This window comes from Erythrolamprus reginae, chromosome 4 (genome assembly GCF_031021105.1).
Source record: "Erythrolamprus reginae isolate rEryReg1 chromosome 4, rEryReg1.hap1, whole genome shotgun sequence".
NCBI lineage: Eukaryota > Metazoa > Chordata > Lepidosauria > Squamata > Dipsadidae > Erythrolamprus > Erythrolamprus reginae.
Genome location: NC_091953.1, coordinates 102,295,007 through 102,367,095, shown reverse-complemented (window position 1 = coordinate 102,367,095; position 72,089 = coordinate 102,295,007). Strand labels below are relative to the sequence as shown.

At 39.9% G+C, this 72,089-nt stretch overlaps 2 protein-coding genes across 2 annotated transcripts in view; both read right to left on the bottom strand.

Moving 5' to 3' along the window:
• LIMS1 (LIM zinc finger domain containing 1) overlaps window positions 1–12,842 on the bottom strand; it is a 118,214-nt gene extending 105,372 nt beyond the window's left edge. Inside the window, exon 1 of the mRNA XM_070751084.1 lies at window positions 12,526–12,842. Coding sequence (XP_070607185.1) covers window positions 12,526–12,560 — 35 coding nt within the window. The 5' untranslated portion in view covers window positions 12,561–12,842. The remainder of the gene's footprint in view (window positions 1–12,525) is intronic.
• A 7,677-nt stretch (window positions 12,843–20,519) lies between these two features.
• GCC2 (GRIP and coiled-coil domain containing 2) lies at window positions 20,520–65,168 on the bottom strand. The gene is made up of 23 exons (XM_070751079.1): window positions 64,807–65,168; window positions 61,018–61,077; window positions 59,031–59,115; window positions 58,686–58,753; window positions 55,822–55,926; window positions 51,848–54,328; window positions 49,655–49,715; window positions 43,969–44,069; window positions 42,082–42,180; window positions 41,430–41,549; window positions 39,916–40,080; window positions 39,731–39,835; window positions 38,671–38,833; window positions 37,680–37,780; window positions 37,504–37,581; window positions 35,934–36,071; window positions 32,908–33,023; window positions 31,148–31,324; window positions 30,719–30,936; window positions 29,474–29,668; window positions 27,901–28,040; window positions 24,516–24,717; window positions 20,520–23,418 (listed from the first exon to the last, which is right to left on the bottom strand). The coding sequence occupies exons 1-23, from the start codon at window positions 64,810–64,812 to the stop codon at window positions 23,348–23,350; spliced, it is 5,055 nt and encodes a 1,684-aa protein (XP_070607180.1). The 5' UTR covers window positions 64,813–65,168; the 3' UTR covers window positions 20,520–23,347.
• Window positions 65,169–72,089: the final 6,921 nt, after the last annotated feature.

The window sequence follows — 72,089 nt, the reverse complement described above, 5'->3', positions numbered from 1 at the left end:
CAAAAGCCGCACAACAACAACAACAAATCTAATTAATTAAAAGTTACTACTAAAACCCCATATATAATTTAAAAAAACAGTCAACCAATTCATTCACAACCACACATTACATCTCGTAAACAGAGGAAGGGGGCTTGATCTAATTGCCCCAGGCCTGGTGACATAAATGAGTTTTGAGGCTCTTGCAAAAGGCGAGGAAGGTGGGGGCAGTGCGAATCTCAGGAGGGAGCTGATTCCAGAGGGCCGGGGCCATCACAGAGAAGGCTCTTCCCCTGGGTCCCGCCAGACATTGTCTAGCCAAGAGGACCCAGAGAAGGCCAACTCTGTGGGACCTAACCGGTCGCTGGGAGGTTCAAATCATGGGTGGTTGAAATCAGGGGTGGGATCACCTACTCATCCCGGCTCTTTGACATCCTATGTAGGGTTATTTTTGAGACTGGGCACATGTGTAGAAGGAGCATGCAAAAAGCACATGCGTGGAAGGTAGGCATGCACACGAACTTGGTGAGCGCATATACGGCAAACCAGCAGTGCCGAAAATGGGAACCCCACCCTGATTCAATAAAATACAATAATTTATTACAGATTTATTTTCAAAGGAGAAAACACTTTCAGAGAAATTCCCATGGCTGAAATACATGTATTTCTTATGACAAGGTGCCCAAGGAGTGGCTTTTGTCTCTTGTGGTAGAAGCATTTCTCCCTCAAATCCATTCTTCCCTTAGATGACTATTAAATCAGACTTCTCCAAGGGGTTTTTTTCCCCCAGTAACCACACAACTATTGCTATACTCTCCTAAAAAACTGAGGACAATTGAAAACAATACACTGTTCTAACAGTGAGGACAATTAGCAATAGCACTTAAACTTTTATACCACTTCACAGTGCTTTAAAGCCCTCTCTAAGCGGTTTTTGGAGTCAGCCCCCAACAATCTGGGTCCTCATTTTACCAACCTTGGATGGATGGAAGGTTGAGCCAACTTTGAACTGGGGGTAAGATTCCAGGCAGTTGGAGATCAACAGAAATAGCTCATTGAGCAAGGGAACAGTTTGCCTTCAGACCTTGTGAGTGCTTCATCTAAAGTGAGCAGATTTTAAGATTGGGAAAGGGGGACATCATTGGGGGAGAGGGGGCTAAAAACTTTAGCAAAAAATATTATTTCTCTCTCTCTCTCCCTCCCTCCCTCTTTCTTACTCTCTTCATCCCCCCGTCTCTCTTTTTTCTCTCTCTTTTTCTCTCTTCCTTCCTCCTTGTCTCCTTCTTTACCTCCTTCTCTCCCTCTCTCTCTCTCTCTCCCTTCCTCTCCAGGTAGTCGTTGGCTAACCTTTTTTTCTTTGGTGACGAAAGTGTGCAGGTGCTATTGCACAGACGTGAGTACCCATACCCATAATTCAATGCCCCCCTGTGCCATGCCTCTGCGTTTGTTCACATGACCCCCTATGCTACCACACATACCCACGCATGTGTGTACAGCCCCCTCCCCATTTTCTAATTTCCAGTGGGCCCGGTAGGCCTGTTTTTCACCCTACCCAAGTTCTAGAGGCTTCCCTGGAGTCTTGGGAGGCTGAAAATGGCCTCCCCCACCCTCTGCAAGCCTCCCAGAGGCTGAACCACCCCCTCCATGTGAGCCAAAAATCAGCTGGAGATGAGCTGGGTCAATGGCTCATGTGCTGGTAGATATGGCTCCATGTGCCACCTGTGACACATGTGCCATAGATCAGGGGTTTGTTCTAGAAGATCAATGGAGTGTTTCTCTCCTTTCTGCAGAGATTTAGAGAAATTGTCTCCAGTTTTCTGTCCCACCCTCCAGGTCTTTTGAGCCAAGGTCGGGTACGATTTGATGCTGAGAGTCAGATACTATGGGAGAAAACATAATTGTAAGTAAAATGGGTTTTCTAAATCACAATAGCCTATGACCTTTACTATTACTATTTATTAATATCTATCTATCTATCTATCTATCTATCTATCTATCTATCTATCTATCTATCTATCTATCTATCTATCTATCTATCTATCTATCTATCTATCTATGCGATTTGTAGGCTGCCCAACTCCTTATGGACTCTGGGGGTCTAACAGCAATATAAAAACTTTAATTTTTTAAAAATATTTTAAATATTTAATTTTCTTAGCTCTTAAGAGTCCCAATTTCTCCTCCAATTATTTGTTTTGTCTTTTAAGTTTTTAGTTAACATTTTACTTTTTTCTTTGTTTACTTTAAGTCCTGCTACTTTACCAAACTGATTTATGTCTTGTAATAGTGTAAAGCACAAAAGGTTTAATTCACAATTTCAACTCTTTCTTGCAGGTACTACGAAATCTCTGAATGCTTAAATGTCATGTAAGGCAATGATTCATGTTTGGCTTTCTTATTTTTGCAGAGCCTCAAGGTTAGAAGAATGGTCTACCACCTGTTCTGCTTCTTAAACTTCATGGTTTTCCTGACGGTCATTTCAACTCCCTTTTGGCTCTGGAATAATTTTAATGATGACTTTATCTTTATGGGGCTGTGGCTCAAATGCAATACTTTTGGTTGTCACCAAACAACTTTGCCAAATGGTAAACACACAACTACTTTGATCAAATTCAGTAATCTGTCTGATTGAGGTGCAATGTAGAGGAAGAAATTAGTGCTTTCTTTGTTTCTATATCATTTTGGCTCAAGAAATCTCAAGATGGAGGACAGAAGGAAAAGGGGGGACATGATCGAAACATTTAAATATATTAAAGGGTTAAATAAGGTCCAGGAGGGAAGTATTTTTAATAGGAAAGTGAACACAAGAACAAGGGGACACAATCTGAGGTTAGTTGGGGGAAAGATCAAAAGCAACATGAGAAAATATTATTTTACTGAAAGAGTAGTAGATCCTTGGAACAAACTTCCAGCAGACGTGGTAGATAAATCCACAGTAGCTGAATTTAAACATGCCTGGGATAAACATAGATCCATCCTAAGATAAAATACAGAAAATAGTATAAGGGCAGACTAGATGGACCATGAGGTCTTTTTCTGCCGTCAGACTTCTATGTTTCTATGATGTCTTGTCATGCAATATCTCTTCCTTTTCAGTCTCTCCAAATATACTACAATCTGCCCAGTGGCTTGCACTATTCGCCTTAATCAACTCTTTAATTTCCCTGATTTTATCACTGGAGAACCTCACCCAGTCGAGGCAAATGGCACTCTGTAGAAAGCTGATTTCTACCATGACTCATTTCTCCGCAGGTATTTGGGGGGGGTTGGGGAAATGCAATTAAAACAACTCAAATGATTATCCGTCCACGTCTCGGGTAGAAGATAGGGATGGAGGGCAAGAGGCAGAAAAGTAAGCAGGGAGATAAAATCTTATTTAATTGTTCCCAACAATAGGCTATCACACTGGAGCAATTCCTGTATTATAGACAGAACATAATAGAGCAGTGCATGTAGATCTGGTGATTCAGGCCTTTTAGTTGGTAGTGGAAGTCAGAAAGGTGGAATTAAAGGGAAACCAAATACAGTGATACCTCATATTACAAACTTAATTGGTTCCGAGACGAGGCTTGTAAGGTGAAAACTTTGTAAGACAAAACAATGTGTCCCATAGGAATCAATGGAAAAGCGATTTATGCGTGCAAGCCCAAAACTCACCCGTTTTGCCAGCCGAAGCACCTGTTTTTGCGCTGCTGGGATTCTCCTGGGGCTCCCCTCCATGGGAATCCCCACCTCCGGACTTCCGTGTTTTTGTGATGCTGCAGGGGAATCCCAGCAGTGCAAAAACAGGTGCTTCACTGGCAACGGAAGTCTGGAGGTGGGGTTTCCCAGCGAGGGGAGCCTCAGCAAAATTGGAGCATCGCAAAAACACGGAAGTCCTCAAAACCCCACCTCCGGACTTCCGTGTTTTTGTGATGCTGTGATTTTGCTGAGGCTCCTCTCACTGGGAAACCCCGCCTCCGGACTTCCACTGCCAGCAAAGCACCCGTTTTTATGCTGCTGGGATTCCCCTGCAGCATCGCAAAAACACGGAAGTCCAGATGTGGTGTTTCCCATGGAGGGGAGCCTCAGGGAATCCCAGCAGTGCAAAAATGGGTGCTTTGCTGGCAACAGAAGTATGGAGGCGGGGCATCCCAGTGGCTGCGTCTTGGGTTTGTAAGGTGAAAATAGTTTGGAAGAAGAGGCAAAAAATCTTAAACCTCGGGTTTGTATCTTGAAAAGTTTGTAAGACGGGGTATCACTGTATATTGATGGGTTGAGGGTGAGAGATTCACATGGAGGGACAAAGCTCACAAGCTGGAACACAACAATTGGGCTTGAACTACAGACCAAAATTATGCTCCTCCAAAAGGCTTGGATTTTTTCTTATTCAGCATTTAAACTGGGCATTTATGTCCTGGGTAAATTAGTTCATGATATTAAAGAAATCATGTGATTCCTTTGGGGATTTCCTGTTAGATGTAGATCACAGTGAGCTCTTGTTAACTATACTGTAGGCTATAGATCAGTAATGGTGAACCTTTTTTCCCTCGGATGCCGAAAGCGCATGCACGCACACTATTGCGCATGTGTGAGTGCCCACACCCGTAATTAAATGCAAAAATTGCCTCCCCTGCCCCCCCTGGAGGCCCTCTGGAAGCCAGAAACAACCCATTTCCCAACTTCTGGTGGGCCCGGTAGTCCTGGTTTTCACCCAACCCAGGCTCCAGGGAGGGCAACAACGCTCTCCCTCCCACCGAAGACCCCCTGGAAGCCGAAAATGCCCTCCAGAGTCTTTGGTGCGAGCTGAAAATCAGCTAGCCAATGTACACATGTGTCCTGGAGTTGAGCTAGGGCAATGGCTTGCATGCTGGGAGATAATTATTAATAATAATAATTTATTAGATTTGTATGCCGCCCCTCTCCGAAGACTCGGAGGGCTCACAACAAACAATATAACAGTGTACAAATCCAATGTGTAAAAGCAGTTTTTAAAAACCCTTATAATAAAAAGCAATCATACAACCCAAACAAACCATACATAAACCATAATAGCTGAGGGGTATATCAATTTCTCCATACCTGGCGACATAGGTGGGTTTTCAGGAGCTTATGAAAGGCAAGGAAGGTGGGGGCAATCCTAATCTCCAGGGGGAGTTGATTCCAGAGGGCCAGGGCCGCTACAGGGAAGGCTCTTCCCCTGGGTCCTGCCAGATGGCATTGCTTAGTCGACGGGACCCGGAGAAGGCCAACTCTGTGGGACCTAATCGGGTCGCTGGGATTCGTGCGGCAGAAGGCGGTCCTGGAGGGAATCTGGTCCGATATGGCTCTGCGTGCCACCTGTGGCACCCGTGCCATAGGTTCACCATCACTGCTATAGATTGTCTGATCCCAACCAAGCAGAAGTAAAAGCTAAAATGTTGGAGTAGGAACATATGTGGACCAAACCTCTGTTTTCTTGTCTTTAGGCGTCTTTCTGCTACTTTCTCTGCTGATTGTCTGCCTTGGGATTACCCATAAGATGAATATAGAGGAAATCCATCTATCACCATCCTTTAATTTTTATATAGGTTGTTTTGCCTCTGCCCTGGACTTCTTGTTAGGTATTTATTGATTGATAACTTTATTTCTGGTTTGCTCTGCTTCCAATGATTAAAGGCAGGATCTAACAATATCGCGATGGTCAAAGTGAAATTGGACCATCACAAATCAAGAGAAAAAGGACCTCATGATAAAACCCCAACTAAAATGCTGTGGAATAAGATGTTCTTGAATGATACACCAAAAATAAGTTAGATGGAAGATCCTTGCCTCTCACAGGACCTAAAGCAAGGGTGTCAACAGGGGTGGGCTGCTGCCCGGACGTGGGAGGAAATGGAGTTCCACCCCAGAGCACCCAATTTGCACTGAAAGTTGAAAGAAAATGCAGGGCCTCCTGTATAAGCCATGCCCACAGAGTGGTAGTAAAAATTTGTCATGCTCAAGGCTTTGGGTCCGATTTGGCCCACGGGTCTGACCCTGGAAACAGCGAAATTGCCTGAGCTCTGCTTTCACTGGATGGTGGGGAATGGAAGGATTTATATTACTTGTAGACAGCTGGCAATTTGCATTCTTTTTAGAGAGTCGTTGAGTAAAGTGACCATATTTTCCCATTGGTAAATAGGGACACCATTAACGGACATGTGTTTGTGTGTGTCTTGATTAAAAATTTGGTCTGTAAAAATAAAATTCTTCTTTATTCTATCTCTCTTTCTCCTTCCCTTTCTTTCTCTTTCTCTCTCTTTCTTTCTCTCTCTCTCCTTCCCTCTTTCTTTCTCTTCCTTCCTTCCTCTCTTTCTTTCTCTCTCTCTGTCCCCCACCAGCCTTGATTAAAAATTTTGTCTATAAAAAAATTATCTTCCTTTTTCTCTCTCTCTCTTCCTCTCTCCCCTTTTCTTTTTCTTTCTTTCTCTCTCCCTCCCTCTTTCTTTCTCTTCCTTCCTTCCTCTTTTTCTTTCTCTATTTCTCTCTGTCCCCCACCAGCCTTGATTAAAAATTTGGTCTATAAAAAAATTATCTTCCTTTCTCTCTCTCTCTCTCTCTTCCTCTCTCCCTTTTTCTTTTTCTTTCTTTCTCTCTCCCTCCCTCCCTCTTTCTTTCTCTTCCTTCCTTCCTCTTTTTCTTTCTCTCTTTCTCTCTGTCCCCCACCAGCCTTGATTAAAAATTTGGTCTATAAAAAAATTATCTTCCTTTCTCTCTCTCTTCCTCCCTCCCTTTCTCTCTCTTTCTTTATCTCTCGCTCCCTCCCTCTTTCTTTCTCTTCCTTCCTTCCTCTTTTTCTTTCTCTCTTTCTCTCTGTCCCCCACCAGCCTGGGTGAGCGTGAGCACCCTCCCGAGCTGCCATTTTACTAGCAGAGGGCTGCAGGAGGCCCAAAACAGAGCCCAGGCTGGTCACGTGTGGCCTCCCTGAGCTCTATTTTTGCTGGCACGTGGCTGTAGGAGGTTGTCATGGCCAAAAAACAGAGCCTGGGAGGGCCGTCAGAGCCTGGTAGCGCAACCTGAGCACCAGGACTGGCAGCCCATCACTGGATCAGGGCTAGAATCAAGCTTCTTTTAACCTACCCACCTTCCAATCCACACCCAAAATGCTCACTTTTCAGAAGCCTAACAGTTGGGTAATTAAGAAGGAGAAATCCTTGCTGATTGATTGCCAAATCATTTTTTTTTTTTAAATTGATTGGTAGATGCACAGATATTTTGCACAGGTTTTCATTCTCCACCCCTCTCTTCCATCCATCCCCCACTCTTTTTCAGGTATAGTTTGTTTCATGCACCCTGTTGACTTGTTCGAAAGCAGCAAGAAGGAGAACGCTCCGAGACTTGTACTAACTACCGTTTGATCATTTCCTGAGGATCCCATTGTCCAATTCACACAATCTTCTTTATGAACTCCGATTAGGTCCTGAAGCTTGGGTGGATATTGGCATTCTAACTGGTGATACATTATTTGGATTCCCACCCCCCTTGTAATTGTTATATTTTTTTCTCAGTAAGGGTTAGACATAATTTAAAAAAACTGTTGGATGTAATAAGAAATTTTTGCTCTTTTTTCTTGTTGTTTTAAAAGGGTATTTATTATAAGAATGTTAAGAAATATACATGAAAATTGATATTGAGGATATATGGAGAAAATTGAAGCTCTATAGCCGAATTAATTAGATGTGATTAAGTTTAGGAATAGTCTTAAAAGTGTATTAGCTAATAGCTTTTTAAATATCATATAAAAAATCTGAGTAATTATTTTTGTCCAGATGTCAAATGTAAAGGAGATAGCACTGGATGGATTAAGTATACCGAAATTTTAAAAACTATTTATTGTAATACAAATTCAATATTGATGTTATTTTACTTTGTATATCTAATTGGTTGATGGCATTTTACTTTGTGTATCTGATTGCAGTGAAAAATAAAAAAATTCTTTGCCATAAAAAAAAGTTTTTTATTTTTCTCCACCTTCACATGCAAATTTTAGAAATTTAACATGTGTATACATTTCAATATTACATACACATAATTCCAAATTATTCTTTGTTTCGTTAAGCCAATATCTTGATTAATTGATTCACCCCCTTTTGACCAACACCAGTCTGCCCCTCTAGCTATTCTTTTTTGTACACTCTCTCCTTTTTCAAACCCTTTTCTCCTCCAACCTGCTTTTCCTTCATTCCTCTTTGTCCTCTCTTTCTTTCTCTCTCTCTTACCGCTTCCTTCCTCAACTTCACTCACCTTCTCTTCCTCCCTTTCTACTTCCTCTGCCACCTTCTAATACATTTCCTAGAGTATTTTCCAACCTAAAAAATACCTTAACAGACTGATGCTGTACTTTCAATTTTAAAATCTAGAACTATTACTTAGAAACATAGAAACATAGAAGTCTGACGGCAGAAAAAGACCTCATGGCCCATCGAGTCTGCCCTTATACTATTTTCTGTATTTTATCTTAGGATGGATATATGTTTATCCCAGGCATGTTTAAATTCAGTTACTGTGGATTTATCTACCACGTCTGCTGGAAGTTTGTTCCAAGGATCTACTACTCTTTCAGTAAAATAATATTTTCTCATGTTGCTCTTGATCTTTCCCCCAACTAACTTCAGATTGTGTCCCCTTGTTCTTGTGTATACTTTCCTATTAAAAACACTTCCCTCCTGGACCTTATTTAACCCTTTAATATATTTAAATGTTTCGATCATGTCCCCCCTTTCCCTTCTGTCCTCCAGACTATACAGATTGAGTTCATTAAGTCTTTCCTGATACGTTTTATGCTTAAGACCTTCCACCATTCTTGTAGCCCGTCTTTGGACCTGTTCAATTTTGTCAATATCTTTTTGTAGGTGAGGTCTCCAGAACTGAACACAGTATTCCAAATGTGGTCTCACCAGCATTCTATATAGCGGGATCATAATCTCCCTCTTCCTGCTTGTTATACCTCTAGCTATGCAACCAAGCATCCTACTTGCTTTCCCTACCGCCTGACTGCACTGTTCACCCATTTTGAGACTGTCAGAAATCACTACCCCTAAATCCTTTTCTTTTGAAGTATTTGCTAACACAGAACTGCCAATACAATACTCAGATTGAGGATTCCTTTTCCCCAAGTGCATTATTTTACATTTGGAAACATTAAACTGCAGTTTCCATTGCTTTGACCATTTATCTAGTAAAGCTAAATCATTTACCATATTACAGACGCCTCCAGGAATATCAACCCTATTGCACACTTTAGAGTCATCGGCAAATAGGACTTAAGAAAGAAAGAAAGAAAGAAAGAAAGAAAGAAAGAAAGAAAGAAAGAAAGAAAGAAAGGAAAATACAATTTTATTGTAGGTATATATCCTCTAAATTCCACCCCTAAAAAAGCTAACTTTGTCATCTGGCTTCTCCCTCCAATTAATACTAAATTTCTATCAAAATTCCACATTTGGAATGTTGAAGGTGCAAGTGAGTGTTTTTATTTGCAGGCGATGGAAAATAGTTTTAAGCACTTTTTCAAAAAAATATATATATATCGATAAGCCCTAATGGCAGGGTGGTTCCGTAACTATATTCTGAAGCCATGAACGACCATGTGGAAACCATGGTAAACTTTGCCAAGGCCAAAGGAGCCACGTTTGAATTTCATGGAGATAGTTGATAGTTGTAGTTATAGTTTATTAGATTTGTATGCCGCCCCTCTCCGAAGACTCGGGCCGGCTCACAGCATAACAGTAATACAATACATTACAAATCCAATCATAAAAATTAAATCAATTTAAGAAAGCATTAATAACATAATAAAATCCCTAACTATGCAATCATACACATTCAACCTAATCTATCATGCATTAAGGCCAAAAACATAATAAAAAAGTGGGTGCCTGGTGACAAAAATAGGTCTTCAGCATTTTACGGAAGGCGAGGAGGGTGGGGGCTGTTCGAATCTCTGGAGGGAGTTGATTCCAGAGGGCCGGGGCCTCCACAGAGAAGGCTCTTCCCCTGGGTCCTGCCAGCCAACATTGTTTGGTCAACGGGACCCGGAGAAGGCCAACTCTGCAGGACCTAATCGGCCGCTGGGATTCATGCGGCAGAAGGCGGTCTCAGAGATGAAAGAAAGTTCGTTTCCATTTGCCATACTGACTATAAGATGCATTCCCCCCCCCAAAAAAGAGGGTGAAAATTTGGGTGTGTCCTATACACCGAATGTAGCCAGAAAGTGGTGATGGTCTGTGGCAATCCTGGCAGCCTGGAACAACCGATTGAGGGTATTCTGGGAGGCCAATCCACCCGGCAATCAGCTGGTCGTGCTGAATCAGGGTGCAACAATGGGCTTCGGATCAGGGATCTCCAATCTTGGCAACTTTAAGGCTTGTGGATTTCAACTCCCAGAGTTCCTCAGCCAGCAAAGCCAGACTCTGGCAAGCGGTCAACGGGGAGAGGTGTACAACTTGGGGTGGGAGCGGGGGACCCCCACATTGGCTGCGGCAGGGCGGCTCGAGCAGGTGGGGCGGTGGGTGCATCTCCTGTCTGAGCAGCTCAGCGAGGTGGGCGATGTCACAGGTGGCCATGCGCCGCATGAGGAGTTTCTTGCTCTGGCTGGCGTCAAGATATTGCCGAATAATGGTATTTCTTTACCTGGATGTATTGATTTCAAAGGGGCTCAATATATTTATACAGTGTTTCCTCGATTTTCGCGGGTTCGAACTTCGTGAAAAGTCTATACCACGGTTTTTCAAAAATCGTAATTAAAAAATACTTTGCGGGTTTTTCCCCTATACCACGTTTTTTCCTGCCCGATGACATCATATGTCACCGCCAAACTTTCATCCGACTTTAATAAATAGATTTTTTAATAAACTTTAATAAATAAACATGGTGAGTAAAGATCTAAATGGTTGCTAAGGGAATGGGAAATTGCACTTTAGGGGTTTAAAGTGTTAAGAGAAGGCTTGTGATACTGTTCATATCCAAAAATAGTGTATTTACTTCCGCACCTCTACTTCGCGGAAATTCGACTTTCGCAGGCAGTCTCGGAACGCATCCCCCGCGAAAATTGAGGGAACACTGTATATTAAATTTTATATTGTTTTATTGCACTTACTGTTCTTATATATTTTATATTGGTGGTATTTATTGCTAGTACTGTAGCTGCCCAGAGTCCAACTTGGTAGGCAGATAAATCCCCATGAATGAATGAATGAATGAATGAATGAATGAATGAATGAATGAATGAATAAATAAATAAATTTGCTGCCTGAAAAAAGGGGCTCATGGTTATTTTTCACACTTAAGACCAATGCAGCATCTCCATGGCATGTGATCAAAATTCAGATGCTTGTCAACAGATTCATATTGATGATGATTGCAGTGTCCTAAGGTCAAGTGTTTACCTTTTGTGACCTTCTGACAACTAGGAGAAGCCAGATTCACTTAACCTAAAGGTTACTAACTTAACAGATGCAGTGATTCCCCCAACAAACTGTCAAGAAACTGTTGTAAAATGGGCCAAACCTCCCTTAAGAAACATTTCACTCAGCAACAGAAATGCTGCGCTCAATTGCGGCCGTAAATCAAGGACTTAGCCTGTACACCAAAACCGACAAGAAAAAAAAAACCAGTTTTATTTCCAACAGTCCAGTTGGAAATTACAAGGAATCAAGAGAGCGCCGAAAGGATCAAAGTAACAGAAGGGGCGCCTTTGATGTCCGCCCCGCCCACTTCTTGCTTCCGCCCCGCCCACCGCACGGCTCCCAAGAAGATTCCTTCGTGAGGTAAACGTGGCTTTGCCTCACCGTGGCTGGCAAAATGCGGCCACGTCGAATTTAAAGCAAAGGGGGGGGGGGGGGGAAACAGAAGGAATCCCGGATCAGCAACTGTTCAAAACGTCTCGTTTACAGTTCTTCCTTTTCTAAATTGCCTCCGTGTGGTCTGACACCAAGTGTCCGCCGCCGAAGAACGCTAACTACCCTCCCTTCCTCGGTGTTTTTCTCCACTTCCTCAGAGTAGTTATAGTTCTCTTGGCCCCGCTTTGCCGGCGCGCCCTCAGCTCGCCGACTTCTCCTTACGCGCCAGGAATCTCCAACCCCAGGCGGCGTATTTCCTCGGCTGCCCGCTCGGTCTCTTTTATTTATTAATTCGGCTTCTGTGCCGCCCAATCGCAATGGGACTCTTCCCAGACCTCCTCCGCCAGTCGGGCCCCCTTTCTTTCAGGAGCGTCCCCATCCGCCGTCGCCGCCTTGGGCGCGCGCGCCCTCCGCCGAGACCCTGGATCCCGCCTCCCGCCTCGGCGCTGCGGCTTCGTTGCAGGAGGGGCGCGGCGGGATCCCCTCATGCCTCCTTTCTCCGCCCGGGGTGGGAAGGGGATGCAGGCTCCCCCGAAAGTTACTCCCGAGGCGGAGAATTTCCTCTCCTTCCCAAGCAGCCGGGAAAGAAAGCAGCAGCAGAGAGAAAGAGACGCCTGGATGGAGCAAGGAGGGCGGCCCGGTGGGGTGACTTGCAATGAATGAAGCGCTCCGGGCGCTTGTCAAGAGGGATCCGGGGATCCGGGCTTACCTGTTGGTCATTCCAGCAGCCGCGATCCCCAACATCGCAAAACCCCAAGCGGGCGAAGAGAAGCGCCCCCTCAGCCGAGAACAAACTTTCTTCCCTGCTTTCCTTCCTTCCTGGCTGATTCCAGGCGAGTTCTTTCCCAGGCAAGTTCCGCGCAGCAGCTGCAGGCGGGGCCGCCCCCGCACAGGCAACGCAGGAAGCGGGAGGAGTGAGCCGGGAGGCGGCAGCAATGGCGCGTCACTCCTCACAACCAAACCCAGCCTCCTCCGTGTCTCTTCCCGCGCCCGCGGCGGCGAAGAAAGGAAGGCCGGCGGAGCGTCCTCGGGACGCTTCACAGGCAAATACCTCACACACACACACCCCACACACCCCCCTCATTTCGAATGGACTGCCGCGGCTTTCTGACTGGGGGAGCCTCTCTAAGAGTTGTTCTTTTCCCAACCCTACGCGAGAGAGAACGGACCACCCGCCGCTGAAAAGTTGCCTCAACCCACCAAAAAGGGCCGGACTGGAATTCGTGTGTTTGTATGTTGTGTATTTGGGTGCTGGTGTGTGTGCTTTTGAGGCGCGCGCGGCGGGTGAGGGTGGTTATTTTACTTTCCCCGTCTGTCTTCGCCTTTCTCTTCTTTTGCATTGAATCTTTCCCATCACCTTTTGTTCTTCTTTCAAATCTGCACTGGAAGTTCTAATATTCCCCTTCCTGAATCCTATTTAGGTGTTAGGACGCTTCAAGGCAAATAATTATCAGTAGGAAAACTGGTCAAAACATCTATCTATCTATCTATCTATCTATCTATCTATCTATCTATCTATCTATCTATCTATCTGGGACTGGTCTCTGGGTGTCACACGACTTTCGTTGCCAATGACAATTCGTTGCTTGACAATGACAATAAATTTATTATTATTGTTATTATTGTTATTATTATTATTATTTTCTCTCTCTCTATCTATCTATCTATCTTTTCCATCCATCCATCCATCTATCCCTCTTATCCATCTTATCCATCCATCCATCCATCCAGTCTAATCTCCCCACACCCCATTTCTATGCTGCCCTACTCCCTAGGGACTCAGGGTAGCTCACAGCAAAAATAAACATGGGTCAATATAAAAACATTTCAATTTTAAATTATTGCAGCCATTATTGCTGCTTGTAACACCCCACGGGCCAACATCACTAGTAACACACACACCCCACTCACATTAGAAAGCCTTCTGGACATTTCTGCCAATTTTTAACACACACACCCAACCTTCTTCCTTTCTTATGTCAGAATTGTCATTCAGAAGGATCATTAATGGGTGGGGTCAGATGTTCCTATCTCAGAGATCTTGAATAGAGGTTGTTGTTTTTCTGTGTGTCCATTTAGTTAAGAGTATTTCTGAAGAGACTTTGATTATCTAAATGGTCTACTGTAGTCACTGCATTTTATTTTGTTTGTGGTCTACATTACGTCACCCCTTTAAAAAAAGAAACCCATTAAGAATAGCCGTTTGATATCTTTGGATTGGTAGCATCTTCATCCTTCAGGGAATTCAATAACCAGGACAAGAACATGTATCCCCTAAAGTTTTTGACCGCATTAGTTGGAGCTTATCAAGAATTTTTAGATAAAGAGTTAGTGTACTAATACAGTAGTCCCTCGCTATACCGCGCTTCACCTACTGCGGCTTCACTTCATCGCGGGTTTCTGAGGAAGTCGATCGGCAGATTTAAACAGCCCGCTGAACTCGATCGGCAGGGTTTTAAAAAAATATATATATATCTAAAATTGTAAATACTGTATTTAAATACTGTATCTAAAATAAATACTGTGTGGGAAGGGTTTATAAACACTTAAAACAATGAAAACTTACCAAACAATTACAATATAAATACTTAAATAAGTACTATCAGTCGATAAATTCCCCATCGCGGATTTCACCTATCGCGGTCGGGTCTGGAACGTAACACCAGCGATAGGTGAGGGACTACTGTAGTTCAAGGTTACGAAGATTTGGAAGCAACTGCAGCAGCAAATACATGCCCAGGAGCAGTTATATACTTCCTTGTTAGCACAGCAAAAATGTCATCTAAAAAACTAAATGTCTCCAAACTGCTATTAAATTGAGCTTAACTGCATTTAAGTAGAATAATAATTAGAATGGCAGTCTAAAGAGAGATTAGATAGGATGTGAATTGTGAGTTTAGCAATATGCCAAAAGGAATATCCACAGCTTCCAGACTGAAAGAGTTGAAAACTCTTGGCTTTCTAATTCATACAACAGATTTGCCAGAAAAATGTTATAATAATAGATCAACATTCACACAACATTTAAAAGTTCAGGTAAGTGATCATTCAAACTAGTATATCATTATGACCACAATTGAGTACAAAATTTCTGTTGTTAAGTGAGATGTTTGCTAAGTGGGTTTTGCCCCATTTTCTGACCTTTCTTGACAAAGTTATTAAGTGAATCACTGCAATTGATAAGTTAGTAACCTGGTTGCTAAGTGGATCTGGCTTCCCCATTTATTTCCCCCCCCCCGCCAAAAGGTTGCAAAAAGTAATCACATGACCTTGGGACCCAGCAAGTCATAAATATGTACAAGTTGCTAAGCATGTGAATTTTGATCACATGATCATGAGGCTGCTACAAAGTTGTAAGTAATAATAAACATAGAAAACCATGTCTGTCCAGACAAGACAAACCCAATACACTATGAAAAGTGCACTCAATAGATCACCCAATGCCCGGGAAAAGTCAGTTTTTAAACACTTTGCAAACATCATCAAGGTAGGAAAAACATGGATATCTGCGGAAATGTTTCCTCTGACTTTGCATCGCAATTCCAAAATCTTCCCTCAAGATCTGTTTCCAACCACTTCTGAGAATTGAATTCATAAAGCTTTATTCTGCTAATCACAAGTTCATTCCAACCAATTCCATGCTCATGCAACGGGTACTACACTGTGATAATCTTGAGATCATTATAGTATGACTTGTTTACATTGAACAGAGCCTCAGATTTCACCTTTGGAGGGAAAAAACCCACTTAAAACTACATCAAGCTATTGTTTAGGGAATGGTTGTACATATAGCTTGTTGGTGACATATTTCATTTACAACTATTGTCTCATCATCTCATTATATAGCCAAAGGAATCAAGAGAATGAGATAACCAACAAATGTTTGGACTCCCAGTTGACTCCTGTGGGACGTATCTGAATTATTTTCAATATTTTTCAATATCTTCAAAAAGCCTTGGTGGTGCAGTGATTAGAGTACAGTACAGCAAGCTACTTCTGCTGATCACCAGCTGCCAGCAGTTTGGCAGATCGAATCTCAATTGGTTCAAGGTTGACTCAGCCTTCCACTCTTCCAAGGTAAAATAAGGACCCAGATTGTTGGGGAAAATATTGGTCTCAGCTTAGAGAGGGCTGTAAAGCACTGTGAAGCAGTGTATAAATCTAAATGCTATTGCTATATTGCTAATATACAATATGTCAAATCCCCAGCATGGATATAGTGTTACAAAATTTTTTACTCAATGTTAATGATATTTTGTATGATAAATGGTATTTATCTTTAATTCCTCTGCAAGCTATCATACTTCGATGTTTTATAGTGCTATGTCTTATATCTGGGTTCATTGAGCCCACTTGCTGGAAATGATTGAGCCTTCACCCAAATAATTTGGAATGATCTGAAATAAAATGTGCAGAGTACACATGCATATAGGCTGTTTAGTTTTTGAAAGGATTTGTAAAAGAATGGAAATAATACCAGAGTCTGCAGTGAGGTCTTCAGAGAATTAGCCATGCATGTTGACATTTCACATTGTATTTGAAGGAGTGAAAGCAGATTCATGTGTTTCCTAAAATAGCTCTTTAAAAGGTAGGTATGGCTGAGTGATGTATTATGTCCTGAACAAAAATAGAGTAAGATTACACTTAATATATTGACAAAGGTATGTTAGTGATCACTTTGACTTCCTTTCTGATTCACTGCCAATGTTCAGTCTGAACTTTACTAAAGATCTTAAGAGATTTATTTCAGCCGGTTGCCTTGGAAATAAGCAAAACAAAACAGCCCAAATGGAATATTGCCCTTTATTACCCCACCCATCCAAAGTATATTTTAAAATGTTTATCCATGAAACAAACCTTCAGTGTTCTATATTGATTCCTGTATTAGTACAGTATTAAAGAATTATTTGTTTAAAATATTAGATGAGCATTCCACAAGCCTAAAATACATTATATTAGTATATTAGATGAGCTCACATCATATTAGCATAATTAATGATGTGCTCACAGATAGAAAACTGTAACTTGTATTTCAGTAGTATTTGCTCTGCCACTGTAACACATTAGTTTTAAGAATATTTATGGCAGTAATCCAGTAACTTTGACACAAAGTCAAAGTTATGCAGCTGTGCAGTATTGGAAGCTTCTGATGTTCTCAGTAGGCATTTGGTAAGAATCCAAAAAACACATAAACCCAAGTCAGTAAATCACAACTGACATATCATAGCCCCATGCGAGCAAAACATATTGTAATGTATACTCCATCTCCATCTGTATCTTCAAATCCATTTTATCCTTAAATATCTCAGGTGCTTTTTGATGCATGAGAAAGGCAATCTGAAAGAATATTTTGTAACGAAAGTTGGGGCTATTGTTCTTTAGTTCCTCCAGTTTGAAGAAGCATTGAAACATTTTCTTTTAAAATGATGCCAGAACTTATACTATTTTTTCCTCTATCCCAAGATGATGGGAAACATAATGGAAACAATTTTGGACTACAGTCCTGCTAACATTGATAAGTATCAAATAACCAAAAAATTTGTGCAAATTCAAAAAGATGTAGTCTAGAGTTAGTCTAGATGTAGTCTACAGTTACTTTACTTTAGTCAAGTCCACGGAATGGCAACTTTACTGTCTTTACAAAACCATTTGTGCCTATCTGAACTGTATCATTTTTCACTGGTCCCAACATGATCCATACTTTTATTGTATCAGCAGAAGATAAAAAGTTTGTTCGTTTTTGTATTGTATTCTTTTATTTTTTATTTTTGTATTTTGTATTGCTAGCATTATTGTTTAGGAGGAGAATAGAATAGAGCAGAACAGAATATAAAAAACAGATGGAAGTTTCAAGTGATCCTGTTGAAAGTGGTAAAAGTAGTCCTCAACCTACAGTGATGATTGGGATCATTAAATGAAGCAGTTGTTAAGTGAGTTGCATCCAATTTTACAACCTTTTGTGCTGTGGTCATTAAATGAATCACGTGGCTGTTAAGCAAATCGAGCTTCCGCCCACTGCCTTTGCTTATCGGAAGCTCCCTAGCAAGGTTTCTGATGGTGATCACATGATGCAGAACTCTGCAACCATCCTAATATGCCAGTCCCCAAGCGCCTGAAGTTTGATCACATGACCAGGGTGGGTGAACACTGCGATAGACAGAAATTCGAGGACTGGTTGTAAGTTGCTTTTTTTACTACTATAACACTGAACGATTGTTAAACAAATGATCACAAGTTGAGCACTACTGTATTTGGGAAAGAGAATTTGACAAGCTAAGTTCCCACTTCAAAATGCTTGGAAGCCTTTAAAACAGGGCTGTCACGCTCCTGATCCACAGTCCAGATGCGTCACGCACTGACCACACCCATACCGCTTAACGAAGGGAGGGGAAATCCCGATATGTCACGTGATGCTGCCATCACGACAAGACTTTGATATCCCTACTTTAAAGCATGCAGGTGACCACAGACAGTATCTGTCTTGGTGATAATCTTAGAATTAATTGTAGAATCCTATTATTTTCCATTTGGGTCTATTAAAAAAGTTAACTGTTTTCTCTATAGTTGCAGCGTACATTTTCTGTTTCTTCAGTATTTCCATATAATATTTTTGCATTAGTACCATCCTTAATTTGTCACAGGTGATTAAAAATGGGCTATAACATTCTAGATAAAACTTCAATATTCTGTGATATTTCTCTCTCTCTGTGTAGCTTTGATGGTTCATATAAAGTATTGCCTTCCTCTCTTTTTTTAAAGATGCAACAGGCAGCTAAATTGTGCTAAGATTACCTGGGATAAGTATAGTAGATTACTGTATATTGTTTTCATTCACTCTTCCATCAGCTAAAGTGGAATTACCCAGTTTTGTAGACCGGGGACGGGGGGGATTGGATGGTTTGCACAAGCAGCCAGCAAGCGTGTGCACATGAATCTCCAGTTGTGGTTCCAACATGATCCATACTTTTATTGTATCAGCAGAAGATAAAAAGTTTGTTTATTGTATCAGCAGAAGATTAAAAGTTTGTTCGTTTTTGTGTTCCTGTTTTAAGGTTCTCCAGGAGTCAGTATTGAAGTTGTTGTGCTAGCATTATTGTTTAGGCGGAGAATAGAACAGAACAGAATATAAAAAACAGATGGAAGTTTCAAGCGATCCTGCACACACCCTTGTTGCACTTGTAAATAGAGCTGCACTTGTAAATAGGGCATGTGCACATGCGCTCTCTCATTGCTCAGGTGAGAGTATGCATGCACATTCAAGCTCACTGGCTGTTCCCACAGCCCAGTTTCAAACCACTCACTGCCCACTAATGGGCCACAACCTACAGGTTGGGGACTTCTGAGCTAAAGCATAAACTCATAGGGGAGGAGTCAACTCCAATATATAGGAAGCTACTACATTAAACCTATGCAATAGGTCAGAAGGTATAACATATTTTATTTAGATGACACTTCTTAATCCACTTTGAATGCTTTTGCTTCAGCAGGAAACAGAAAACACATGTGTAGGCTAATCCAAAACAGTTAACAATTAAATTAAGAAAAAGCATTGAGGCATCTCCCTTCTGTCTTGGTTGCTTAAATCCATTCAAATTATGTTTCATCTGGTATTATCTTTCTAATAGGCAAATAGTTTGGCTACATATACAACAATGTTTTATAAAGAAACCACATATAGAGAGCTCAAAAAGACTCTTTAGAGACTTCAGTGACAGATGAGCCAAACTGGAAAGGGCAAGAAAAGCAAGACTTTTCCTTATTTATCTAAGAATACAGTACCAATACACCCATGTAGCTAGGCTTTGAGAAAGTCTATCCACATCAGTATTTTAGTTTGGTTATGGGACTTGCTGTAATTAACTAATACAATATCAAGTCCCTTCAATTTAGAAAAGATAAACCAATAATATTTATGAAATATGAACGTAGTCAATTCTCAGCCATCCATGAATCTCAGATCTATTATTATGTAAGTTTTAAAGGAAATACAATAAAATTAGGGTAGGGAAATCAAGTGGTGCAGTTGTCCTTTTATTAAAAAATGGCCTTTGCACTGGTTATGGCAGAATGTTTATATATGTATTTGGAAAAATAAGCACACAAGTTATACTGTGGTGGAACAAGGATGTTTTTGTTACAAAGTCCTCTACATCAGGAGTCTCCAATTTTGGAGTCCCCCTGGGAGTTGAAGTGCCCAATTTTTAAATTGCCAAGGTTGGAGACCCCTGTCTGTATGCCTCCTCTTTATCATCATTGTCAGAATGCTAACTTGTAGGAAGGGTGTCAATCGACATATTCTGCTCCATTGAGATGATGGTTTATAGATGTAGACCTTCATCTATATTTGTGGCCACTGGCCATGATATTAGTTACAATGATGTCCAAATAATGTACAGTATTTTTTCATTACAACAGCACACAAATGACATGATTATGTAACTACTGTAGCTCGGTAAAGTCTGACCCTTATATGTACAATGTGTTATTTGCATGTTATGGCACATGCTGTCACCTCCCAGCACCATCTAGTAGTCACAGATCTCTCTCCCCCACCCTCCCTCCCTTTAGTTGCACTAAACCCAGTGAACGTGAAAATGTCCTCCTGGGAAAACTTTTGCCTTTAACTTTGTTTTTCTATTTTTCTGGAAACAGCTTTACATACTTTAAAAATAGCAGCTCAATAAACGTTTACAAAATACCACATTTTGTATCCATTATTTTAATTTGGAATCCTGGTCACATTACCCAAAATCTTTCTCAGTAGTGTAAAATATATTTAAGGCATGTGGATAATAAATTACATTTTACAAGTTTTTGTATTTTAATATACTAAACATACAACCAAAAATGAAAAGTAATAAACAGAGATATATATGCATAATTTATTCACAGTCTGAAATTATTTAAAAAAGGATTTGAAATGACCAAAAAGACAATTTCATGTTGTCACAGCTATTAATAAAAGTGTGTAGATCAGGAAATAATCAGTAGCAAGTTTACAGGTATGCTAATTTTGGAATTAGTAAACTATTAATGATGGTGCAGAGATTTTCCTTCTCATTTAAAGCATGTAATGTACATGATAGGGAACAAGTTAAACTATTGACTTGTGAAATTCACACTTTTTAAAAAGGAAGAGGCACATCCTGTTCCACCATTCTGAAAATGATTGGAAAGTGAGCTCAGTTTAAGCATATAAAATGTTTATTTTTATAATTGTATGACATTTCTTGATCATATCAGAAGTTTCTTTGCTTATCCTTGATAGCACTGATAGTAGGAGAAGAAAGCTAAGCATTGTGGCTGTTCAGATCCCAGCCTTTCTTCACAAGTCAGCCACATCTTTCATCATTACTGGTCTCTTCTAAATTTGCTGGAGGTCAAAGACAAACTTTTAACATTTCAAGCAACCTTCCCACTCGTTGCTCCTCAGATATTCTCTTTCAATTCTTTGAGACCACACTGGCTAAAAATTCTGGGAAAGGACCTCCAACACATTTAGAGCAGATCTGGATGACAAAAGTTGTGGCTCACATATGAAAAACCCCCTAGAATCTGAACATCCCCAATGCTTCGTTTTCCCTCTTTTACTGTCAGCGCTATCAAGGTTAAGCAAAGAGACTTCTGATATGACCAAGAAATTATTATTATTACTGAAGATAAATGTTTTATATGCTTAAACTGAGCTCACTTTCCAAACATTTTCAGAATGGTGGAATTGGACAGCCACTATAACTTATGGTCGAAATGTTTTGAACTAGACAAAAGAGCTAAGGGCTGTATTCTCATGTTATACTTCAATGGCTAGATATGTTTTCCCCCCTGAACTGTATATCTGAATGCCTATGAAAACTTATGATGACCAATATATTTTGTTGAATAGGCATTTCTGAAATGGCCTTTCCATTAAAATGTCATCTCTTAATAACTAAATATTTCTTCTTCCATATAATAATTGCACTATTTTCAGATACAGGATATTCATTGGATAAAGATGGTGAATAGGCACTAAATCATTTCTCTCAAGAACAGTTATCTCCAAAACTGCATATTTCATTCATAGATAACACAGGGCACAATAGCATCAGCAGCTTCTTCCCTATAGACAACAAGATAATTGTTTCTTAATCCATCTTGGTCTTGTGCTGGACTCTAGCAGTAACCTATTTGACAGCACATACAACTGGACACCAAGGAATTCTGTAAACAATAAGTTGCCCCCACCCCAACAGCTTCAATCACATTTATTCAAATAAATGGATTTTAAATTATTAATGGATCTTAAATTTTATGAGCTCTAAATCCAAGATTCTATACATGCCAGCATCTTTTTTTGTACACATTACACAAAGAGATCCAATTCTGAAGCAGAATGCAGATAAAGAACAAGAGTCACAAAAGTAAATCTGTATGTGACTAAATGGTATCTTGACATAAGAACTACATTTCAGTATTTTTTCTTTGGCTAACATTCAATTTAGATTATCCCAAGCAATTATATTTTGGATTTATCATTCATACTAAAATATCATTTCTACCTTTAGATGCTGACACAAGAAATGTATCAATGTTTCCTTTGAACGACAGTTTCCAACTGATTTTTAAATTATGCATATTTGTTTTTGATTTGATTTTTAAAAGTTTGCTTTTAGTCTTTTTCAAGTATGGATTGAATGGAAAATGCAATAATCTGTCAAGACACTGTCCCAAGAGAAGAAGTCTAAAGAATCATTAAATAAGCTTGGGAAATTTCTTATTGTTAAAGTAAAGTGAATGTGCAGAAGACGTTCACTTCATTTTTGCATTCAGCTTTCAGTTCCAGAAGAATAAGCATTTTAAAGCTCAGCAAAATCTTATCTTTCTTTTTTTGTGTTTTGTTTGGGGTACTAAAGAAATAAAGCTTTGAACAGCATAGGAAGTCCGTAGTCAGCATTTTCTGTTAACGACAGGCTTACCACAGATCACCAAACTGAATCATACATATTCTCCTAGACTGATAAAAAAGGAAGAATGCAAGTGGTAGTTCAGCCAAAGTTAATATCCTCTAGATGTTTTGAACTGCAACATATAGAATTCCAAGGCTGAACGTCTTAGAAGTTGTATTGAATCTATTACTAGAGGATAGCAGATTGTGGAAGCCTGCTACTGTCAGAAATTCCACCCCAGGAGAGTGAGGTCTTCAAACATACAGAATTTTGCTCTGTGAAAACTTACAGGTTCATTTTGATGAATGATGGTCGCACAAAGTATGTTATGCAAAATTGTCTCCCCAGTCAGTGAAAAAGATAGCTCTTGTTAAGAGGGAAGTTCATTGAAAACCTCCATACTTGACCTAAAAAGGAGTCAGAAACTGAGACTACAAGAATTACACCAAGCCCTTCAACAAATCTCATTTAGAATATTATTTCTTAAAAAGAAACAAAAAGGGCAGTTGTGGGAAAACCCCAAACAAGAGTTACCCGCCTATATGTTTCATCCCTTATGGTTGTAATTCTTCCCAGGGCGGCTGCCGATTTTGAATGAGTGAAAACTCATCGGAGTCCGGACCAGCTGTGTAAATATGATGCCCATCCAGAGGCCTGGGACAGGGTCTCTTCATCACCTTACAAAACACAACACAACACATATTGGTTTTAATATCCAGCCCCAGTTTTAAATGACAAGACATAGAGCACAATTCAAACTTTTAGTTAATTACACTATACAGTCTTCTCTTGACTTTCATGGGGGATACATTCCAAGACCGCCCGCGGAAGTCAATTTTCTGCAAAGTAAAGATGCTCCCTTCCTTCCTTCCTTCCTCTCCCTCCCTCCTCCATTCCTGGTTTTACTTACCACCAGAACCCACAGGGTGGCAAGCTGGGGGCTTTGCTGAGCTCACTGTGGCGGTGGCGGGCGGCAGTAAGCCTCAGCTTCAAGTGGAGCCTACCAACGCTCTGAGAATTAAAGGGGAGGGATTGGGAGGCTGGGACGGAAGCAGAGCTTTTATTTAAAGAATCAGGATGGCTGGGGTGGAGGAGTGGAGGAGGAGAGTTAAAACGCACAGTATTGTACATCGGGCGACCCCGGAAAACCTTTGGTATGCAAAAAAACCCGGAGTATTTTTTTAATAATTTTTTTTAAAACTGTGGTATAGACTTGTCGCGAATGTCGGACCCACGAAAGTCAAGAGAACACTGTACTTTAAATGTGCATAATGGGGATGATTCGTTTGATTAGAATCACAAAAATTACCAATGGCAGGATAAGCTATGTTAGCCTGTGGTAGCAAAAAATTAGGAAGCATCTGATAGCACCTTTACTGACTAACATTGAATTGAAATTGAGCTGTAGAGATCCAGCAGATTTAAGCAAGAAATATCAAGGATCTGCTAGGAAACATACTCGCTTGTTCCACACAGATTGATTAGATAATGATTTTAAGGCACTTTTGCTCAATGGTTTTTAAATGAATAAATTAAAAAATCATTGGAAAAGAAATACCTACAGTTAAATATTTTGAATAATTTGAACATAAGTAGACGAGAGATGATTTCTTACAAGTAGCAATTTTAGATTGTACCATTGCCTTTGTTAAGTAGTCTTTTTTCAACAGTGTCAAATACAAGAAAACAATGGTTGGAATTAGTTGCAGATGTTGCAAATGTTATTATGTCTCCCCTCCTTTATCAATGCTAGTAGCAACACAGACTGGCATACCTTGAGCAATTGCAACAAGTTTTCCTTTTTCTTCTGGGCTTAGTTGCAACATGGTGTCTATTACTGGAAGAAGTCTCTGTCTTTCACTGCCTGATTTTAGAAATATAAACTGCAATAGAACATTCTTCAAATATTCCAGATTAGCAACAGATTTCTCTCGCTCCTGGTTTCTTTCTAATCGCCTTATTTCACTTTTAAGAAGCTGAAAATGACAAAAAACAAACAAACCTGAAGAAATGTATTTCTCAGAACGAAAACAAGAAAGCACAGAGTTTATCAGGCAAAGTTATACTAGAAAAATACAAAATAATCCACAATATATTCCATGTTAAAACATCCAAGATAAATATGGTGCAATAATGAACCACAGGATCAGTTTGTCGTCTTTCAGGTATTGCTGAATAGATTTCCTATGAATTCTAATCATTAGCTATGTGTCTCAGGCTAAAAGGAATAAAACCAGGGGTGGGATTCAGTCGGTTCGGATGAACCTGATGTTAATTTTACATCTGGTTCATCGAAATGGTAGATGCAGGGATTGGCTGACCCTGGCCATCCCACCCCTCCCAGGAATCTCCACATGGCCCGTTTTGAATGTGAAGTAAGTATAGGGCCTACGCAGTGTTGTGGTTCAGCCTGAGGCTGCTCAGGGACCAGCTGTGTCTCTGCTGGCTCCATGTCCGGAGGAGGAGGACAGCGAAGAGAAGGGGGCTGAACAGTCGGACGGGGGAGAGGAAAGTCAGGAATGGGACGAAGGAGAACAGCATGAGAGCCCCGGGGAGGGGGGTGCTCTCCCCAGCCAGTAGCTTGGAGTCATTAGGTGATGACGCACAAGCCGTCATTGACATGCGACAGAGACGTTCAGATCAAAGAAAGGAGCAATTAAAGAAATATTATCAGCACTGAATTAGGAACAGCTGGGTTTGGGTGTGGTCCTCCTTAGCAGGGTTTAAAAGGCAGGCAAGCCCTTGAAGCCATGTGGAGTGTTATCAATTGGAGTTACGGTGTCCTGCTTTGTTCTCGACGTCTCTGTTCCTGGCTTGTGGCCCAGCAGTTTGGAAGACCCGTGGGAGGTGTAGGTCTGCTATCTACAGCCTCGTCTTGGCAGCAAGAATCCTGTATTGCTGCATGGACTTTTGTCTTCGTGGATATATCTGAAGATACAGCGTTTTCCTGTTTGTAAGGACATTTTCTGTTACCTGTGTTTTTCTTGAATTTTATAAACTGCCTTTGCCTTTTACCGGTGTGTCTGGCTTCTCTTTTTGGGTTGGTCTTGGCTTCTGTAGTGACCCAGACAGAACACGCAGAAGCTCTGTGAGGGAGAAAAATGGGCCTACTAGAAATGGCACATTTCTGGCCTCCAGAGGGCCTATGGAGCCCGGGGGAGGCCATTTTCGCCTTCCTGGAGGCTTGAGAAAAGCCTCCGGAGCCTGGGGAGGGAAAAACACCTCCCCTGTCGTGATGCAGAAGGCTGAGTAAGCCATACCAGGGTTGATATTCCTGGAGGCGTCTGTAATATGGCAAATGATTTAGCTTTACTAGATAAGTGGTCAAAGCAATGGAAACTGCAGTTTAATGTTTCCAAATGTAAAATAATGTACTTGGGCAAAGGAAATCCTCAATCTGAGTATTGTATTGGCAGTTCTATGTTAGCAAAAACTTCAGAAGAGAAGGATTTAGGGGTAGTGGTTTCTGACAGTCTCAAAATGGGTGAACAGTGCAGTCAGGTGGTGGGGAAAGCAAGTAGAATGCTTGGCTGCATAGCTAGAGGTATAACAAGCAAGAAGAGGGAGATTGTGATTCCGCTGTATAGAGCGTTGGTGAGACCATGTTTGGAATACTGTGTTCAGTTCTGGAGACCTCACCTACAAAAAGATATTGATAAAATTGAACTGGTCCAAAGACGGGCTACAAAAATGGTGGAAGGTCTTGAGCATAAAACTTATTAGGAAAGACTTAATGAACTCAATCTGTATAGTCTGGAGGACAGAAGGGAGAGGGGGAATATGATTGAAACATTTCAATATGTTAAAGGGTTAAATAAGGTTCAGGAGAGAAGTGTTTTTAATAGGAAAGTGAACACAAGAACAAGGGGGCACAATCTGAGGTTAGTTGGGGAAAATATTAGAAGAAACGTGAGAAAATATTATTTTACTGAAAGAGTAGTAGATGCTTGGAACAAACTTCCAGCAGACGTGGTTGGTAAATCCAAAGTAACTGAATTTAAACATGCCTGGGATAAACATATACCCATCCTAAAATAAAATACGGGAAATAGTATAAGGGCAGACTAGATGGACCATGAGGTCTTTTTATGCCGCCAATCTTCTATGTTTCTATGTTTCTATGGCCATGCTCACTCAGCAACCAGGCAGATAGGTGGTTGCTAAATTTTTCAATCCTGCCCCTGAATATAACTCACATTTCCTGATTTCTCATATAATAAATTCCTTCGCAGTCAGGAAAACTTTAATTGAAAACACCAATGATCTTCAAATCTGCCAGGGGCTTAAACTATTGCACTGTGTTCCTCCTGATTTCAAGCATCCTGTCTGATGGGAAAATACACCAGCCTCTCTTGAGTTGTTGGAAAGGCGTGATGGCACAGTGGTTAGAATGCAGTATTGCAGGCTAACTCTGCTCACAGCCAGGAGGAGTGTGATCCTGAACAACTCAAGGTTGACTACTCAGTCTTCCATCCTTCCGAAGTCAAATGAGGACCCAGATTGTTGAGGGTAGCATGCTGACATTTGCAAACTGCTTAGAGAGTGCTGTAAAGCACTAGGGGAAGGTGTATGAGTGCTATTGTCAGGAACAATTGTTTGTTTTGGCTTACACCCCCCCTGGCTTTGATTCATGTTCTTGCCTGTGTCTTGTCTTTGCATATTCCAGGCTCTATGCAGCCAAATTCTACATTTTATAAATACAATTCCATATCACATTGAAAACCTGAACCATAATTGTTTTTAACATATGTATTCATTTGAAACCATAATGGATGACACACCAGGACCAAATCAAACTTTGCATATTGCCAACCTAAGAAATTTTTAACTACCTTGAAGGATTCTAAACATTATTTAAGGAGTCCAGTTCAGAACTCTGATAGGGGCAACTTCTCTTACCTCTTCCATTCCTTCTGTATTTTATTTACTTATCCATCCATCAAGTTACCTGTGTACCACTTTTGCCCAAAAACTTCTAACAATAGAATCACTACTTACATAGGAATCTAATAAAGATCACTACTTACATAGGAATCTAATAAAGGATGGCATGATAGTAGAGAGTGTAAATTCTTGTTGTGTAAATAAAAGCAAAATATCATCAAATTCACATATATTTTAAATCTAAATTGGAGCACGGTAAGTACGAGCCTACTAACCTTAATTTGTTCCATTAGGATGACATTGGTTGCTTCTGACTCATGAAGCAATCCACTTAAGTGATCAGCACTCTTTGATGTTGTATTTAACTTCTGGACCAACTCTTGTTTTGTGAGTTCTGTCTCCCATTGTGGAGGTTCTAAAATTGTTTACAAAAAGCAATTTTGTAGTTAGCTGAGTACATTTTTAAAAACTCTATGGATTCTAATTTATGGCTGTAACCAAAAATAGTATGCATTTTACACTTAAGTCCACTGGTGCAAACAATATCAAAAGCAAACCCTTTTTGAACCTTAGTAATCAGAATGCTACTAATCAGTTATCCATACTTTACATACATACATACATACATTACATACTTTATATTAGTCATGTTGTCATTAGCCAGCATTATAAAAATAATATGTGAAAATTCTACATCTGTTTAGAATACTATGAATTGGCACCATAAATTTAAGAAAAGCAGAGATTTATAAGACACGTTACTTTATCACAAAATGAAACTTAGATGGGGGTTTGTTCACTTCTTTGCTCCTCTGTATCTCTAACTGTAGCACAATGTTCCCCAGAATACTTGGAAGCTGATGTCCATGCACTTTAAAATGATTAAAATTGGGAAATGGACGATGCAAAAGACCTCCAATACATGGTATGTGAAGAAACATACACAATGAAAGGCTACTTTGATAAAAATAGCCAGACCAAGGCCGTTCTCCAAAATTTGAAAGCAGTGCAGCAAAGAAAGCAGTTGAACATCCACGGAGAACTGTAAACAAGGTTATTTCCATAATATTATGTAACCTAATGTTTCAGACACAGAGTAGCAATTACTCGTATACATATCTCATAATAATTTCTCTACTGGTTATATTTTAAATGCATAGTACAGGGTGCGTTCCAAAAGTAATGCAATTATTTTTTTAAAAAGTAATTTATTGAACAGATTTGCACAAACACTTAAAATTCTTCAAAGTACTGTCCTTGGGCCTCTACACATTTTTTCCACTGACTCTGCCATGACTGGTACGCGCCCTAGAAGGTGTCTTTGGAGACCTCTCGCAAGGTCTTTGTCATGGCTGATTAGATCTCTTCTATGGATGAAAAACAGATTCCTTTTAGGGCTGCCTTAATCCGAGGGAACAAAAAGAAGTCTGCTGGAACGACGTCAGGACTATTGGGGGGGGGGCAGCGTTGGCACCTGGTGTTTGGCCCGGAACCAGCGGACTCGTGACAAGGCGTGTTTTTTGTCCATAGAAGAGATCCAATCAGCTGTGACAAAGACCTTCTGAGAGGTCCCCGAAGATGCCTTCCAGGGTGCGTACCGGTCATGGCAGAGTCGCTGGAAAAAATTTGTAGAGGCCCAAGGACAGTAGTACTTTGAAGAATTTTAAGTGTTTGTGCAAATCTGTTCAATAAATTACTTTTTAAAAAAATAATTGCATTACTTTTGGAACGCACCTGTATATTATATTTAATTTGTTGCTGAGCTATAACATATTCCAAATGAATGATTCTGGTAATACGTTAGAAACAAACTCTAACTTCCCATGGCCCACTGTATGGCCATCTTACCAAATTTCATTTCTGGAGTATTGAGAAGCTGTTCTAAGGATGGTACATAGGTACTGACAGACGATACAGACTCTGTGTCCGTGGTTTCCATTCCTTCACCTTCTTCTCTAGTTACAGCATGCACATCAAGAAGAGGAAGGTCAGTGTTCCTTCTTTCTCGCAAACTTTTGGTTGGTACAGTGGAAGGAGCAGTGTCTGAAAAACAAATGAATAGAAAATAATTGAGATTACTATTTGAGAGTTACAAGAGCATAATAAAATTATATAATACAACAGCATCAAAAACATCAAGTTTCTTTCCACAGGCCCCCTCCAAAATATTTTAAGAAAATCAATCATTACTCATTTTTGTTGCATTAAATTATCAATTATATACAGTAAAATACTGTTCAAGAGGCCTCTAGCTTTGCTACCAGAACTAAACTAAACTAAAGGGGTAGTGATTTCTGACAGTCTCAAAATGGGTGAACAGTGCAGTCAGGCGGTAGGGAAAGCAAGTAGGATGCTTGGCTGCATAGCTAGAGGTATAACAAGCAGGAAGAGGGAGATTATGATCCCGCTGTATAGAATGCTGGTGAGACCACATTTGGAATACTGTGTTCAGTTCTGGAGACCTCACCTACAAAAAGATATTGACAAAATTGAACGGGTCCAAAGACGGGCTACAAGAATGGTGGAAGGTCTTAAGCATAAAACATATCAGGAAAGACTTCATGAACTCAATCTGTATAGTCGGGAGGACAGAAGGAAAAGGGGGGACATGATCGAAACATTTAAATATGTTAAAGAGTTAAATAAGGTCCAGGAAGGAAGTGTTTTTAATGGGAAAGTGAACACAAGAACAAGGGGACACAATCTGAAGTTAGTTGGGGGAAAGATCAAAAGCAACATGAGAAAATATTATTTTACTGAAAGAGTAGTAGATCCTTGGAACAAACTTCCAGCAGACGTGGTAGATAAATCCACAGTAACTGAATTTAAACATGCCTGGGATAAACATATATCCATCCTAAGATAAAATACAGAAAATAGTATAAGGGCAGACTAGATGGACCAGGAGGTCCTTTTCTGCCGTCAGACTTCTATGTTTCTATGTTTCTAAACTGTCTTCAGCTGAATCTTCCCAGAACATAATACGTCACTTGATTTAGTGACAAAAAATAAATTTCGCCTTAAAATCATTTGTTGAAATTTAGGCATAGTGGATTAGGTAGCCCCTTCAATGAAAAATGGATCACTGCTTACGTTTGGTGCTTGGTTCACTTTGGAGTTGAAAAAGCTGGGTTTCAACTTTAGACAGCTGTTGTTGTAATGTTTCCACTGTCTTTCTGTGCTCCTCCTGCAGATGTCTGACTTGATCCCGGAAACTATTCCGAAGAGCTTCATTTTGGGCTGTCAGCTGACTCACAGTCTGTGTATGTTCTGACTTTATTACCATGTTTTCAGATTGCATTCTGCAAAGTCTGTAAAATATCCCACCCACCCAAGTTTCAATATTAGAAAATGTAACAATTACCTGATACTAAGAGGAAGAATTGTAGAATTGCTGACCGTTTCTATAAACAGATTACTTTATTAAAAGATACACTATTACACGCATATTGATTTTTAGATCTAAAGATTATTAATGAGGAAAATAAGCCAACAGTAAAGAAATATGCTAAAGAAACTTACTTTTCTCGGAGTTCTGCTTCCTTTGCTACGGTCTCTTGAAGAATCTTATTGTGCCTGTCCAGCAATGCGTCATGTTCGGATTGCAAAGTTTGAAGGTCTACCATATTCGTTTGTAAATTATGTTGTGTCTCTTGCAATTTAATCTTCAGTTGTTCTATGACTTTTTCCATATGCTCTCTGAAAGAAAGAAAAGTTCACAAAACAGAAAATGTATAACTCGTTTCTTTAAAAGTTACAAGTTATTAACATGGAGATGAGCAATTTGAACAATTTTGAACAGGGTCATTTTGTGCAACACTTTCACATTTACCTTCTGCCGCACGAATCCCAGCGACCGGTCAGGTTCCACAGAGTTGGTCTCCTCCGGGTCCCGTCAACTAAACAATGTCGTTTGGCGGGACCCGGAGAAAGAGCCTTCTCTGTGGTGGCTCCGACCCTCTGGAATCAGCTCCCTCCAGAGATTAGAATTGCCCCCACCCTCCTTGCCTTTCGTAAACTCCTTAAAACCTACCTCTGTCGTCAGGCGTGGGGGAACTGAAACATCTCCCCCTGCCTATGTAGTTCTTTGTGTATATGACTGTATGTATGTTTTTTTTGTTTTTTGTTTATATATATTGGGGTTTCTTGTTTTTTAGACTTTTTAAAGGTATTTTTGTTATTTTAGATTCTAACTATTAGATTTGTCATTATATAGTTTTTATCATTGCTGTAAGCAATGATGATGATAATAATAATAATAATAATAATAATAATAATAATAATAATAATAATAATAATAATAATAATAAAATGTGTAAGTGTTGCACATTAAATGTTTCAAGGTATTTTATTCATTCCCAGATAATTGGGAGCCTGGTGGCATATACATTCAATATTATTTATTTGTTTATTTTCAGGCCTCTAAAACAGCTTATTCTGTATTTTATTGAATATTATCATGGGATCAATGTGGTGTGATTAGTATCATTGCATAACAGAATTGTAAAATAATAGTAACAGAAATAAAAAATGGATTTGAGTTTTCTAAAACATATTCACAAAAATGCATACTCCATGAAATGTACATGGAATGAAACTTTCTGCTGTTATTATTCTGGAGAACATTTAGATCAATGTTTCTCATGGCATGTTACCTGGGGAATTCTGGGAGTTCAAGTCCACATATCTTAAAGTTGCTAAGGTTGAGAAAACTGATTTAGGTAATGGGGATTTTTATGGAGTCTCACCTCTCAGACAAGTGAATCCTTTGAAACCTAATGCATTGCTGTCCAGTTATATGGATATTAGATGAACTTATAGGTATAAACTGAATTGTAGCTTTTACGTTTTCTTGAAAAACAGTATGTAGGATCTGAATGAAATATCCCACATAAAATACAGTTAGGTCAATTGTTAGGACTGCTTTATGTTGGTTTTTTAGATGTGGCTTTAGTTGTGAGATTTTCACAGAATAGAAAGGAAAAGAAATTGTAAACAGCCTGTAAATTTTCTTTTATATTCCTGTCTTGAAAAGAGAACACGAGGAAGAACTAACCAGTTCTTTAGCATATTAACTCATTCAGTCAATTTTAAAGGTAAAAATAGCCAACAGATTAAATATTCTCAGTTTAAAAAACCAGAACAGAAATTATCCAGACTTTATAAAAAAACAGTGGATTCCAGATGATTACTCTTCTATTTCAAAGATTCTATTTCAAAGATTCTTGAGGCACGAACTAAAAATTCAAAGCAAAATTCAATCCATTTCGTGTAAATCTTACCTTTCTTGTTTGGATACATCAGTTTCAGATTGTGAAGACTTAGTCTTTTGTTTTAATACATTATGAACACGGACTTTGTAGTTTTCAAATTCAGAGGTTACAGCAGAATGTTCTTCCTGCAATGAGACACATGATAAAATGAAACTAACTACAGTGATACCTCGTCTTACGAACCCCTCGTCACACAAACTTTTCGAGATATGAACCCGGGGTTTAAGATTTTTTTGCCTCTTCTTCCGAACTATTTTCACCTTATGAACCCGCCGCTGGCGCCGGGATGCCCTGTCTCCGGACTTCCGTTGCCAGCAAAGTGCCCCTTTTTGCAATGCTGGGATTCCCCTGCTGGAATTCCCCTGCAGCATCGCAAAAACACTGAAGTTTGGAGGTGGAGTTTCCCATGGAGGGGAGCCTCAGGGGAATCCCACTAGTGCGAAAACAGGCGCTTCGGCTGGCAAAAGAGGTGAATTTTGGGCTTGCACGCATTAATCGCTTTTCCATTGATTCCTGTGGGAAACATTATTTCGTCTTACAAACATTTCACCTTACGAACCTTGTCCTGGAACCAATTAAGTTTGTAAGACAAGGTATCACTGTACAGGTAATCCTTGATCTATGATCACTTGTTCAGTGTCCATTCAAAGCTATAATGGTGCTGAACAAATGGTGGCTATGATTCATCTTTAAGGATCTGCCCATATCAGCAACTCCAAGATCACCTGATCATTATCTGGCTGCTTGGCAATTGGATCCTACTTATGATTGGCTGCAGCACTCTGATTACCAACCAAAAAGGCAATGGGAAAGCCAGCAGGAAATATTGCCAGCGTCTCTGAGTTGGCACTTCCCCCAATGCTACCTGCCTGACCTGAATTGCACCTGCCACACACCCACTCACATCCTTGTTGACCTTCACTGTGCTTCTCATGCATCTCCCTTGCTTTCTCCCTGACCGTAAGCTCTGTCCATCCTCCTTGACTCACTGCTTTATGACTGCATCACTTAGTAACAGAAATTCCAGTTCCCATTGCCATCATAAGTCAATAACAACCTATATTTTCTATATAAATAGCTAAGTAACCACTTATTAACTAGTTAATTATTTCTCTTTCTCCACCTCCATAAAATAAACTGTTTGAATGTAATGAATATATGCCTACTTTTATTGGACTAGTAGACTTTTTTTCCCCAAAAACAAATACCAATATTATTTCACACCTTCCCCATACACCAAAAATGATAGATAAGTACAATGTTATTTGTAACCAAACTATACCCAGATGCTTCATAGGACAATTACTATGCAAGTTAACACAACAATTTTAGAAGTTCTGGTTTTGATGTGACACATCAAGACGTAAAGCAGTCCCTTTCTAAAGCTATATCCATCAAAAGCCTAGTTATAATTACATTCTGAGTCATTCAATTTTGCCAAAGCAAACAAGATTGGAAATTGCACATTTCTCACAAGAGCACTATGGCATAAACAGTGTATCTATCTTTTATCTTACTGCACTCCACAAATTATTCAAACAGGTCTTTTTAACGGAAGAAAATAAGCCTCCATTGAATGATCAATAGAAAAAGAAAAATTTTATACAGGTTTTATTTTAAGCAAGGTTTTAGCTTTTGTACTTATGTATCGTTTTTTTAAATTCTATGTTAGAGAAAAATAAAAATTCTATTTGGAAAAAAAACCAGGTCTCCCATAGTACAAATATTTTAGCATATTTTCCATCTGCTTTCCAAAATAGTCTTGGGTAGATACAGTCTCCATTTGTCCAACTATTAATATCAAGTACAAAGCAATTACTGAAAATGTAAATTGTCTCTTTTTAAAACATTCCCAACAAAAGGTGAACATATAAAAGACATTTTTAAGGTGAATATTTATAAGCTACCCTTTAATAAAGTCTTACGAATCAAACCTTAGTAATTTCTGCTCAAAACATATACACACAGGGCTTTTTACAATACCATACTTTGTTTAAGTGCCTTACAATCAAATTAAAGTCAATCAGTCTTTGGAGAATTGTGATATGTAGGAAAATATACCGAACACCTATAATAGTGGATGTAAGGGATAAATAGTGCATCAATCAGTCTAGTCATGACAGGCACAGATGATGAATAATGTTTCTTCAAGAAAACAATATATCATGCTGACCATGTTTGAGCTCTTCTACTGCCTTTTAATATACACTCCTTAAAGCTGCCCTTGTGGCATCTATTTCTGGGGCCTTCAAAACCAGGACCTAGAATATCTATAAGGAGGTCAAAGCTACTTTTACTGAGATTAGCTATTACACGTCACCCATGACTTATGACCATAATTGAGGCCAACATACAGGGGGTGGACAAAAAAATGGAAACACATTGCAGCTCTTCCATGGAATCCAGATTTGTGAACCTCCCTTCGAACAGAGCTGGGAGGGGAGAAACCCTCTTTCCAAAAATGGAGGTGGGAGGGGTGAAAAAGTCTCTTTCTCCAAATGGAGCTGGGAGGGGGGGGAAGCATCCCACCCCCAAATACAGTTGTGGGGGGAAGCCTAGCGTGTCCAATTAGCACTGGGGTGGAATCTCCTGAGATCTGGGAAGACACGGGTGGCAGGAAGTGAGGAGAAAGCATGAGCTTATGTAACTGAAAATCAGCTGCCCGGTGGGAGGCAATTGCACATGCACAGTGGAGTTAAGCTGGTCAAGGGCTCACATGCCTAAAGAGAGGGCTCCATGTGCCACAGCTTTACCATCATGGCACTACATCAATTGCTGTTAAGTCGAGGGTCAGCCGTATCAACAGAACCTTGCAGGTCTAAGTGTGCTGTGCCTTCTCCCTCATTAGGGAATCAGGAGGCCTCTGCATAAGCACCTTCTGAATGTGATCCGAATGCTCTGGATTTACTGCCCTCAGTCCCATTGGTCTATGTAACAGCACATCTCCACTGAGGACATCTCCCTTACTTTCTAAGCTGTCCACTGAATTGTTCTCTGAGGAATTGTTAAGAGGCAACTAAGTTGGCTTGAAATACCTTTGCTGCATTACATTCTTCTTGGAGAGCAGCTACTTTCTGCTGATAAGTACTCGAAGACCGCTGGTGTTGCTCTAGAGAAGCCCGCAGATGTTCCTGGATTTTGTGACTTTCGCAAGTTAGTTCAGACAGCTGAATCTGCAATGTATTTCAGTACAATAATTTTAATAATGGGTTTTTTAGTGTTTTTAAATTATTAGATTTGTTCTTACATTGTCTTTGTTATTGTTGTGAGCCGCCCTGAGTCTACGGAGATGGGCGGCATACAAATCTAATAAATAATAATAATAATAATAATAATAATAATAATAATAATAATAATAATAGTTCTCATTCACTCTGATTTTAAGGCCAATACTCAACTGAGGCCATATTTACTGTTTTGAATTGTAAGCTAATTTATTAATTAATTAATCAATTTTATGTACTGTGCATTTTATGAAAAATATCTCGTGACACACAATTGTGGCAACATGTTGCAAGCCGCCCTGAGTCTAAGGAGAAGGGCGGCATAAAAATCAAATAAATAAATAAATAAAATAAATAAAATAAAATGAGTTTAATTGAACAAAACTCAAGATTGGCAAAGTCATGAAGTGCTGCCTCCAAGTAAGTGAATCAAATTGACAGAGGAAATGACCAAGAGGTCACTCTTCCTATACAGCATAGGGAAAGTCCCAAAATGATGTCGATCTTGACATGTACATCACAAAGGGATGCAAAATTGGCAGCTGCTGCTCCATAAAATGGAGGCTATTCATAATGATGCATGTACAAAATGGTGTACAGTAGTCCCTCGCTATACCGCGCTTCACCTACTGCGGCTTCACTTCATCGCGGGGTTCTGAGGAAGTCGATAGGCAGATTTAAACAGCCCGCCGAACTCGATCGGCAGGTTTTTAAAACATATATATATATCTAAAATTGTAAATACTGTATTTAAATACTGTATCTAAAATAAATACTGTGTGGGAAGGGTTTATAAACACTTAAAACAATGAAAACTTACCAAACAATTACAATATAAATACTTAAATAAGTACTATCACTCGATAAATTCCCCATCGCGGATTTCACCTATCGCGGCCAGGTCTGGAACATAACACCAGCGATAGGTGAGGGACTATTGTACATGCATGCTTCTACATGCATGCAGCCCAGGATTCTATATGCAGGCAGCCCAGGATTCAAAATACGCAAAAACCTTGGAAAGGAATTCCTGTGTAATTCACGAACCACCTCATTCATCCAGGCCCAGTTCAGGGATCCTCTGTGAAAGGCCTACTGCTCCTTATATTTGGGGGAATTTATCTCTAGCAAACTGTGGGGAAATTGCCCTGGATATCTGAGTTTCAGTTCCCAGAATAAAAATAAATTTTATAGCCAGTACAATATCTGCAGTATTACTGGTGGTGAAATGAACATACAGTTCAAATTTATTCAATGAGTTGAAAGAGGAGTGAAATTATGATACACACATTCCAAGCAGACATTGGATGCAATATTGATATGAATACTCCTTTTTACTAGTCTGAAAGGGGATTTGGGGGGGGGGGGGAGAGGATCTTGCCTTATAATCTTCCAAATGTTGCTGACTGGCTTCTAGTTCTCCCTTGAGAGATGCTTGAAATCTTAAAAGTTCATTTTCCTGGAATAAAAAAATATTCATAATAATACCATGAAAACATTATATACTGTTGTCAGAAGGGAGTAAAGCCAAATTCATAGTGGAAAACACAAACTTACTGCTTGCTTTGAGTCTGCCAACTCTTTTTTTGTTTTTACCAGTAATTGCTTGAGCTTGCCATTCTTTTCCTCATAGTCCTGTACAGAGTTCTGTAAGGATTCTAAGGAACAAAGTAATCCTTGTTATTGACTTGTTTAGAAAAACAGCTGAAATTTAATGAAACATGATTTTCCTACTTAGGACTTTATGCAAATTCTACTTATAATAAAGTTTACCTTTTATTGAAAAAATATTTTCTTGTACTTTTTTTATCCCAGCGACCAGTTAGGTCCCACAGAGTTGGCCTTCTCCGGGTCCCGTCAACTAAACAATGCCGTTTGGCGGGACCCAGGGGAAGAGCCTTCTCTGTGGCGGCCCCGACCCTCTGGAACCAACTCCTCCCAGATATCAGAGTTGCCCTCACCCTCCTTTCCTTTCGTAAGCTCCTTAAAACTCACCTCTGTCATCAGGCATGGGGGAACTGAGATATTCCCTTCGCCCTAGGCTTATAAAATTTATGCATGGTATGTCTGTATGTATGATTGGTTTCTTAAATTGGGTTTTTTTAAACATTACTTTTAATATTAGATTTGTTCATATTGTCTTTTTACTGTTGTTAGCCGCCCCGAGTCTACGGAGAGGGGTGGCATACAAATCTAATAAATAAATAAATAAATAAATAAATAAAGTTTACAACAGCAGGTCACATCATTGGATAAAAGTTTGCCAAAAATATATATGTATATTTAATGATCTGTTTTAACTCTTAACAACATGCTTGTTAGAGCTTGTTTAATAAGCATTTAACTGATTAGACAATATTAACCATTGCAACAAAATTAATTCTGGGAACATATATTCCTGTCTGTTAACAGGTTACTGAGTTGCACTGTATTAAAATATGCCAGTTTTATAGCACATTACTTTGAATCAGAATTCAAAGCTTTCTTGAACTGATATTTATCCTTCTATAAGCAGAAAGGGAAGCTTAAATTTTAAAAAGCTGCTTACTGATTTCTTCCAGTAGAACCTCCTTCTTCTGTTTTTGTATTGTAATTTCTTGCTCGAGAGTTTCAATTCTGCTACTTTTGTCGGCAATGTTTTGATTAAGTTCTTTTACAAGACGTTCATAATCAGCTATTTCCATATCCATCAATGTACTATTATGAGCATCCTGTATATTAAAACATTCAGCATCATGTGATTTTAATGTTATTCCTTGTCTAGAAGTCATTAGCTATTTCTCTCATATCCTAAATTAACATGCTATTATTCAAATAAAAGTTAGGATTCTGAAACCAAACAATGTCAATAGATTTAGAGAGATGAGAAGGAAAATTTTACATAAATGGTACTTTACGCCAGTAAAACTAGCACACTTCCAGAGGAAAGGAAAAGGAAATTGCTGGCATGGTTGCCAAATAAAAGGAGTTTTTATGCATATGCTCTGGGAATGCGTTGAAGTTCAAAAATTTTGGAAGGAAGTTCAGAATGAAATTAACAATATGCTAAACATTAATTGGATAATCACCAAAGAATTAGCAACACTAGTTAAATATGGGGAATTACAAGAATTTAAAGAAATCAAAACAGCAGCTTTGGAAAGCGCTCAAGCAGTAGTGGTATTAGGGTGGAAGGATAGCAATAAATGGACAATCCAGAATTGGTACTGGTATATGGTGGACCACATCCACTTCGAAATTATGGAAATAAGATTAAATAACTTTGATGAAAATAAATTGGAGAAGCTGATGGCACGATGGAATAAGATGAAAAATTATATCTTAAGTAGAGTTTATGACGACAATGTGAAAAATAAATTCCAATCACTTTTTGTATGTAAAGAAATGTAAACCGGAGCCAAGGAAGAAATTGAAATTTATTGTAAATAATTTAACCCCCTAAATGGTGGAGGGGTTTATTGGTGTTGGGCATTTTTACTTTAAGAATTTTGTTTGTTTGTTGTAATAAAAATTTAATAAAAATATTAAAAAAAAACCAAAAAACAATGTCAATAGATGACTAGATAACTAGAAGTATGACAAAGAAAATAAGCAAACCACTCATCTACCTTCTTTGCCAGTTCTAGCTCTTCCAAAACCTTCTGAAGATGCTTTTTTTCTTTCTGCAGTAATGTTTGAAATTCTTCCGCTTCTCTGGCAGAATTAGCATGGTCCTGCAACAATAGTTTGTGCTCTAAATTCAAATAATTGAAGTAATTGTTTTATTTTCTGCTTTTATGATTGCACCGTTTACCTTTATTTTTTGTTCTTTTAGAAGCTTTTCAGCTTCAAGTTCCTTCTCAACTTTTGCTTTGGCTTTCTGGATTTCTAGCAGTTGGGTTTCCAGCAGCTTGACATTAGTCTGAAGAGTCTCAACACGAGTCAAGAGGTCTTCATTTGCAGAATGCCAATGTTCTTGCTAAAATAAGGAAGTAATACAATTATGATGGCAAACTGTTCTTCCATTCTGTACATGGGAGCTTTTAACAAGCTATCATTTAAATATTTGCACTGCCTGAAGCAAGAGGTAAGTTTCTTATTAATTTCCTATCAAGAGCAGAGAAAGCATAAAATCAACATTGTATACATCATGTTGTGGTTAGCTCTGGCCCAGCTTCTGCCCCAAGGACTGTGGATGTGGGGGAGACATCCACATGCCGCAGGCCTGTTGTGCTCCCAGTGGAATCTGCTGATGAAGGCTCCTCTGACCAAGAAGACATGAGTGACAGGGAGGAGGAGAGTGGGGCAGACAGCTCAGGAGATCAATTATCTAGCTCCTCCTTGGATTCGGAACAAGAGTTAATGATACAGCCATGCATGCGGAGAGCGATGCATAGGCAGCAACAACTGAGAGATTTTTATCAAAGAAAATGAGGCCACCTGTGGTTGGGTGGGGCTGTGGTAATTAGTGAGACTGCTATAAATAGCAGCCTGTGGGTTTGGCTATTGTGGAAGATTATCTGATCATTGTGTTTCGTGCCTGTCTTACTGACTTTGACCTTTGTTTACTGATTTTTCCCCCGCTTTGAAACTAAGCCAGAGCAAAGTGTGTTTCACTTTGTGAAAGAAGAAGGACTGTGAATTGCCTCACAGCTGCAAGCTAAGTATATCAGAACTGATAAGGGACTTGTGCAAATTACCAGTTTGTTTGGAGACGAGTGCTCTTTGCTATACAAAAAGAGAGCTTAGTCTATATGGATTTTCAGTATAAAGAACATTGTTTTGAATTTTCAAACGTGTGTGTGTGTCTGACATTTGTATCTGTGAATTTTCAGGAGGATTCTACCAGAGAGCCCGACAGAACAACATCAGAGCAAAAAGTGTGTAAAGACCCTGGTCCCTTCCTTTCTCTTTCTCCCTGCTTTCCTGTTATTCTGTCAAAAAGACTGCCTGCCCGGGAAAGATGAAAAGTATTAAATATATTATTGGCAGAATGGAAAATTATCTTTAAAAACAAAAATGAGAACAGTCAAAAGCAGCACTTTAATAAGCTTTCCTCAGACATTTGGCTACTCACTACTGACAATACACAGCAGAACTAAAATATCAGAAGACTATTGTCAAAGGTTGTTCTTACATTGCAGCCTTAAAACAGCAGTCTGTTTTCCCAATTCCTCTCTCCATTCCTTCCTTTTTCGTTTTACCCTTTGCTTTGCAAATGCTAATAGCAATTTTTTAATGACATATGTAAATATGTAACGAGTCTACGGAGAGGGGCGGCATACAAATCCAATAAATAAATTAAATAAATAAATACTAAAAAGATACCTGCTGAACTGAATTCTCCAACTGTTTGGTCAGGTCATCAATCTGATGTTCAAAATTACGAGCTCGAGTCTTTTGAAAATCCAGTAGTTCTACTTGCTTGTCATATTCTAATAGAAGATTCTTGGAAAGCACATGTAATTTAAAACATTGTTGAAACAGATATCGGTCCACAGGACATTACACATGTACAAGGGAGATGCATCTTTTTCTTCACCCCTTCACCATGTTAGACAAATTGACTTTTTACCCCCATGGAAATAAGTCTACATTTTATTTTCTGTAATCTTGTGTGAAAACCATATTGCTGGAACGTTAGCAGGCTTCACAGAAAAACACCAGCTTCAGCATCATATATATTGCTACAAATGCCTCCGATTGTATACTTTCCTCTTTGGCATTGCTTCAGAATGGAAGACTGAGTGATCGTTGCTCAATGACTTCTGGGTTCAGAAAAAGTAGGAAGAAATAGCATTTGGGGGGGGAGCTCTATGTATTTTTCCCTAATCAATGGATGCTTGGTATGTGATTGTATCACACCAGGACAGCTTTTTGGTGAGGCTTTTAATATGTTCTCAAAATTCTACTTGCACACACTGGACCAAAACAGCTGCCTCTTCCTGAAATACACCCGGCAAAGATGAAGATGCTTTACCTTATAGCTCTCAGCTCCCTGAATGATGTCTGCCATCGAAGAAGAGAGTTGCTCTTTTTCTGATTTTATTAATTCCCGCTCTTCTCTAAGCGACTGTACCTACAGGCAGAAAAAAATGTTTATCATGGTGGGAAAGATGATCTTTACTAAACAGAAGGATGCATTTTTCATTGATCTGCCTTTTCTTTTAAATATCCCCCAGACTTCTGCAGTCTTTCAAAGACTCTCCAATTCTACAGGAGCATTTTCACAGCTTAGAGAAAACCCAACATACAAGAATGTTCTATTCAATGAATATATTTTGTAACTTGTTGCTTGTATCCTAAGATTTTTTTTAAATCCTAAGATTATCCTAAGATTTTTTTATCCTAAGATTGACCCCTATGACAATAATTAAGTGTTGTACCACATGTTTCTTGACAAATCTATATTTTCTTTTATGTACACCGAGAGCATATGCGCCAAGACAAATTCCTTGTGTGTCCAATCACACTTGGCCAATAAAGAATTCTATTCTATTTTATATTTGGCCCATTAAATACTGACTCTCACTCATAGTTTTAAAATTATAACCAATAGAATTGCTAACAAGCCTCCAAAGTAATATCTATAACTAAGTGTGGGTATTCATTCCGAAATCTTGTGTGAAAATGTTCGTTTTCGGATTCTGGCTGCACATAATGTATATGGTTTTGATATGGGGTTCCTAATGGGCCATTTGTTTAATATATGAACCAGGTACCTGTTTCTCACACTCTTACACAAACAACAATTAAATAATGTGAGCCAAAGTCTTTTACCTCTATCACTCCGCAAATGCAGATATATCTATTATATGCTATAGAATGGAACCTCCCGTATCCAACCATTGTACCAAACTATTTGAATCTCGCCTGTATAAGTATGTCCCTAAGATGTTTTGGCAGTTGTAACTTTAAATAGTTTGTATGATTAAGTTTGTATGCTTAAGTAGAAGTTCCTGTGATTAAACTTGATATCTAAATGTGTTATATCAATAATACAATTTGGTCTTTGACTATAATAAAGATTTGATTTTGATTGAAACAAATATTTGAAATAAAAAGAAAGTAATTAATTATTTTAGAAATTCTAAAATTGTCTTTAAGATGTACTGATGAAGCCAGAATAAAGAACTGATAAAATATATTCCCAACAAATTCTACTGAATATGCAGACTACTGTTACTTTGTGCTCACTGCAAAATCCTTGTGTGCCCAATCACACTTGGCCAATAAAAATTCTATTCTATTCTATCAGCTGAAAATTTGCCATGAAATCCAATGCACACATGTATGTAAATTAAGAAACAGAAGTTATTTAGTGATCAAAGCAACTAAAAACGACAAGATCAACATTTATCCTTTAAAAACAATGAAATAAGATAAAAGCAGACCTTATAGAAACATAGAAGTCTGACGGCAGAAAAAGACCCCATGGTCCATCTAGTCTGCCCTTATACTATTTTCTGTATTTTATCTTAGGATGGATATATGTTTATCCCAGGCATGTTTAAATTCAGTTACTGTGGATTTATCTACCACGTCTGCTGGAAGTTTGTTCCAAGGATCTACTACTCTTTCAGTAAAATAATATTTTCTCATGTTGCTTTTGATCTTATGGTGCTAAGATGACATTTGTTTGTTTATTTGATTTACTGAGTTTCTATACCGCCCATCTCAACAAATTGCTTTGGGTGACTCACAATTCAGAAAATATATTAGAATTAAAATCATTAACATAATTTTAACATATTGAAATTACTGTACATTACCAATGTATTTGCAATGCAAATGTTAATTTGTAATGTAATGTAATTACCAACACTTCAACTGAATCAAAGGGTATAGGTTTCTTTTGACAACTTACCTCTTTTCTGCTAGAATCTAGTTCTTTCCTCAATTTCATAGCGATAGCTTTGATTTTATTTATTTTTTCTTCCTTCTCTTTCAGCTGTTGTTCCAAATTTACTAAAGCAAACCAAATTAATATTTTAAAATGTAAAATCAAAAATCTTCCTATAGTTAACAACGGTATTTAAAAATATTCATTTCATTACTTGTGTCACCACTTAAATTGTATGCTGTAATGACCATTTCAATGGACTTCAGTATGAAATGGTCTAAGGTTTGACAATTAATTAGCAGCACCATTTCAACAACAAATAATGTATATCTAATATATTACATTTGGTAGAATTTTGCTGTCATCAAATTGAAATAAATTAAGTGTTCATTTGCTATTTCACCTCAAATCTCTCTTAAATGCCAAACTACAAAATTCTTCTATTTTTTTTAAAGAAAAATGTAATGTTCACTATTTGCCTGAAAGTCTGTTATTTGCATGAACTTTGTCAAATAATCATACAGTGATACCTCGTCTTACAAACGTCTCATCATACAAACTTTTTGAGATACAAACCCGGGGTTTAAGATTTTTTTGCCTCTTCTTACAAACTATTTTCACCTTACAAACCCATCGCTGCCCCTGGGATGCCCCGCCTCCGGACTTCCGTTGCCAGCAAAGCGCCCGTTTTTGCACTGCTGGGATTCCCTTGAGGCTCCCCTCCATGGGAAACCCCACCTCCGGACTTCCGTGTTTTTGTGATGCTGCAGGGGAATCCCAGCAGTGCAAATCAGGAGCTTCGCTGGCAACGGAAGTCTGGAGGTGGGCTTTCCCAGTGAGGGGAGCCTCAGTGAAATCGCAGCATTGCAAAAACACAGAGGTCCGGAGGTGGGGTTTTGAGGACTTTGGTGTTTTTGCAATACTGCGATTTCACTGATGTGCCAGCGAAGCGGTCGTTTTTGCGATGCTGGGATACCCCTGCTGGGATTCCCCGGCAGCATCGCAAAAACACAGAAGTCCGGAGGTGGGCTTTCCCATGGAGGGGAGCCTCAGGGAAATCCCAGCAGCACAAAAACGGGCACTTCGGCTGGCAAAAGGGGTGAATTTTGGGCTTGCACACATTAATCACTTTTCCATTGATTCCTATGGGAAACAGTGTTTCGTCTTACAAACCTTTCTTTCACCTTAAGAACCTCGTCCCGGAACCAATTAAGTTTGTAAGACAAGGTATCACTGTATTTGCTTTCAAGAGCATTATACTAAAACTATCATCAGAAGCCTGTAATTGAAGGCAGATGCAAAGTTTCTTGCTCTACAGAGACTGGCAGGGTATTATTGTATTTTTCGGACTACAAAACATACCTAGCTTTAGAGGAAAACAAGAAAAAAAATATTCTGAACCAAATGGTGTAGTAATAGATTTAATAAAATATAGCAGAATAATATTTCAACCAAGTAAAGTCAACAATGGTATTAAGAACTATCATCACTGTCATAAACAAATGAGGAGAGACTTTAAGGTTCAAGCATTCTTCTAATTTTCTGGAAACCCCAAGAACTCATCAACAGTGTCAGAATATAGGAATCTCAATTGCTCACAATCACTGATATCACTTTCTACGCTATCTTCATATATGATACCATATTCCGTTCTAAGGTATTGCTAATGCTATTTTCTGAATGACAGTGACAGTCCTTCACTGAGTGCCATGATGTTTTAACCCATTCACAAACTTGAGTGATAGTGGGCCTCCTCATTAGTCCAGGAGGTTTCAGATCATGATTACCAGCAGCCATCCATTTGTTCCACTCCCCTGACATATAGACTTTAAATGGTTTGTTGACAGAAACGTCAAGAGGTTGCAACTGGCTGGTAAGACCCCCCCAGGTATTACAGCTAGATCAATCTTCACTTCTTTAAATCTCTTTTTTGTGCTCTAAACTGGTTAAACACTAATAAAGCAGGTTTTATCAAAAGCCCTCCAGGACGCTTGGACCACTTTTTCAACAACCCATACTCTTATTCCATTTTTGTCCGTCCATCCTTTCTCATGAACATGCACAACAACTCCTTGTGGAATCATTTCTTTTGGAAAGATCAACCACGTAGGCTGGGAAGGGCACATTTGCGCCGTAGCGGCAGCAGGGCAGCCTCACACAACTGCTTGACAAACTTATGCAGGACAGTGTTCTGCCGGCGTGTTTCAACCGCCCGTAATTACAGGGTAATTAGTCCAGGAAGACACACACCACACGATAAAAGGAAAACCCAAAAGTTTTTATAAATAGAAAAACAGAAACAGCTTCCTTTTTAAATGTCAAAGGGATTTTCTGGTAATTGAAAATGTAAAACACAAGGCACAGGTTAAATGCAATCCAATTGCTCACCCAATAACTGGGAAATTGAGTCCAATTCCAAAGTCCAGAGAGTCCACACACAATCTTGAACAGCACAAAAACCACAATCTTGACGAAACAATGAATCAGATAAACTGCCATAAAACACCAAGCTGCACTTTTATCTGTAGCACTAATTACAGCAGCCCCACCCAACCACAGGTGGCCTCATTTTCTCTTGTAATAATCCTTCAGTTGTTGTCTCCTCTGTATCACTCTACACATGCGTGGATGTGTGATTAATTCTTGTTCAGAATCCAGGGATGATACAGATGATTGATCTCCTCCTGGGCTGTCTGCCAAACTCCCCTCTTCCCTGTCACTCACGCTTCCTTGGTCAGAGGAGGCTTCGTCGGCAGATTCCATCGGGAGCAAAACAGGCCTGCGGCATGTGGATGTTTCCCCCACATCCACCTGCACATTCCTTGGGGCAGGAGCTGGGCCAGAGCTAACCACAACAGACAGGTAGATGAAAAGCGTGCCCAGGCCAGCCAGTGGTGGGATCAGCCGGTTGTCTGAACGGCACACAACCTTAACAACCAATTTGGCCGAACTAGCTAAATCTCACCTCTGCATTGCTGTCTCAGCCAGGAAATGATGGAGCTTTTGCAGCCGATTGGCGGTTGGATTGGTCTGCTAGAATACTGCCAACCAGCGGTTCCAGACAGCGGGGATCGTTGCTGCCTTTTGCCGTCCCAACTTGCTCCCCCCTGGTGTGGCAAACCCCCAGGCTGATGCAATGTTGGATATATAAGATGCACTGAAATTTTCACCCACTTTTTATACTCTGAAAAATACAGTACTCCTTATAACAAACTCTAGAGCAGTGTTTTTCAACCGGTGTGCCGCGAGACATGGTCAGGTGTGCCGTGAAGCTCAGCTTCCGAGACCAGAAGCTGAGGTTTATTCTTCACGCCCAGCCGGAGCTTTCCTGGCGGGGGCGGCAACAAATGTCCTTTGGGGCCCGGCGGGAAGGCACTGGCAGCGGGAACGGGAGGCTGTCAGCTGCAGCGGCCCTGGGCAGTCGCCGGGGGATAGCGGCAGCAAGCAAGAGCTCCAGGGTGGAGGCACCGGCAGCGCCCTGCCCAGCTGGAGCTTCCCAGCGGAGGCAGCAACAAGTGTCCTTTCGGGCCCGATGGGCGCACAATGGCAGCGGGAACGGGAGGCTGTCGGCTGCAGCGACCCCGGGCAGTTGCCGGGAGGATGGCGGCGGCGAGCAAGAGCTCCAGGGCGGAGCCACTGGCAGCACCCCGCCCAGCTGGAGCTTTCCTGGCGGGGGCGGCAACAATTGTCCTTTGGGGCCCGACAGAAGGGCAATGGCAGCGGGAACGGGAGGCTGCCGGCTGCAGCGGCCCTGGGCAGTCGCCGGGGGATGGCGGCGGCGAGAGGGAGCTCCAAGGTGGAGGCACCGACAGTGGTGGACGTGCTGCTGGACACCGTACATGCTGGTGCTGCGGGGCTGGCACTGGCTCGCTGGCTGGGCCGGAGGTGCTAGCCCCGCAGCGCCAGCATGTACGGCGTCCAGCAGCATGTCCAACCGCCACTGTCGGTGCTTCCACCTTGGAGCTCCCTCTCGCCGGGCCCCAAAGGACAAGCAGCACGTCCAGCTGCCACCGTCAGGGCTCCCGCTTGCACAGAGAGAGAGAGAGAGCAAGAGAGACAGAGAGAGAGAGAGAAAGCAAGCAAGAGAGAGAGCAAGAGAGGGGGGAAGAAGAGAGAAAGACATAGAGGGAGGGAAGGAGGGAGAGAGAAAGAGAGGAAGGAAGGAAGAAAGAGAGAAAGTGGGATGGAGAGGGAAAGAAAGGAAGGAAGAGAGAGAAAGAGAGAGGGAGAGAGAAATAGAGAGAAAGGGAGGAAGAGAGATTTTTTTTGTCCAAACCTTTTTTTAGCCCCCCTTCCCCCTGCTCAATGTTCCCCAGGATTTTGAAAATATGAAAAATATGCCACAGCTCAAAAAAGGTTGGGAAACACTGCTCTAGAGCAGTGTTTCCCAACCTTTTTTGAGCCGCGGCACAGTATTCACATTTTAAAAATCCTGGGGAACATTGAGGGGGGGGGGGGGCTAAAAAAAAGTTTGGACAAAAAAATCTCTCTCTTCCTCCCTTTCGCTCTATTTCTCTCTCTCTCCTTCTTTCTCTCTCTCCCTTCCTTCCTCTTTCTTTCCCCCTCTCTCTCCATCTCTTTGTTTCTCCCTTCCTTCCTCTCTTTTTTGCCCTCCTTCTCTCTCCCTCCTTCCCTCCCTCTATGTCTTTCCCTCACCCTCCTTCCCCCCTCTTTCTCCCTCTCTCTCTTGCTATCTTTCTCTCTCTTTCTCTCCCCCCTCTCTCCCTCTTTCCCTCTCTTGCTATCTCTTTCTCTCCCCCGCTCTCCCTCTCTCTTTCTCTCTCTCCCTCTCTTGCTATCTCTTTCTCTCTCTTTCTCTCCCCCCCTCTCTCTCTTTCTCTCTCCCTCTCTTGCTATCTCTTTCTCTCTCCCTCTCTTGCTATCTCTTTCTCTCCCCCCTCTCTCCCTCTCTCTCTCTTTCTCTCTCTCCCTCACTTGCTATCTCTTTCTCTCCCTCTCTCTCCCTCTATTGCTATGTCTTTCTCTCCCCCCTCTCTCCCTCTCTCTTTCTCTCAGCAGCCGCATTGGGCAGTAGCCGTGGGGCGGCGGCAAGGTCGTCAGCTGTGAGGCGGAGCTCCAGAACTGAGGCACAGACGGCGGCGGCTAGACGTGTTGCTAGACGCCGTACATGCTGGCGTTGCGCTGGGCATGGACGTGGGGCTGGAGCCTCCGTCCCGGCCCAGACAGCAGGCAAGTGCCAGCCACGCAATTCTAGCATGTCCAGCCGCCGCCGTCCGTGCCTTTGTTCCGGAGCTCCGCCTCACAGCTGACCACTCTGCCGCTGCCCCACGGCTATTACCCACTGTGGCTGCGGCTTCCGCCGCCATCACCCTCCCACTGCGCGCCGCCCTTCCGCTGCCGCTACCCTCCCACCAGGCCCCAAAGCTCACCTGCTGCCGCCGCCAGGGAGGCTCCAGCCGGGCGGGGCGCTGCAGTTGCCGGAAAACTTGGAAGGTGCTAAGAAGGAAGCTCAGCTTCCGTTCTCACAACTTTTTGCTCTTTGCAAAAAGTTTCGAGACCAGAAGCTGAGCTGTTTTCTTTGCGGCACACCTGACCATGTCTCGCGGCACACCAGTGTGCCGCGGCACACCGTTTGGGAAACACTGCTCTAGAGAACCATTTAATGATTTCTGTACAAACTCTTTCAAACAGTCAAAAAGAAAAAAGAAAAAGATTTTAAAAGAAAGCAAACGAAATGTATACAAATTACCTATTTTCTCTGTGTCTGATGATTGTTGATCGCGATCAGCTGAAGACTTCTCCAGAGACTCCTGCATTATAAACAAAAATAAGATGGACATTTCAGAAGATGATTGCTATTGTTTGGTGAGGGAAACAAGTTCTAGAGACTGAATATCCCATCATAATCTAAACATAAAATGGTCAAACTGGTCAATTTTTTTTGTTTTTATATTATAAAAAACCTCAGCAGGCTGATTCACAGGTAGTCCTCAACTTACAGCAGTTTGTTTAGTGACTGTTTAAAGGCACAGAAAAGTGACCTGTGACCATTTTTCGCACTTACAATCCACTTATCTTTGGTACCAGCGTGCATCATAATGTTTCACGTGCACACACTTGCTCCGTTCGCATGTGACCCTTTGTTCAATTTCACTTCTGTGCATGCTCAGAAGGTAGTTTCAGGCTTAAACACAGCTGAGGAGTTGCTCAGCTGTGCTTCGGATGAAGAAATAAAGGTCGGTAGGGCAGGTGGGAGGGCTTTTTTCACAGCAGAGTGTGACGAGGAACCATACAATGAAAAAAATGACAAAAAATTCCCCCAAAAAGATGGTGGTGCACATGGACTGGCACAGACAGAACTGGACCCGTGACGCCAAAATTACATCACCAGTGGGTCACTAACGGTTCGGGTGATCTGATCTGAATTGGAAGGAATCCAACCCTGGTTACAACCATTGCAACACCCCCATGGACATGCAATCAAAATTTTCTATGCTAAACCCTATTGTTGCATTTCTCCAAATAGCGCTACCTTTCTACCTTCCATGTCGAACCATATCTTTGCATTTCTCCACATACACCCTCCAGCGCTATGTTACTTCTGCCTTGCATGCTAAACCATATCTTTGCATTTCTCCACCACCACTCCAGCGCTACCTTACTTCTGCCTTCCATGCCAAACCATATCTTTGTATTTCTCCAGCCCCCCAGCACTACCGTTCTCCTACCTTCTGTGCTGAACCATATCTTTGCATTTCTCCACCCCCCTCAGCACTCCTAGCTTTCTCTTGCCTTCCGTGCTGTCCGGAAGTGAAATTGAACAAAGGGTCATATTATTATTATTATTATTATTATTATTATTATTATTATTATTATTATTAATTAGATTTGTATGCCGCCTTTCTCCGTAGACTCGGGGCGGCTCACAACAATAACAAAGACAATGTAAGAACAAATCTAATAATTTAAAAAACACTAAAACCCCCATTATTAAAAGCAAGCATACACACAAACATACCATGTATAAACTGTAAAGGCCCGGGGGAGATGTCTCAGTTCCCCTATGCCTGACGGCAGAGATGGGTCTTAAGAACTTTACAAAAGGCAAGGAGGGTGGGGGCAGTTCTGATTTCCAGGGGAAGCTGGTTCCAGAGGGTCGGGGCTGCCACATATGCTAACAGAGCAAGTGTGTGCGCGCGAAACATTGTGATACGCGCCGGTACCAAAGATAAGTGGAACCCACCCTTGATTGTAAGTGCGAAAAATGGTCACAGGTCACTTTTCTGTGCCTTTAAACAGTCACTAAACAACCTTCTGTAAGTTGAGGACTACCTGTGAATCATCCTTTGTATTTCTTCCTCCTAGTGCGTCCTAGCTTTCATTATTATTATTATCATTATTATTATTATTATTATTATTATTATTAAGATTTGGGTGCCGCCCTTCTCTGAAGACTCCATTCCTGTCTTAGAGAGGCACCTGGGGAGGGTGGAACCTGCAGAGATTGGGGAAAGGCCTGCTTCCATGCACGCACAGCAGAGACCGAAGACCAGCTGGTTAATGGGAGGTGCACGCATGCACGGTGCAGATAGGTTGGGGCAATGACTGCCATGCCCACAGAGAGGGTTCTGCATGTCATCATGGCCTTGCATGCTATGCAAACTCAATTTTGATCAAAAGATCATTTTGAACTTGAAAATGTACATACACACACATATTTTGTGATTAAAATAATCTTGTTTGCTAAGATGAAAAGGAACCATTGAAAGTTCAAACAAAGTACATCTTTGTACTTATTCTCCTATAGACATAAGAAGCAGACAGAAATTTGTTTGCATATACTTTTCCAAAGCTTTCCAACTTAAGTCTTGGGTGTGTGTGTGTGTGTCTACAGATTATAATAATAGAAGTCTTAAGATTTCAATAATAATAAAAGCCTAACCTTTAGCAAAGAAAGTTCAGCTTGCAGGGTTTTCAGCTCAGCCTCCTTCTCCTCCAAAATTAAGGTTAGGTTTTTCTGTTCCTTTTCAGATTTTTCTTCCTGCTCTTTCATTTTGTTTTCTTGTTCTGCATATTGTTCAGAAATATTTTCAATGTGAACTAGAAGATCTTGGTTCTCCTTCCTGATTTTCTCACTGGTATGTTTCAACTCTTGAATGTCAAGCTGAAGTGCTTCTTTTTCTGAGAACGCTCCTTCCAATTCCTCCTTTAGGAGACGTTTTTCTTTTTCATAATCATCCAATAGAGATCTGAGCTCTGTGCAACGAGCTTCATTTTCTTCTTGGGCTCTCTGCAATTCCTGCCGCAGATGAACATTTTCATCTCTCTGAGAGATTAGAGCTTGTTCCCCTTGCTTCATTTCTGCCAAAAACTCATTTGCAGCCTGCAATGTGCCAACAATATCTTCTTCTTTTTTTTCATCTGGATATTTGGAGCCCATCTTTTCACGGAGACTTTGCAGCTGGCTAATGACAAGAGCTTTAAAGGCCTTTTCTTCCTCAAGGACTTTAATCAATTGGTTTTTTTCTTCCCAGGCCATATGTAGCTTCACTTCTAAGCTTTCTATTTTATCTTTGGATAGATTCCAGTCTCCTTTTTCAGATGACAAGCTGTCTAGCTCCTGCCTTGTTTGATCTTGTTCTTCCTTCAATTTGTTGTTCTCATTTTTAAGAGCTTCTATTTCAGATAACAGCCCTGTTCTATTTTGTTCAAAGCTTTCCATTTGCTGTTCAAATTTGATCAGCTTCTCCTGGTTTGCCTCTTTTTCTCCAGAAACGCTTTCCAATCTCTCCCCCAACTCTTCTGCCTGTTGCTTTAATAGATGGTTGCATATACCCAGAGCTTCAACTTCTTGCTGAAGCTCCATTATCGTCTCTTGTTGTGTTTTGCATTTTTCCTCCAGGTTCTCTATTTTCTCAGCCGAACCTTGCATTTTGTCATGGAAGCTACTATTCTGCGAGGAAAGTTCATTTTCTTTCTCTTCCATTTGTTTTAGGTCAGACTCCTTTTGCTCAAGACAACAAAGCAGTTGCTTCTTCTCTTCTTCAAGCGTTTCTATTTTATGCTTGAGCTCATCTACCTCTTCTTTTAGGGAGGAGAACTCTTCTACCTGTTGATGGAGAGAATTGGCCTCTTCTCGGAGGACATCCCTTTCATTGAAAGCAGCTCGAAGCTTTTTCTGCAATTCATCAACATCGGAAGCCTGCTGCTGCTTCATACATTCAAACTCCCGGCTTATCTTCCCAGCCGATTCTCCTAATTCAGTCTGCAAAGTTACCAGTGTTTCCCGCAAGTTCTCATAACTAGTAATGGCTTCTTCCTTCTCCTCTATATGCCTCTGACACTGTTCTTCAAGGTCCTGTATTTTAATAATAAGTGACTGGGCTTTTTTCTCTGCACTTGATGTTATAGCTTGATTCAGTTCACATATTTCTTTTTGGTGCGTTTCTACTAAACCCTCCATTTTGAGGCTATTCTCTTCTATGTGTTTTTCGTAAAGTTCTTTCGCTAACTGGAGCTCTGATTTCAGTTTTTCTATTACACAACAATGATCTTCTCGGGCAAGTTGCAGTTCATTTATTTTGAATTCCAACTCTTCCTTTTCATGAAAATAGTCGTCTTTTATGTGTTGTACTTCCAATTCCAGTTTCATTTTAACATTGTTCATATAAGTTAATTCATCTCTTAACATACTATGCTGAGATTCCAGTTCTTTGAAAGCTTTCTCTATATGCCCAGTCTTTTCTATTATTTCTGGTTCGGTTTCAGCATTTCTAGTCTCATTTTGATTTTCATCATCTTTAGTCAAGGTCTGCCTTATGCATTCCAATTCCTGTTCATATTTCTCTTTACAAGCATGCAATTCAACCTTCATTTCTTCCTCTTTTACCTTGTATTGCTCTACAAAGTCCAACTTTATCTTATCTACTTTATTTCGTTCCTCCTCACATAATTTAGCAGAGGTTTCAAGTTTTTGTAGTAGCTCTGATAGCTCATCTTGGTGGAAGGTCTTCATTTTGTCTAGCTCTTCACCTAACTTATCAATTCTGTCTTGATACTTTCTAGAATTACTTTCAATAGTATTTTCCAATTTGGTAATTTCCTCCTCTTTTGATGCATTGGAAAATTCTATCTGTTTCTTTAAATTCAAGATCTGCTCTTCATAAATGATCTTTGTCTGCTGGACTTCTTCTTGTAGTCTTCTAATTTCGTCATGGTCTTTAGCATGGAAGTGAAGCTGTTCTGTGAGCTGTTCTTGTTTTTTCAGTTCTGTATGCAGTTCCTTTTGCAATGTGGCTATAGTTTCATTACATTTGGACTGTGCAATTAATCCTTCATTTTTAAGGCTTTCAATTTCTTTCTGGTGAGAGGTATTCACTTGGGCAAACTTCTTCTGCCAGATTTCTTCCTTAGCCAGAGCATCCTAATTAAAAAAAAGTAAATGAAATATGTCATGAAGCATCATAAAAGCAATAGGTCTATTTTTACATGTGAAATCTGCAGAGGTATATTATTGATGTCTACGTTTATCTCAACTTAGAGCAGTGGTTTTTCTGGTAAGGGAAAAATGTACACTTCATCTAGCAAGACAGGATTTCTAAATACAATGGAATATACTATATGGTCCGTAAATAATATAAACTTAATTGACTTAGTCTCTTTCCAATTTATTCCATTTGTAAAACTGAATGTGAAATCTATATAGCAATAAGCTTTATGTCTAATGATAGACATAATATATGTAACAGAATTGAGTATCAGATTAGATCCTAAATTATTTTTGAAAGTATTTCATAGATTTTTTTCCCCCAGAGAGATCAGAGAACAGTAAAATGTTTAACGAAGTAGTAGAATAATGCAAATTTAGAATACATACTTAAAACTTCTATACATAGAAACATAGAAGACTGACGGCAGAAAAGGACCTCATGGTCCATCTAGTCTGCCCTTATACTATTTCCTGTATTTTATCTTACAATGGATGTATGTTTATCCCAGGCATGTTTAAATTCAGTTACTGTGGATTTACCAACCACATCTGTTGGAAGTTTGTTCCAAGGATCTACTACTCTTTCAGTAAAATAATATTTTCTCATGTTGCTTTTGATCTTTCCCCCAACTAACCTCAGATTGTGTCCCCTTGTTCTTGTGTTCACTTTCCTATTAAAAACACTTCCCTCCTGGACCTTATTTAACCCTTTGACATATTTAAATGTTTCGATCATGTCCCCCCTTTTCCTTCTGTCCTCCATACTATACAGATTGAGTTCATTAAGTCTTTCCTGATAAGTTTTATGCTTAAGACCTTCCACCATTCTTGTAGCCCGTCTTTGGACCCATTCAATTTTGTCAATATCTATAATTTTATAATATCTGAATGCCCCATCTGTAGACTATAACATTTTCAATCAATTAATTTTCATTCAATCAATATCTATCTGTGCATTAGTGTTTAGTTTTGATTTTCTCTGTCATTAAAGTATTTTTTCTCACACTTAAAATTTGCAAATCTTACAATGGCACACCGTTGATCCACATTTCATGACCGGAATACCCATCTGAAATAATGTAGTTTCCCAATCTTTGCAATGTTAAGACGTGGACTTCGACTCCCAGAATTCCCTGGCCATCAGGAGAATGGCTACCTGGGAATTCTGGGAGTTGAAGTCCACACATCCAAAGTTGTCAAGATTGAAAAAACAATATTCTATACACAGATTTTAATTAACATTACACTCTTGTTGGGTTCAATCACAGCATTTGCACTTCCCTGTTTACAAGAGAGAATTGGGCAGTGCATATTAACCGGAATTAGACGCCAGAAAACTTAAATAAAAGAGTTTCCTGGGACTCAGAGCTGTTTAATAAATTATATTCAATGTCAACAATTTCCTATCAAATCTTCTTATGCAATACCTCTGCTTCTTTCTGCTTTTTTACATTGTCTTTTTTCAGAGTTACACACTGCTCCTGGGCCTCTGCTTTTTCCAAAAGAACCGCATTCAGTTTCTCTGTAAGTGCCTAGTTTTGGAAAGAGAGAGAAAAGTTCTAATTACCTTTCAAAAGCAGATACCCATTTAACTTTATTAAAGCACACACATACACACACAGAGACATACAGTGGTACCTCTACCTAAGAACGCCTCTACTTACTTACTTACTTACTTACTTACTTACTTACTTACTTACTTAGAAACATAGAAGACTGACGGCAGAAAAAGACCACATGGTCCATCTAGTCTGCCCTTATACTATTTCCTGTATTTTATCTTACAATGGATATATGTTTATCCCAGGCATGTTTAAATTCAGTTACTGTGGATTTACCAACCACGTCTGCTGGAAGTTTGTTCCAAGGGTCTACTACTCTTTCAGTAAAATAATATTTTCTCATGTTGCTTTTGATCTTTCCCCCAACTAACCTCAGATTGTGTCCCCTTGTTCTTGTGTTCACTTTCCTATTAAAAACACTTCCCTCCTGAACCTTATTTAACCCTTTAACATATTTAAATGTTTCGATCATGTCCCCCCTTTTCCTTCTGTCCTCCAGACTATACAGATTGAGTTCATGAAGTCTTTCCTGATTATGCTTAAGACCATTCTTGTAGCCCGTCTTTGGACCCGTTCAATTTTGTCAATATCTTACTTACTTACTTAACTTATTTATTTATTTATTTATTTATTGGACTTATATGCTGCCCCTCTCCGTGGACTCGGGGCGGCTTACAACATTTTAATAAATAATACACTAAATAAAACATTCTTATGAACTTTTCTAGATAAAAACCGGCTGTTCAAGATTTTTTTGCCTCTTCTCAAGAACCATTTTCCACTTACAAACCCAAGCCTCCAAAACTGTAACCGGAAAAGGCAGGGAGAAGCCTCTGTGGAGCCTCTCTAGGAATCTCCTGGGAGGAAACAGGGCCGGAAAAGGCGGAGAGAAGCCTCTGTGAAGCCTCTCTAGGAATCTCCTGGGAGGAAACAGGGCCGGAAAAGGTGGAGAGAAGCCTCTGTGGGGCCTCTCTAGGAATCTCCTGGGAGGAAACAGGGCTGGAAAAGGTGGGGAGAAGTCTCTGTGGGGCCTCTCTAGGAATCTCCTGGAAGGAAACAGGGCTGGAAAAGGTGGGGAGAAGCCTCTGTGGGGCCTCTCTAGGAATCTCCTGGGAGGAAACAGAGCCTCCACCCTCCCTGTGGTTTCCCAAATTGCATGCATTATTTGCTTTTACATTGATTTCTATGGGAAAAATGGCTTCTTCTTACAAACATTTCTACTAAAGAACCTGGTCACAGAACAAATTAAGTTCGTAAGTAGAGGTACCACTGTATACACATGCACAGCATTTTCTCTAAATTCTCTTTTTTTCTTTGCCAGAGACAATACTAGAACTGCTCTTATCACCTGGAGTTATTGCTTGTTTTGGCCTAACAGAAGTTGGGCCAAACGTCTGGCCCAAGGGGGTTGGAAGGAAGTTATTCATCATGTGTTTTCTTTTGTGAAAGTTATTCAGAAATATTTGTTTCCATGTTAATTATAATGACATTTCAGTGAAATTCATCTGTAGACATTCTTCATAAATAAATGACATCTTAACCAGGGAAGGAAAATAACTGTGTTATTACCGTTGAAGTGAAAAAAATTAACAAAACCACAACTTATCAACATAACTTCTTAAAACCCACCTCTGCCGTCAGGCATGGGGGAACTGAGACATCTCCCCCAGGCCTATACAGTTTATACATGGTATGTTTGTGTGTATGTTTGTTTTTAATAATGGGGTTTTTAGTGTTTTTTAAATTATTAGATTTGTTTTTACATTGTCTTTATTATTGCTATGAGCTGCCCCGAGTCTACGGAGAGGGGGGGCATACAAATCTAATTAATTAATTAATTAATTAAATACGCCCTACAGCCAATTTTGGTTATAGAAGGTATTCATCATTAATCCCAAAATATAGAGTAAACTCTGTTCATCAATAAACATCAGGCCCACACTATCACAATAACTTAGAAGAGAGAAAAAGGGATGATAAAAGTACTTGTACATATTTTTATGGTTAGCCCTAATAGGAGACGATAGTTAGAAGGTTTCATTTGTGATTTTTCAATTAATGCAATTTTTAATCCTACCCAAGCCTTAAATTACAGGCCCTGTGAGCCAAGAAAACCATGGTTAATTAAACCATTTTTTAGTAAACCTTTTTCATTTTAGAGTTTGAATGCAAAATTGAACTGAGGTTAAAAGAAAATGGAAAACAGCTACAATGAGGGGTGGGGGAGAAAGATGACTATGAGCCTAATAGGTTTCTGCATGTAGCATTAAATTATAATTTAAAATAAATAAATAAATAAAAAAAGTCCAATTAATAAATAAATAATAAATAATATAGTATTTCATCCAAAAGTTGCCATTGTGTCTTAAAGAGGAAAACACCTTCTTATTAGTTGTATGGTGAGTAATTAAAGCAAACAATTCCTTTCATTATTTCAACTTTATTTTTTTAAAAATATATTTTATACCAGACATGAGGCTATCATAAATAGTATTTAATTCTAAGAAGCTAAAAAGCAATCCATATTAAGTGAAAATCAATTAAAGGTTATTCACAATTAATCAGCAGTCTGTATTTTATTTTATCTCTAGGTAAATGATGCAAAAAACATAAAGAGCAATGTCAGCTACATAAACCAAGCCATTATCATTTCCATAGGACCAAACAATGAATATATTGGGAATTAAACATTATTGCACCATATGGTATGCATTATTATGGATTCATACCTGAATAATATCATCAGTTCCTCCAGACACAGATGTTGTTTTGTGTTTCTCAACTCCCTTTTCTAATTCTAGAAAAAAATATTGAGTATAAATCAGTATCTTGTTATATTTGTATCTTATTTTTCCACAATCTCAAAATATAATTGATATAACCTGCAGAGTTCTGCATTATCAAAAGCAACATGTCTAAGTTAGACTGATGTGAACCAGGAAGCTTCACATTATAGATGCTAATGCAAATTATGGAAGGGGGGGTGGGATTCAGAGGAAGGATATGCTAAATTTCTCCAGAGTATCCTGCTATATGGCTTTTAAATGAAATAAAATAAGTTTCTATAAAAATACCTGCATATCTGGTTTTCACTTTCTGTAAAAGCATCATTTGCTTCTTTGCAAATTTGATAAGATCTTCTCTTGGTAATGTGTCCAGCTGCAAAATCCATAAATGCAAATTAAAATGGATGCATGTTCAAAATTCATTTAATCACAAATAACATGACATTTGGTTTGGCTCTTCAATCAATATATTACTGAAGATGGACTCATAAAAAAACATTGTAATGTATGATGCAATCTTTTTGGTTTAATATTGTAAAACACATTTAGTTCCAATGCAAAATGAGATCAACCGTCCAGAACAATAATACTTAAAGCACTTACGCCTTCCAAAATTACAATAGACCGGCATACTCCTCCACGATTTGTTTCAAAATATTACTTTGGCCAATTAAATAAAGCAAAAGAGCTTGAAGAGCTCCATAAATGTTGCTCTACAGGTACAGTGGAATAAAACCTTCAACTTCCAAGTCATTACTAGACTATAACAGATAACACTGAGGGGTACTAAAAGTTTCAGTAACAAAATTCCTAATCCAGAAAAGAAAGCCTGAGAAGGTAAGGGCGGAGGGATGCAGACTTGCTCACAGTTCAGAGCAGGAGCGAAGCATCCCTATACTGTACTTGCTTCATCTCTTGCTGGGTCTTGTGGGTGCTTTTTCCGGCCCTTTTTGATCCTATGTGCACCTTGATTATTAGGGGAGACACGTGACTTCCTCTCAGCCCTGAGATACAGTGGTACCTCTACTTATGAACTTAACCAGGTTCTTAAGTAGAAAAGTTTGTAAGAAGAAGCAATTTTTCCCCATAGGAATCAATGTAAACGCAAATAATGCGTGTGATTGGGGAAACCACAGGGAGGGAGGAGGTCCTGTTTCCTCCCAGGAGATTCCTAGAGAGGCCCTACAGAGGCTTCTCCTCACCTTTTCTGGCCCTGTTTCCTTCTAGGAAATTCCTAGAGAGGCCCCACAGAGGCTTCGCCTCACGTTTTCTGCCCGTTTCCTCCCAGGAGATTCCTAGAGAGGCCCCACAGAGGCTTCTCCTCACCTTTTCTGGCCCTCTTTCCTCCCAGGAGATTCCTAGAGAGACCCCACAGAGGCTTCTCCTCACCTTTTCTGGCCCTCTTTCCTCCCAGGAGATTCCTAGAGAGGCCCCATGGAGGCTTCTCCCCATGTTTTCTGGCCCTGTTTCCTCCTAGGAGATTCCTAGAGAGGCCCTACAGAGGCTTCTCCCTACCTACAGTTTCGAGGCTTGGGTTTGTAAGTGGAAAATGGTTCTTAAGAAGAGGCAAAAAAAATCTTGAACACCCGGTTCTTATCTAGAAGAGTTCGTAAGTAGAGGCGTTTGTAGGTAGAGGTACCGCTGTACTGGCCAGGCCGTTTCTCTCTGCTGTTGCTGCTGGTGCCTCTATGGCCTGACCATTGCTCTCGCAGCACCTTACACAGCAGTTAAATTCAGCACACTTCACAATGGAGTGTCCCCTCCTCTTCCTGGAACCCATTACAACATGGAGCATCTGCTGCAGATGGGTTGAACAAGTGTCTCAGGGTGGAGAGCAGGTTGTGCATCTCTCTGAGCAACCAAGGTGCATGCAGCACCAACAAAGGCCGAAGCACCCATGAGACTTAGAGAGCACAGAAGAATCAGAATAACAGAGGGGGGAGGGAGAGAGAGATGAGAGAGAGAGAGACAGAGAGAGATAAGAGAAAAGGACAGACAGAGATGCAAGAGACAGACAGACAGATGAGACACACAGAGAGAGAAAGAGAGAAGTGACAGACAGAAAGTGAGAAATGAGAGAGAGAAAGGGACAGAGGAAGAGAGATGTGTGAGTGGGGGAGGGCGAGAGCACTGGATTCATATTAGTGGTCTGCAACATTTAAAATTACGAATTTAGTGGTCCCTGAAGTCTGAAAGGTTGGTGACCCAGATGATCCTGATAGTGACTTCCAACTCTATGATTATAAAGGTATCATAAAAGTTTGTGGAAATATACCTTTGACTTCCCTGATGCGGCTGTAGGAGAAGCTGCCATTTCTTGTTCATTATCTTGCAGCTAAGTAGAAATAAAGTTTTATATTGAAAAAGTCATGTAATATCAGAGATACCCTCATCATAATTATCATAGACATACATATACATATCATAGACATACACTTATGCAAAAAAGCAATTTACAAAAAGAAATAGCATAATAATAATAATAATAATAATAATAATAAATAATTACATTATTAAACCAGTTAAAAGAATAATTAACATTTTAAAATTACCAAGGGATCTTAGCAATTCTGCATTATATTTTCCCCAAACTATTCAATGGTACTTATTACAAGTTATGTAATACTTTGGATTTGACTAGGAAGAGGTAAATACAGGATCTATTTGTTATTTATTAAATGAGCTGTCTTTTCTTTGCTCTTGTAAGATTTCTGCTTTAATGATAAAAGGGAAGAGGCATTGTGGGCCGGTCTAATACAATGATTTGGCATTAGATTAAAAACCAGGCAGCTAGAATTCGATTTTTACCTTAAAGCGGGAGATATAATCTAGTCAGTCTCTCAGTGGCAAAAACACTTAAAAATGTTGTCAAGAAAACTTTAGGGACTCCATGAGGTCATCAGGAGTTAACTTGAAGCACAGAATTATTTTTGTGGGAGAGATTAGACCTATCTGCGGATTTCCACAGCAGCCTTGTAATCTCAGAAAAAGACTTTTAAATGACACACAAGCATATGCTGCATTTATGCTCCAATATATTGCAAAGCACCTTTCCTACATCTTATCAAAAGCGCTGCAAAGCCCTACTGTACATAGTTTATCCCTGGAAGAAAAAACTGCAAACTGTATATACTGAAATTCGGTTAGGAAACCAATCACCTCCTACAATTTGATAAAAAGAAAAGTGTATTTGGATGTTGTATGAAACAAAAGTGTATTACAATACAAAACATTATATCTTTTTTTCTTCTGTTGTCTTAAATTATCTCAAGCTGGTTTCATAACCCACAATTTGAATAGACTATAATCAACAGTGTTGTCACGCCTAGATGATATGGCAAGTTAATTAAAAAAAATTGGGCAGGGGGATTTTAAACTTTTTTCCCCAAATATGACAAATTGTAATGGGGTACACTAAACTCATGCCTGTCATATGCCATGTTATACCATAGTGCCCACATAACTGGGTGATATTTGAACACCACGGCAATTCATTGTAAAATCTCTGAATGACTTTATATTAAGATTTAAACACTGAAAAATAAAAGTGAACCTTAAAGACTTCTACAGAATAAAACCATCAGTCTCTCAGCACCACCTTCTGGTAGAAAATCTGCAGCTCAAGACAAGAATGCTTATTAATAAACCAACATATTTCTGGAATGGATTGCTTGTAGGTATGGCAGGGAAAGTTTAATTCAACTTTCTCCCTATGGCATTTAGAATTATTTTTTCTTTTATTTTTTGTCAAATGATGAATACGCTTTTGTAGATCACTTAATCCCCCCCCCCCCCCCCAAAAAAAAATCGGGAGTTAACAGAACCAAATCTAAGGACATCTGATTTTTTAAAAATTGGTCTTGTTTCAATGCAATAAAGTGACACCCAAAAGCTTAAGAGCCTAAACGTATTGCAAAGACAGCCAACAAACTGTTGGAAGTAAAGGAAATTATATTCAGCATTCAGAGCACATTATAACATCTCAAACTTTTTTGGGGGTGGGTGGGTGTTGTTGTTGTCCCGATTAGCCTTTTAATAAGCCACCAAATTGCTTCATTTAATGGGGTGATGGGGGGGCAGTCCAGACATTACCACATTTATTTAAATGCATGTTATATAGTACTGGCTTTCCTTTGCACAAATCTATTAAAGAAGAAAAGTGAAAGCTAATTGCAAGGTGCCCTTTGACCCTACTACCTGGAGTTCATGATTTGTAAAAAAAAAAAATCAGAGTGGGCTTATACATTGGCTAATTTTTCACATACATTGAGAAGCTGATTGTAAATATTGCTTGTTCGTCTCCAAAGTAGAATGTAAAACATGTGATGGAATAACAATCTTTTGATGTCTAATTGTTACCAGGACTCTTAACAACGACGTAGTTCAGGGGTAGGCAAAGTTGGCTCTTCTACGACTTGTGGACTTCAACTCCCAAAATTCCTGAGCCAATCATGCTAGCTCAAGGAATTCTGGGAGTTAAAGTCCACATATCATAGAAGAGCCAACTTTGCCCACCCCGACACAGTTGATAGAAATCAAATATTTTTTTTAAAAAAATTACCACAGAAGTTCACTCAACACATGAAACCCAAATCAAGCAACAGACCATGTGCACATTTAAACAGCTTGGTTTTTTTGTTTTTGTTTTTTACTGTATATCTGAAGGAAGTTAGAAAACCCAACCTATAGAGACGCGCCTAACCGTCCCTGTCCTATTGTCTTATGGTCTTTTATCATTACTTTTTCTAATGTTATCTTTGGACAAACTACCATCCTATAATTGTTTGACAAAATATATACTGCTCAAAAAAATAAAGGGAACACTTAAACAACAGAATATAACTCCAAGTCAATCAAACTTCTGTAAAATCAAACTGTCCACTTAGGAAGCAACACTGATTGACCCTCAATTTCACATGCTGTTGTGCAAATGAAATATTCAATGAGAATATTGCATTCATTCAGATCTAGGATGTATTATTTGAGTGTTCTCTGTATTTTTTTGAGCACGAATGCCAGCAGCCAATCAGGTCCCACAGAGTTGGCCTTCTCCGGGTCCCGTCGACTAAACAATGCCATTTGGCGGGACTGAGGGGAAGAGCCTTCTCTGTGGTGGCCCCGGCCCTCTGGAATCAACTCCCTCTGGAGATTCGAATTGCCCCTACTCTTCCCGCCTTCCGCAAGATGTTGAAGACCTATCTATGTCGCCAGGCATGGGGGGGAATAACTATCTCCCCCCCCTTTTTCCTGACTGTAATACATGAGAATGGTATGATTGTGCAGTAACGATTGTTTTTAATATTTATGGCTTTTAAATTTTGTTTGTTTATCTAATATTGGATTTGTACTCTGTGTATTGTACTGTTGTTGTTGTGAGCTGCCCCAAGTCTTCGGAGAGGGGCGGCATACAAATCTAATAATAAATCTTAACTACATACATACATACAAACATACATACTTCCATAAATCAAGGAAGGGGAGGAAGCAAGCAAGCAAGCAAGCAACTTAAACTAAAGTTTTGGTTGCAGCCAAAATAGTCCTTTCTTGCTTCTTAAGGACTGCGCCCTCCTCTTGCTCTCAGTCTGAACCAGAAAAGCTTCACTTTTTGGGACTTGCCAGGTTGCTGCTGAAACCAAAAGCTAGCAAGATCAAAGCACCATCCACAATCACACACACACACACAACTTGGGTTGTGGCGAGCAGGACCCATTCCAGGCTGCTTAAAAGTCTTTTCAGCCACTCTAGTCCATTCCCTTCGGCAGTGTTTTTCCAGAGGGTTTGCAGAGCCGGGGACTCCCTCGGGTTCTCCTCAGTCCACAATAGGAGACTATCCAGCCACTCCCAGCATTGCCCAGCGGGATATTTTATCGCCCCCTCACCCAGAAAAACGGGACCACCCACTAAAAGAGAGGGATCGAAGCCCCTTTTTATACAACCGGAGGGAAAGCCAACCGGAAAAGCCAAACCCTGATACCTCGCAGGCTACCGAAATGGGGCGAGCTCAACTCCCCAGCAAGGGGGGGGGCACCCCCCGCCCTCCTTCCTTCCCCCCCACGCCGGTTACCTCCATGGCAGCGCCGATCCCGGCTGAGGTTGAGGAAGCGGGAGGTCGCCTCCGCACCAGCCCTCCAGCCGCTTCCGCCTTCGTCACCGTTCGTCCGCGCGCCCTCGGCTGACGTCAGCGAAAAAAAAACCCGCCGCGAGCGCGGCCCGAGCAGAGTTCGAACCAGGGCTCGGCCGAAGGCAGCCAAGTGGCCGCCAGATGGTAGCGGGGAGTAGTTTTCTGCAAGCACTCTGCTACCCCCTAGCGGTCATCCGATTCTTGCCGCCCGGCAAATGGAAGCGCTTTGCCAAGTTTCCCGTTTTTTTCGGGCCTCGAATTGCCATGGCAACGGACAGGCTTCCTTACCTGTTTTTTCTCTCTCTGTGTGTGTGTACAGTGGGCGTTAGTCTTCGACTCTCTCTCTCTCTCTCTCTCTCTCTCTCTCTCTCTTGTCAAACAATTATAGGATGGCAGTCCTTCACTCCTCCTCACGTAACAAATTACCCTACTCCTCCAGACTTCAAATACTAAATCTTGAATGTCTCCGAACTGATTTAACTGTTCTTCATAAAATCATACATCATAATGTACTCCCTGTCAGTGAATACTTCACCTTTAACAACAACAACACAAGAGCACGTAATAGATATAAACTGAATGTAAATCGCTACAAACTTGACTGCAGACAAAACAATTTCAGCAATAGAGTGGTCACCGCCTGGAACTCATTACCTGACTGTTGTTGCTTCCCCCAACCCCAAAATCTTCAACCTTACATTATCTACAATTGACCTCTGCCCTTTTCTAAGACGTCTGTAAGGGGCGTGCATAAGTGCACTTTTGTGCCTAATGTCCCTGTCCTACTGTCTTATTATCCTTTCTATTACTATGTTCTACTTATGTCATGTTAATATGTACTATAATACTATACTTGTTTGACAAACAAATAAACAAATAAATAAACAGCATTTGAAAATGTAATGATAAAAAGTAATGATAGAAGACAATAGGACACTAGTAGGACAGGGGCGGTAGGTACAATGGTTTGCTTATTTATTTTAATTTATTTGATTTTGTTATGCCGCCCTTCTTAGACTCAGGGCGGCTTACAACATGTTAGCAATAGCACTTTTTAACAGAGCCAGCATATTGCCCCCACAATCCGGGTCCTCATTTTACCCACCTCGGAAGGATGGAAGGCTGAGTCAACCTTGAGCCGGTGATGAGATTTGAACTGCTGACCTGCAGATCTTGCAGTCAGCTTTAGTGGCCTGCAGTACCGCACTCTACCCACTGTGCCACCTCAGCTCATTATGCATGCCTCTTACAGATCTCTTAGAAAGTGGGAGAGGTCAATTGTAGATAATCTAAAGTTAAAGGTTTTGGAAATAGGAGTAGAAACCGCAGAGTCAGGTAGTGCATTCCAGGTGTTGATTATTGCTGAAGTCGTATTTTTTGCAGTTTAGTTTGGAACCGCTGACATTTAGTTTAAATCTATTACGTGCTCGTGTGTTGTTGCGGTTGAAGATGAAGTAGTCACTAACGGAGGACATTTTGGTATATGATTTTGTGAACTATAGTTACGGTAAGTCGGAACGGAGACGTTGGAGTTGTAAGTTGTCTAATCAAAGTATTTCAAGTCTGGTGGAGTAAGGTATTTTGTTGCGGGGAGAGGAGTGAAGCGCTCTTCTTGTTTATCTAAATAAATATGTTTAAATATTTGCACCTCTATAACTGTCTGGTTTGGTGCTGCAACCCAACAGGACCGACACAGACTTCAGAGGACAATCAGAACTGCAGAAAAAGCAATTGCTGCCAACCTGCCTTCCATTGAGGACCTGTATACTGCACGAGTCAAAAAGAGGGTGGGGAAAATATTTACTGACCCCTCACATCCTGGACACAAACTGTTTCAACTCCTACCCTCAAAACGTAGCTACAGAGCACTGCACACCAAGACAACTAGACACAAGAACAGTTTTTTTCCAAACGCCATCACTCTACTAAACAAATAATTCCCTCAACACTGTCAGACTTTCTACTAAATCTGCACTTCTATTCTACTTGTTTTTCTCATCATTCCTATCACCCATTTCCTCCCATGTTGACTGTATGACTGTAACTTGTTGCTTATATCCTAAGATTTTTATTAATATTGCTTCTTCATTACTTATTTCACCCCTATGACAATGATTAAGTGTTGTACCACATGATTCTTGACAAATGTATATTTTATTTTATGTACGCTGAGAGCATATGCACCAAGACAAATTCCTTGTGTGTCCAATCACACTTGGCCAATAAAATTCTATTCTATTCTATTCTAAATAAATACTGTATCTCCATATTTAGAGAAGGTTCTGCTGCGACAATGAAATATATCCCTGCAACCACCAAGATCACTCCATAAAATAAATGTTTTTATACACTGCTCAAAAAAAATAAAGGGAACACTTAAACAACACAGTATAACTCCAAGTAAATCAAACTTCTGTGAAATCAAACTGTCCACTTAGGAAGCAATACTGATTTCACATGCTGTTGTGCACATTCAATGTAAAATACTGTATTCTCATTGTACTTTGTTTTGTACAAAGTATTCAATGAGAATATTTTAGTCATTCAGATCTAGGATGTGTTCTTTGAGTATTCCCTTTATTTTTTTGAGAAGTATATTTCTCTTAAAGATTTTGCGGTACTGTGCTTCAATGTATAACTTCCTTGGAAGCAGCAGGGGGCAGCACTTGGCCCACTTTGACAGAGGATGAAAAGCTAAGCAGGCTTGACCCTAGTTAATAATTGGATGGAAGAATAGCAGAGCTCACAGTGCTGTTGATTAGATTGGAAAGATTAAAAAAAACATTTTGGAAGGAAGCCAACGAAAGCAGGATGTCAGGAAAATTGCCTACTGTGTAGACGGGATCTTTAGGTTGCAGCATTAACCTAAAGACTTAATTTATGTTTAGCCTTTGATGCTTGAAAATAAACAAGTTGCAAACTTGAAAGAGTGTGGGTGTATCTGTACTCCCAGCTGAGTGTGCAAGTTGTCGCTACAATGAAACCAAATGAAATGTATGTTGCTGTACAAATATATAAGCTAACATTTTTATCCCCAAGCTCTGCCAAGCTAAAATGCAATGGGGAAAATAACTGAGGTCAGGCAAAGCCAATTGGATTATTAAGTGGGCTAATTTTCTCCCATGCAAGATTTTTGGAAAAGGAAAGGAGGGGTAATCTATTTCTTATTAAATTCCCGTCCTAAGCATAGCTACTCTGAAATAATTTGTATTGATTTTAGACAATGATTGCTTTTAGGAAAGCATACTTAAAAAGGGAAACTTTTGTTCCTTTCTAATTAATGATTATTTTATTTGCAAAATTATGTCAAATTTATTTTTCTTTAGTAACCACAGGGGTTGTTGTTGTTGTTGTTGTTGTTATTATTATTATTATTATTATTATTATTATTATTTAGATTTGTATGCCGCCCCTCTCCGAAGACTCGGTTAGTCATAATATGACCACGTTTTGTCTCTTTATACATCCTACAGAATAGAATAGAATAGAATAGAATAGAATTTTTTTAATTGACCAAGTCTGATTGGACACAAGGAATTTGTCTTGGTGCATATGCTCTCATTGTACATGTCCGGGTAGAAATAAGCAATCAAATCATGTTAGGACCCAGTCAATATAAATTGTAAGGATGCCAGCAACAAAGTTACAGTCATACAGTCATTAGCAGGAGGAGATGGGTGATGGAAACAATGAGAAGATTAATAGTAAAATTGCATAGTTTGACAGTGTTGAGGGAATTATTTGTTTAGCACAGTGATGGCATTTAGGGGGAAAACTGTTCTTGTGACTAGTTGTCTTGGTGTGCAGTGCTCCATGATGTCATTTTGAGGGTAGGAGTTGAAACAATTTATGTCTAGGATGCCAGGAGTCGATTAATATAGTAGTTTTGAAAGATAGGGAACAGTAATAACAAAGGATTTTGATATCCCAAGATGGCGACTGTAATACCTAGATAAATTAAGCTATGCATATGACTGTATACTTACATATCCTATCAAGAATCATATAGGGACAACATACTGTATTTGGCAGAACATATATATACTTGAAAATCCTTGTGCATAGGACCAAGTTGGCTGTGGTTCTGAAAACAACAAAAAACTAGGAAAAGTTGTAACCCCAAAAAAGATAGCCCTCAAGTGTAAATGTTTTAAGATCTGACGATGTACGTCTATCTTGTAATAGTATATTGTCATAACATCATTGGACAAACCTACATATACTTGCTTCCAGGTTTCTAACACACACAACATTTATTATCCACTTTTCTTATTTGTATAAATAAATCAAGAATGAATGCTTCTTACTAAGCTTTGAATGCAAATTCAGTAAATCTAAGTTTCTAGCTGCTTGCCAATGATGCAGCCTATATGCTCAGAAGAAGCCAAAAGTCATCCATGTGCTCCAACTAATTTGGCATCACACTGAAAGCAATTGCAGAAATATACTTCCTAGGAGTGGCCAAACTTTCAAACAGCTATGCCAATTTTACTGAAACACATTAAAACTTTTGATTACTAAAAGTAAGCCCAGTCAATGGGAATTCTTCAGCTTTATACTAAGTCTGCTACTTGAGAAAAGCAAGTAAAAAAAAACCACATTTACCCTTAATAATATTTTAAAACAGTTTTTTAAACCAGGGCAAGGAGGATGAGAAGGGTGATTGATGTGTGCATTGATGCAAATCGCTTCCTGGGCTTGCCTCTAGGATGTGCACATCAATGTGAACACCTCTTTGTGTTCAGTTACCATGACTGTATTGTGTTCAGCTAAGAGGGGACTAGAAAGACAGACTGAGATGACCAACGCAGAAAGAATATCTGAATGCATTTCATGATGAGTTCCTTTCAATACAGCATCTCACAAGAAAATAGTGAGTGGTGTCACCTTACATTTTCTTTGAGATTTTGTTACTCATCTGCATGAAATGGGATCCCCTCCAACTGTGGCAAGATGGACAGGGTTCTATAAAGCAACAATGTTTAAGGCACCTTTTCTAGCCCCTTCCTCTTGCTATGGAAATGAAAAGTATAGTCCAAGGGCACGCAACAAATTCAAACTTAATATTAATTGCTCCAAGCTTGACTGTAAAAAATATGACTTTAGCAATCGAGTTGTCGAAGCGTGGAACTCATTACCGGACTCAGTAGTGTCAACCCCTAACCCCCAACATTTCTCCTTTAGACTATCCACGATTGACCTCTCCAGGTTCCTAAAAGGTCAGTAGTGGCGTACATAAGTGCACTAGCCTATCTTTTGTCCCCTGTCCAATTGTGTCTCCTTATCTCATATCTCATATATCTTTTCTTCCTTCATATATCTTCTCCTCTATTTTTATATCTTCTCTTTATATATAATACTTCATGTCTATTCTCTTCAATATGTATCATGTATTGGACTAAACAAACAAACAAACAAACAAACAAACAAACAAATAAATAAATAAATAAATAGAGAGGGCTGCACAGTCACTCAGGTAGATGCCAAATTCAGTTGTTGCTTTGTCAGCAGGAAGACGACCATTAGACCTGAGTCATTGTTTGCAGGTCCACAGCTACAGCTCCCAGTGTATCCACACCAGTGATGGGCTCCTACGGGAACGGTCAGGAATGCAATTCCGGTCGCAAAATTTGGAGCTCCACCCCAGAGCACTCAATTTGCACTGAAAGATGTTGAAATAAAATGCATAAGCCTGGCCACAGTGTGATAGTAAAAATTTTGGTAGCCCATCACTGATCCACGCCTGCTGCTTCATCACTTGCCCATCGCCACAGGACTTTTTACGGGAATTGGGGGGAGTGTCAAGAATTGTGCGTGAATTGGATTAACGTGAGGGAGAAGTGCACATAGTCCAGTGTTTCCCAACCTTGGCAACTTGAAGATATCTGGACGTCAACTCCCAGAATTCCCCAGCCAGCATTTGCTGGCTGGGGAATTCTGGGAATTGAAGTCCAAATAGCTTCAAGTTGCCAAGGTTGGGAAACACTGACATAGTCAACCTCACTCTCTCTTCCCAGATTCCATCTTGCTCCAATAGCAGGACAAGAGTCGAGACAGTTGGAAATGGGCTGGGTGCAGTGGTTGACCAGGGCATCTTTCATGTCTTGCCATGCTCTTAGCGTACCACATCGCTTGCATAGACTGCCTTCATGACTGTTGTTCTATTCTAGTTAGGTTTCATCTGCTCAATCCACTGGGATCTGTGTTCACATGCTTGAGATAGACAAGTCCCTATCTCACCGAAGGTCAATGACCCAGTGGCTACTCTCAACCTTGTTCGGCCAGCCTGTCGAAACTGTTGCCCAGGGTGTGGCCGCTGCACATGTTACAGCTACTAAGAGGCACAGGTGAAAGCTGAGTGACAGGTAAGGACCAAAGATGAATGAGCTGCCATAAATGAGCTGCTGTAAAAGGATATGACATGCCCTACACCAGAGGTGCTACCCCTTCCTGAATACCCTACACAGCCCATATAATTGTGCATATAACACATGTGAAAAGACCACAAGGCTTTGATTGTGGGGTTATATAGTACCATCTTGACTATACCATACCTGCTGAGTCCCCTGCTGATTTCTCCCCCAACTTATTAATTTACACTTTTCCTTCCAAAAGGATGGAGGAACCATTTAGACAGGAAGATATGTTTTCAATTTCTTGGTGAAGACATAGTTTCAGCTTTCTCCAGGCCTATGGACAAATCCCTTTAATTCAAAAATATCCTTTAGCTTCTTTAATGTTGTTTTGTGAAGCTCTGAATCAGACTTCCCAAACCTCACGTACTGTACATTGCTAATGTGTTGCTACACGTTGCCCTATACTGAAATTACACTGATATTTATGCCCTTCCCGTGTTCTTTGCAGCAACTATAAATATAGTTTTCTATTTCCATCTAACCTTGGAACATCCAAGCTCATTACATCTATTGGGTCAATTTGTTCAGCATTCCCACCCTCCCATATTTATGGTTTTAATCTATTTATATTTTTATCCTTCTGAATATTATATTTTTAAATCAGTTTGTTCCTTGAACAAAATGTTCATAGTGAAAAATGGGAGGCACCATGGCCTTAGCTTTTGGTAGCTAGGAGCCTCAGAAGTTGTGTGACAAAGGAACTAATTGCCATGAATGTTTTTGACACTTGATATACCACAAAAAAACCTTTTTTTTAAAAACAGTATAGTCAAAATTATTTAACACAGCTATGCTTGTACAGTGATACCT

Coding starts and splice junctions, on each gene's coding strand:
- GCC2 (XM_070751079.1), bottom strand. Junction 40,081..41,429: donor TGGAGAATTCAGTTCAGCAG/GTATCTTTTTAG, acceptor TCCTTATTTTAG/CAAGAACATTGGCATTCTGC. Junction 24,718..27,900: donor TCCTAATGGAACAAATTAAG/GTTAGTAGGCTC, acceptor TGTCATTTTCAG/CTTCTTAAAAGTGAAATAAG.